Source organism: Lactuca serriola, chromosome 4 (assembly GCF_051521515.1).
Source record: "Lactuca serriola cultivar US96UC23 chromosome 4, Lser_US96UC23_V15, whole genome shotgun sequence".
NCBI lineage: Eukaryota > Viridiplantae > Streptophyta > Magnoliopsida > Asterales > Asteraceae > Lactuca > Lactuca serriola.
In genome coordinates, this window is record NC_136411.1 from 132534923 (window position 1) to 132607011 (window position 72089).

At 37.6% G+C, this 72089-nt stretch overlaps 1 non-coding gene across 1 annotated transcript; it reads left to right on the plus strand.

Annotated features, from left to right (window-relative positions):
• Positions 1–31391: 31391 nt before the first annotated feature.
• Positions 31392–31498, plus strand: LOC145103397 (small nucleolar RNA R71). Its single transcript, XR_013706491.1, has one exon. It is a non-coding gene; the product is annotated as a small nucleolar RNA R71 (small nucleolar RNA).
• The last annotated feature ends 40591 nt before the right edge of the window (positions 31499–72089 follow it).

Below are 72089 nucleotides of genomic sequence, written 5' to 3' on the forward strand. Positions count from 1 at the left end.
GGCTTTCCGGAAGGAAGGCAACACTACACGTATAGATCTATACGGGACAGACACTATTACATCCCGACTGCTAGCTACAGTCCGAGCCGACTAGGCTCAGGGGTGGCACTACATCACTACACTACGCATGACCGGGAAGGTCATCGGGTTCTCTATTATCACTTCAATCTGGTCACCTGAGGGGTTACACCTTTATCTAACATAATACACTAAGACTTAAGTCTAAGCTAACATCCCGAAGTAAGTAAATATCTATTACTAATGGAAGTTTGCACCACTACTACTGTTAACAGGCATAACTTTTCTTCACATATGTTACTCACATGAGATTTATTACTGTACTTTTACAACTGAATGATTTCAATGAAAATACTTACACACAACTCAAAGGATTTAACTTACAAAGTACTTTTCTGGAAAATATAGAATTTTCTAGGGATTTCTACTACTTATAAACATAAATTTCAGTTTTTATTTTATAAGTTTGAAAACACTTTTATACAACAAAGACACTAAATTCTTATGAACTCACCAGCTTTACGCTGATACTCGTTTTCAAAATAACTTGTATCCTCAGGTCAAAGATAGACAGGTGCAGGTGTTGCTTTTGGAGAAGATGGAGCACATACAAGACCCATCTTTTATTTTGTTAAACTTTTGGTGTCTATGAAACTATACAGAACACGTTTGTAATTTAATTTACTATATATATGCAATGGTTGTTGTCGCTTGTTTTTACGATTATGCAATTGTTATGATACTGTACATGACGTCCTCCACCACAGAACGTATTCCGCCGTTACCGGTTTTGGGGTGTGACAGATTGGTATGAGAGCATTGTTTATAGTGAATCAAGTATATCAACCTATAAAAGATATACGAACTATAAACACTTCGGGACTGAAACACTTTGACCAAGAATATATACTTCTAAATACTAAAATATTTAATTAAGTATATATATACACTCACCACTACAAAAAGGTCAGTATCATACTAGAACAAAACAAAAGTATTAAGATTGTTGAACAGCACAATTAAGCTTAGAGACATATAGTCACATCTGAGGGGATGTAGCCTTATCAACTACATTTATCCAGGAGTGACTAGCATGTGCCTAAGAGTGATTGTGGGGTTGCAATAAGTCTAAAAACTTACCAACACTACCACAAGAACATTAGAACAAGAATACTATTGGAGTATTTTGTATACTACTAACTACATATGTGATAACTAAAAGGGTCGTTACTGGTAGGACAATAGTTGCAAAGTGGATACACCACGGTTACATGTGACTAGGGCACTATAGACTCAGAATTTGTGGCCTTTGCTTCATTTCCTGTTCTTGTTTGATTGGGGATCTGAAGTTAGGGTTGCTTATTCGAAGGACTATCTTGCTTCGGTTGCATGTAATTGGTATGCACTACGCAAGTGTTGGGTCAACTAATAACGATTCACCTTATAAGTATCCTAGACTAGTACACCTATTAACCTTTCTTTCCCCCTTTCTCGCGTAGATAGCATGGTTGGCTTCCACCATCCGGGCAATCCGTATTATCCAAACCAGGGCAATGGAGGATGGCTTGATGAGGAGTCAGACGATGATCACCCGATCCCTTTGGATGATCATCATGCTGAAGGCTTCTCGGACAGCTCCAGCTCCGAGCCAGAAGTTAACAACCTACCCCCTGAAACTCCAAACCCCAACCCCCGTCCAGCATTCCAGGGTCCCACTCCCATGTGGGCAGTAACCTTTAACCGATGGAGCGATGAGCAGGGCCAGCCTTTACCTTACAATAGAGACCGAAGCTTCTACAACATAAGAGAGGGAGGATCATCGGACCAAGTTCTGCCCATCATGGTCCGAAGGATTGACAGGAACGTCGAGCAAGGCCAAGCAGCCATTGGCCATGTTGTAGAAGTGGATGCCAACTCAAACCTCAACATTGTTCACATCCGCCAACTTGAAGAAGCCATGGATAGGACAAGGAGGACCAACGAGGCTCTGCAGCAACAGCTAGCTGCATCCCGAGCTAATGTTAGGGAACTCCGAGCACGTCAAATGACTCATGAACGACATCTTCAAGAAGTTATGCGTCAACTAGCTGATCTGAGGGTTCGCCCAATGAGTGCCCATCGCACGTAGAAGATGTCAAATCATCTCACTCTTTTGTTTAAGGACTAGCATTTTTCCTTCTAAGCTCAGTAGAGCACTTGTCTGTAAACATTCCTAACTTTGAAAGTACTCTAATTAGGCCTCTAGACTGCCAACATTTTCCTTTTGGTTGATGTAAGATCTGCTGTTAGGTCGCTTTTCCCGAACCTGTAGTACATCATTAATACCAGTAATTGGCAGTTAACTACTCTATTGCTATGACTCTCTCTCTGATTTTGAACTATGTTGATTTAGTCCATGAAACATTCCTATCATACTTGCAATAGACTCTTATTATTGCTATCATTTCTATGAACTTTCAGAAAAAGATGCCTCCTCGCAAGCGCCCAACCAGAGGCAGACCAGCAATTCAAAACACTCCTCCACCACCTCCTCCTCCGCAGTTCGATCCAGTGTTGTTTCAAAAAGTTGTGACGGCAGCCATGGCTCAAATGAAATCTGGTGATGTGAACGGTGGCAACTATAGATTTGGTGAAGTCCGTCAAAGGACGCAGGGATGTACTTATAAGGACTCCATGAACTGCAAACCCACTTTCTTCGATGGGACCGGAGGAATTCTAGCATTGTCTCAGTGGTACGAAAGAACTGAGGTTGTCTTTGAAATGTGCTCATGCCCCGAGGAGATCAAAATAAAGTTCGCTGCTGCCACCTTCACTAATAGGGCCCTGACATGGTGGAACGGTCATGTCAGTGCACTCTCTTTGGTAATAGCCAATGCCATGGGCTGGGACACACTGAAGGACCTCATGAGAGGGGAGTACTGCCCTAGGGGCAAAATTCAGAAACTTGAGGAGGAACTCTGGAACCTCAAGATGAAAGGGACCGACATAACAGCTTACACAGCCAAATTTTGCGACTTGGTGGCTATGTGTCCCAACATGATCCCTTCGGAGAGCAAGAAGATTGAACGGTACATTTGGGGTTTAATGCCCCGTATCCGATGGGTTTTATCCATAAGAACATCCTTTGTGCTCATGCAAACCCTAATGCTTGGATCTAGGCTTCTCTATTGTACATGCAATTCATCCAAGACTATAAACCCTAGATCTAGAATATGATAATCAATATAACATATAAATTAGGGTTTAGATCATACCTTGATTGTTATGTAGCAATAATAATCTCAAATCCTTCTTGTATTGACTTTAGAAAGCTTAGAGTCACAAATGTCACTCCTCTAATGGTTCACAAACACCAAGAGCAAGAGGATGAAGAAGAAAAGAGAAGGAGGCTGCCCAAAACGTGTGGAAACCCTAGAAGGAGTCTTAGCCACGTTTTTGGAGCTTAAGGGCACTTTATATACATGTACGCTATTAGGGTTTTGAACTAGGAAACCCTAAACTAACTGCTTAAGCCCTAAGCAGCCCATGGACCCTTCTTTAATAAGCCTTGGACGATTTCTAATGGGTTTCCCATAGAATTCGTCCAACCTTATATTATAAGGTAATCCATAGCCCAATTGCAATTATCTTATAATTACAATTCCAGTCCCTTAAGTTTAATTAATCTCTTTTAGCCATAAAATTAATTATCAATTAATTCTTGACTAATATTAAACAATATGATTTTTCCTTTCATATATTATTCTCATAATATATTAATAAATCATAATTAATCCTCTCTCTCCATAATTCATCCTATCAAGTTGCTTTGGTGAAGGCAACCCAAAAGGACCACGCACCATCGGGTCAAGTACATACCAAAATAGTTATGGACTTAGACATTAATCCAACAGTATCGAGGAAACGTTCTAGCCTCACGCCCTACGACCTTTGACAGCGCCAAGGAATTGGCCCAACAGTTAATTGATCATGAGGTTCCTTCCACACCAGCAACAACCCCAGCAAATACCACCGCACCACCCAAATCATCTGACAACAAGAGGAAGCGTGGGGATCAGAAGAAGGGCAAGAAGACTCAATCTTCTTCCAAAAACCAACAGATCGTGGTTGTCCATGCTGCCACCACTCCTGTTACCCCTGCACCGGCAAAAGCTTATGTTGGGAGCCTGCCCAAGTGTCCCAAGTGCCCTTTCCATCACAACGGCCCCTGCCATGAATTGCAATGCACCAACTACGGTCGGAAGGGCCATACTGTCCGGTTTTGCAGAGCCCCACCCAAACCTATCTCGCAAGTTCCCGGTTCGGGAGTGACCCAGACCTGTTATGGTTGCGGTGAAGCGGGCCATTTCAAGAAAAACTGTCCGAAGGCTGGGAATGCGGGAGGAACAAGAAGACTACTTGCTATTGGCCACAACGAAGCAGTAGCAGATCCCGCAGTAGTCACGGGTACGTTCCTTCTCAACAACTCTTATGCTTGTGTCTTATTCGATAGTGGTGCAGAAAGAAGCTTCATAAACCGAAACTTTAAACACTTACTTAAACAATCTCTGCAACCACTAAAAGAAACATTCGTCGTAGAAATGGCTAACGAAAATACCGAAAGCTCTAACGAAATTTACATAGGTTGTACCCTCACGTTAGACGATCATTCATTCCCAATCGATTTCATACCAGTCTCGATCAAGAGTTTCGATGTCATTGTTGGCATGGACTGGTTGAGTCTTCATCGCACTGATATTCTATGCTTCGACAAAGCCATTCGCCTAAATCCACCGAATCACGAAACTCTGTTAATCTTCGAAGACAAACCCGGTATGAGCCTTCGTATCATCTCAAGTATTCAAGCCCATAAATACTTGCGTAAGGAATACCACGCCTTTCTTGCACACGTCTTCGACACAAGCCAGAAAGCAAGAGATCCAAAAGGCATCCCTGTTGTGTGCGATTTCCCTGACGTCTTTCCAGAGAACCTTCCAGGTTTACCTCCCAAACATCAGGTTGAGTTTAGATCCGACCTAGTCCCAGGAGCTACCCCCGTAGCTAAGTCGCCCTATCATTTAGCGCCTGCTGAGATGCAAGAACTATCCAGTCAACTTAACGAGCTACTCAGCAAGGGCTTCATAAGACCGAGCTTCTCACCGTGGGGAGCTCCAGTCTTGTTCGTGAAGAAGAAGGACGGATCGTTCCGTATGTGCATCGATTATAGGGAACTCAACAAACTCACGGTCAAAAATCGCTACCCTCTTCCCCATATCGACGACTTATTCGACCAACTACAAGGAGCGAGTTACTTTTCCAAGATTGATCTTAGGTCCGGGTATCACCAGTTACGAGTACTTGAGGAGGACGTGCCGAAAACATCCTTCTAAACTCGTTACAGGCACTATGAGTTCGTAGTGATGCCCTTTGGACTGACTAACGCACCCGCAGTGTTCATGGACTTGATGAATAGGTTGTGTCATCCATACTTAGATTAGTTCATTATCGTCTTTATTGATGATATACTCGTCTACTCTCGGAGCGAGGAAGAACACAGGAATCCTCTACGACGAGTCCTAGAAACCCTGCAATCGGAGAAGTTATACGCGAAGTTCTCTAAGTGCGAATTTTAGATACGAAGAGTTGAATTCTTAGGACACGTGGTTAGTGAAGAAGGAATCCACGTGGATCCATCCAAGATTAAAGCTATTGAGAACTGGTCAGCGCCGAAGACGCCTACAGAAATTCGTCAATTTCTAGGCCTCGCTGGCTACTACCGCAGATTCATTCTGAACTTCTCACGGATTGCGAAACCTCTTACCACATTGACACAAAAAGGCGTAACATTCGACTGGGGAGAGAGGCAGGAGAAGGCATTCCAGACCCTGAAGCGAGCTCTATGCACCGCACCGGTATTATCCCTTCCCGAAGGAACCGAAGATTTTGTGGTATACTGCGATGCATCGAATCAAGGGCTCGGTTGTGTCTTGATGCAACGAGGTAAGGTCATCGCCTATGCCTCAAGGCAGCTAAAGACACATGAGGTAAACTACACTACCCACGATCTCAAGTTAGGGGCGGTTGTATTCGCCCTAAAGATCTGGAGACATTACTTGTATGGAACGAAGAGCATAATATACACTGATCATAAAAAGCCTCCAACACATACTGAACCAGAAGGAGCTCGATATGAGAGAACGACGGTGGGTCGAACTACTCAACGATTACGACTGCGAAATTCGTTATCACCTGGGGAAAGCCAATGTAGTAGCAGACGCCCTAAGTAGAAAAGAGTATTCTGGTCGAAGAGTCAAGTCGTTAACAATGACTATCCATTCGCATCTATCCGCATAGATTAAGGAGGCTCAGCTCGAAGCCTTAAAACCTGAGAATATGGCGGGAGAATCCTTGCGTGGAATGGATAAGAACTTGGAAGTCAAGGGTGATGGAGCCTATTATCTCATGGACCAAATCTGGACTCCGCGCCACGGAGGTTTCAGAGACTTGGTCATGAAGGAATTAGACAACACTCGATACTCCGTTCACCCAGGTTCAGATAAGATGTATCTGGATCTCAAAATGCGATACTGGTGGCCTAACATGAAAGCAAAGATTGCTACCTTCGTGAGTAAGTGCCTTACTTGCGCAAAGGTCAAGGTCGAATACCAGAAGCCATCAGGTTATCTCCAACAACTGGAGATACCGGAGTGGAAGTGGGAGCGGATCACCATGGATTTCATAACCAAGCTACCCAAGACAAAGGGTGGGTTGGATACCATTTGGGCCATCATCGACAGATTGACCAAGTCCGCACACTTCCTACCCATCAAAGAAACAGACAAGATGGAGAAACTCACAAGAACATACATTAATGAAATAGTACGGCTGCATGGCGTCCCTATATCTATTATCTCTGATAGAGATAGTAGGTTTACTTCGAGATTTTGGCAATCACTACAAAAAGCATTAGGGATGAGGTTGGACATGAATACAACCTACCATACCTTAGAAGATATGTTGCGAGCCTGTGTGATTGACTTTGGAAAATCGTGGGATACACACTTACCCCTTCTGGAGTTTTCCTACAACAATAGTTATCATACGAGCATCAAGGCAACTCCATTTGAAGCCCTCTACGGCCGGAAGTGCAGATCCCCTCTGTGTTGGGCTGAAGTGGGTGACACTCAGTTAGCTAAAGGATGAGTTCCTGAAAGCGCTCTCACAGGTCCGGAGATTATCAGAGAGATGACCAAAAATATTGTACAGATTCGCGAATGATTAAAAGCCGCTAGGGATCGACAGAAAAGCTACGCAGATAAACGAAGAAAACCTTTGGAATTCTAGGTGGGAGACCGTGTCCTTTTGAAAGTCTCACCTTGGAAGGGCACGATACGCTTTGGAAAGCGTGGAAAGCTAAACCCAAGGTACATAGGGCCTTTCAAGATTCTCGCTAGAATCGGCCCCATAGCTTACAAACTCAACCTACCCCACGAGCTAAGTAACATACATCCTACCTTCCATGTCTCAAACTTAAAGAAATGCCTGTCCGACGAGACTCTCGTTATCCCACTCGAAGAGATCGAAGTCAACGAGAACCTCAATTTCATGGAAGAACCCACGGAGATTATGGACCGAGAAGTAAAACGAACGAAACAAAGCCGCATTCCAATTGTGAAGGTTCGGTGGAACGCCAAACAAGGACCGGAGTTCACCTGGGAGTGCGAGGATCAAATGAAACTCAAATATCCCCATCTTTTTGCTTAGTAGTACTGTAATAATTTAAGAGGTTGAATTCTAAATTTCGGGACGAAATTCCCTTAACGGGGATGATGTGACAACCCAAAATTATTTCCGTCATTTTAACCCGTTTCCGTTAAATAGAATATTCTATTTATTATAAGTTCCGTTAAATTAGGGTCAACAAACAAATAAATGTTTTATTTATTTGTATTTGATGTTAATATTGTCGTAACAAAGTAAATGAAACTTGTAAATTTCATTTCCATTTAGTTGGAAAAAGTTTATTTTTATTACGACCATTTAACCGGGTAAAAAGGTTTAAACCTCGTTAAACGTAAGTATCGGGTAGTCAGATACCGGGTACAACACCCAAGCCTTATAAAAAGGAGGTTGGACATCCCATAGAAACCTTTTACCACACTAGACCACTTTCTCTCTCTAACTCTCTCTCCTCAAGTCCGATTTCATCCAAAAACCGCAAGTTTCCGCCTCCAAAATGTAAGATCTCTTACCCTAACTTGTTCTAGACATCAATTATTGTTTTTTTAACTCAAAAATCGATCTTAAAGGCTGAAAATGAGGAGTTTACGGCCTAAGAACCTCCTTAGGCCGTAAACCCCTAAAAAGTTGTCAAAAGTCCCAAATTTCTCCCCTTTAAGCTTAGAAACTAGTTTTGGACTTAACCTAGAAGTGTTTCAAACTTGAATCAACAATTTTTAGGGCTTGAAAGAGGGTTTACGTTCCAAGAATATGCTTAGACCGTAAACACCTTCTAAGCTTGCAAATCAAGCCCAAAACACTTCCAAACAACATTTAGGCTTAAGATATGGCTTAGGGACTTGCTATTTCGGACTTGGAACACCTAAACATCAACATTTGAGGGGCAAACTAGAGTTTACGGCCCAAGCATATGCTTAGATTGTAAACTCCCCTAAAAACATGCCAAATGAAAGTTTAAGCCCCCTTATGAGCCTTATACCCTCACTAGAACATGTTAGAATGGAGCCAAGAGCCTTGTAATCAAAGATTGGAGGTGTCCAAGAGTTTACTGCCATAAACCATGGGGTTTATGGCCATAAACTCCCAAGGAGTGGTCCTTGGACCGTAAACTCCAAGGGAGTACACTTTTGGAACCTTAAACACCCCTATAGCCTTGTATATTACCTTAGAACCACTTCTAAAACCACATGAGGGTTGAAAACACTCAAAAACACTCCACCCATGAGTTTACGGCCATAAACTCATGGGGGATGTGGTTTCCCAATTGTAAAGTCACTTAAGGTGAGTTTTAGGAGAGTAAACTCCATGGTGACGTCTTATACTCTTTCCTTGCAACCCGTTAGCCTTCTAGCACTCAACCATAAGACCTTTAATCACATTAGGATGCCTATATGTGTTTAATTAGAGTTTAAATCACTAATTACTTGTAAACATATGTCTTCATATGTTACTAGGGTCATAAAGGGTGTACAAGTCTTTACTTGACACCAAACACTCATCCGACACATCCACCCGAGCTGCTCATTTCAAGTGAGTTCATACCCCTTAATGAACCTTTTTAAATGTTTTTACATGTTTTAGGGGGGATACAAGTATAAATTCTACAAGTTTTTATTATTAACTCATATGTGATTCACAAATTATCATCAAAAAAGGGATTTTCCTATACTTTTAGTTGCTTTCCAATAAAACTGTTTTAGTTGTTTATCAAATGCATTTTTAAGACTAAATTGTTATTAAACTGCTTTTAAAACTATGTTTAAAATTACTTTTCTTTTTAAAACGTATCTACACTAATTTATTTAGTAAGGCTTGAAGGACTTAGGACCGATAGCTCGCCTTATTTCCTATTCTTGTTTGATGTGGTCTTAGGGTATCTGTTATCCGTCCGATTGTCGTTGATTTCTTAGTTATATATCGTATAAATTTGTGTTAGATATGAAAGTCTTCGTCTCACTCAATACCTTTGTTATTCAAAAGCAGGAAATCATACACTCTAGTTAGCTATAATAGGTATAGCTAAGACTACTACTCGTTATCTCTACTACTGCTATACCCACTATAACGGCAATTACTACAAGTTAATACACGTATAAGAGAACACTCTAAGAACTATATAAAAGGCTATTATACTATAATACCAAAGAATACACGAATTCGGAGTATAACACACTATCCCTCTATAAGACACTCTACTGCGCTTACACCATGTGACCAGGGCTTTCCGGAAGGAAGGCAACACTACACGTATAGATTTATACGGGACAGACACTATTACATCCCGACTGCTAGCTACAGTCCGAGCCGACTAGGCTCAGGGGTGGCACTACATCACTACACTACGCATGACTGGGAAGGTCATCGGGTTCTCTATTATCACTTCAGTCTGGTCACCTGAGGGGTTACACCTTTATCAGACATAATACACTAAGACTTAAGTCTAAGCTAACATCCCGAAGTAAGTAGATATCTTTTACTAATGGAAGTTTGCACCACTACTACTGTTAATAGGCATAACTTTTTTTCACCTATGTTACTCACATGAGATTTATTACTGTACTTTTACAACTGAATGATTTCAATGAAAATACTTACACACAACTCAAAGGATTTAACTTACAAATTACTTTTCTGGAAAATATAGGATTTTCTAGGGATTTCTACTACTTATAAACATAAATTTTAGTTTTTATTATCTAAGTTTGAAAACACTTTTATACAACAAAGACACTAAATTCTTATGAACTCACCAGCTTTACGCTGATACTCGTTTTCAAAATAACTTGTATCCTCAGGTCAAAGATAGACAGGTGCAGGTGCAGCTTTTGGAGAAGATGGAGCATATACAAGACCCATCTTTTATTTTGTTAAACTTTTGGTGTCTATGAAACTATACAGAACACGTTTGTAATTAAATTTACTATATATATATATATATATATATATATATATATATATATATATATGCAATGGTTGTTGTCGGTTGTTTTTACTATTATGCAATTGTTATGATACTGTACATGACGTCCTCCACCCCAGAACGTATTCCGTAGTTACCGGTTTTGGGGTGTGACATCTAAAATGGTTTAAACACGCATATGAACTTTCTAAGGAAAGGTTTTTGAGTTTGAGAAGCTTGATAAAGGCTTATCGAAGCATCTCGTATTAGAAATATGAAGTTTGGAAGTCAATAAGTATTGATTTCTAGAAGTCCAACTGTTTTTTGAATACGTGTCAAAGCTAGTGGGGGCATAAATGTTATGCTGGTATGGAGATAATTATCATGTTAAGGGAGCATGATTATTATTTTAAGTGTTGCAAGTTAGCAATATTAATTATAGAAAACAAAAGTTTCCCTTTGCAAAGTTGCAGGTGTTGAAAAGTTGTTTTGCTATAATTAAGGGAGAGAATATTATACTTCGTTTTGAAATCTAAAAGCTTGAATCAAGAAATTTTAATCAAATTTAGTCAAAGGACATATATGGATGTTATGTTGAAAATATTCAACTTAAAAGGATTTCATATATGGCAATATTATAGCATGGAACTGGTAAAGTATCACGTTTTTCATTATAAATCATGTCCCATACGTTTTGGGTATAGGATCGATTGCATATGCTATAATATTCGACCGTTCTAAAATTTTCCAAATGCCTAGGGAATTAAGAGGGAAAAGGGACTAGAACCGGATTTGACTAAAATAATTAAACAACCGTTAAGTACAATCTAAGGTTCGCCAACGATTGGTCGCTTGTGGGCAGTTGGATGTATAGTAACGAATGGACCATAATGGCATTATTATGATTAGATATGATTCTATTAATAATGAGTTGTCGTATGGCAAATAAATAAATGTTTCCATATTGGGAGTTGGATATCGAGAATCTATGTCTAGATTAGAAACTTTTATGCAAGAAGGATGTTCAAAGGAATGTACTTTGAATGTGATACTTCACATCTATTGAATTGTCTTGTAACAATCGCCAATAGAGAACTTTGTAATTTCATTAGCAAAGTCTTGGCGACTTTTGTGCAGTAAAATTACAAAAGGATCATTGCATAAAATGTTAGAATCTAACATATTCTAGTAGTGGAAAGAATTTGGTATTCTTACACTAATGATAAGGATTAGGAGTTATGAAATGAGAATCATTGGAAATGTGTTCAATTGATCTATTTCACAAAGTATGGACCATAGGTAAACATAGTGTGCATGCTTGGTGCATGGGACAACTGTTGTTATAATTCAAGTAATAAGTTGATTATCCGAAACATTATACAATGAATAATGTGTAATCAATATGGTGACTAAATAAAAGGGGTTTTATTTATACTCAAAAGTTTGGGGCCATATTTGATTCGATTATTCTTGTGTTTCACTTTGCGTGTTTTGACTTCCTGAATAATAAGATTATTCGAGCGTTCCACAGTCGCTCATACTTTGGGAGTAGGTATGAAAGAAGATTGTCATGAATTGGCTTGTATATTGTCTAAAGTGTATTAGAAATAGAAAAAGTTTGTTGCAACATTCATGAGTGCTTATGAATAAGATTTGAGCATTGCATTAAACCCACGCTCACTTGGATCGCTTCATGGATTTTATCACGAGTGATTGGTGAGACGATAATATCTTATATTCTTGAAACGAAGATGTGTGAGTTGTATTCTGCAAGTCGGTTGCACATTGATAATATGTAAACGCACCAGTAACTTGGTGCTATAAAATATATTGTTGTGTGCGATTTGATGAGTAGGTAAAAGCGAGGATTGAGTCAAAGTTTGTCCATTCCTTTTACCCAAAGTGGGATAAAAGTGATATCTGTGGGCCCCTCGATGATTTAGTGATGACACCCGAAGCTCTTGGCCAAGCCAGGACTAAGTTGATCTGCTCAATTGTAGTCTGTTGTCAGTCGTCATAAATTCGAAATTGGGAAACAACACATGAACAGAGAGTATGATTAAAATCCATGTCTCAGTTCATAAGATATCTAGAATGGAGGAGTATATGATCCCTTATCTAAAGGACGTGTTACTGAAAAGATCAGAGTTGACAGTGGCTTTTGAAAGCAACGATTGCTAATCAGGTTCCGAAGTCATATGCAAATAGTTATTAGACTTATCCAAGTGGGAGATTGTTGGATTAGGTGTCTAAGCCCATAACTATTTTGGTATGTACTTGACCCGATTGTGAGCATGGTCCTTTTGGGTTGCCTTCACTATAGCAACTAATAGAATGAATTAAGGATAAAGAGGATTAATTATGATTTATTAATATATTATATGAATAATATATTAAAAGAGAAATCATATTGTTTGATTAATATTACTCAAGAATTAATAAGAATTAATTTTTGTGGCTAAAAGAGATTAATTAAATAAAGGGGACTGATATTGTAATTATAAGATAGTTGCATAAATGGGCTAACGGACTCCATAGAAGTTGGAGTGGTCGAAATCTATGGGGAAACCCATAAGAATTCGTCCAAGGCTTCTAAGGAGGGAGTCCATGGGCTGCTTAGGGCCTAAGCAGTCAGATTAGGGTTTCCTGGTTGAAAACCCTAATAGCCTAACTATATAAGGAACCCCTAAGGCCCAAAAAACGTGTGGAACTAATCCCTAAGGGTTCTTGGACGTTTTTGGTGCTCCTCCTCCTTCTCCTATATCATCTTGTTGCTCATGGTGTTTGTGACTTCATTAGAGGTGCAACATTTGAGGCACTAAGCTTTCAAAGGTCAAGATCAAGAGTAATTAAGATTGTTATTACTACATAACAATTAAGGTAAAATCTAAACCCTTTTATTATGATAATATCGATTATTATATGCTAGATGTAGGGTTTATGAGCTTTGGATGATTATTTCATGTTCATTAGACAAACTAGATCCAAAGCTTTAGGGTTTGCATGTACACCATAGGATTGATGTAGTGCTCATAACCCATCATATACTTACCATGGGTGGTATCTTTGGGTGACCGGAGGGTCTTATGTGATTACTTGAGTTACGTGATATTATGCATTTTGTCTTTGTGATTTTATGTTGTATATTATTTTGTGCTTTCTTGAGTTATTATGTCTTGGTGATACCGTAGGGTCCTCATTAAGGTACAGGACCAGAGGATCCAACCCGAGTTGTGAAGACCGTAGGGTCTTCACTAAAACACATGACCGGAGGATCCTTATCGAGATATAGCCATGAGAGGATAATTATTTGTGTCTGGTATTTTGGGGAACTCACTGAGCTTCGTGCTTACCGTGTTGTGTGATATGTGTTTCAGGTACTTTTCAGGATCGCGGGAAGGCGCTGGCTTGATTGTACACACGAGATAAAGAGTTATGTTTTGAGGATCCTGGATTTTAATAAAACAATTGTTGAGTTTGTATTTTGATAATTTGATACTTGGGATTTTGTGAAAACTGTTTATGAGAACTATGGGATTTTAAAAATAAAAATTTGTTTGAAAATTTACTGTGTTACAAGTTGGTATCAGAGCCTTACTTTGAGGGATTCGGATGCACCTTCGGGTATGTCTGGACTTAAACTGAGGATTTGAGAAAAATTTTCAAAAGAGATGATTTTTCTAAAACTAGTAAGAGTTTCTAAGAGAAAAACGAGAAGGAGCAGTGTGTACAATCAGCCAGATCCCGAACGGTGATTTCCTACAATACCCTTATTTGTTTATTTTATGAGATATTTATGAGATATTAGAGATGCATGCTAAAGGATATGCTAGGTATTTCATATTCTAGGGCTAGAGTTGCCTGATTTGTGATGCCTTAGCCTAGGAAATGCTTTTGGTTGATATTATCTGCTATTGCTCTATGTATGTGCTGGGTAAGGAGTATCTAGCATGAATCTTTTAGAGAGAGAGATTTGAGTAGCAGAGTAATCTAGGAGAGAAACCTAGATGTGCAATTGAGGAATCTTCTGAGAGAGTAGTTAGATACCACGAGAGGTAGGATTGTCTGAGTATGGTGATGCCTTTTGAGTTGTTGATAGAGCAAGTGGAGTCATGTGATAGAGTGGGGTTATGTGTTGGCGGAGGCCATTCGATCCCCGAATGCTACTTGCTTTGTGCTTTGTGGAACTCCTAAATGATGGGAGTCAGCTCCTAAGCAAATATGACGATATTCGGAAGGTAGATAACTGGCATCATGAGGAGTTCTTCGGCAGCTGATGGCAAAGAAGTGTGAGAACCTAGGAGAATCGGGGGAGTATTTGGAGTTTGGCAAGTACGCTGTTCAGAGGCGAGTGTGTGCTGAAAGTGAGTATGTGTGATGGGATTGGCGATTGAGAAGGGTTGAGCAGCTACTTAGGAAGTCTAGGACGATTTGTGTGGAAAGTATGGCTAGATCTGGAAGGTAGTATGGTCCCGTACTACTGAAAGCAGAGGACCCATACTCAAAACACGGAGAATTACAGAGGTTATGAGTAGCAGATTGAGAAAAGATAACATGGTTTGAGTACCATGATTCGTAGCAGATAGTGCTTCTGACCTTACCAATTACCTCATTATGGTAGTTCAGACTAAGAGTTGATATGATAAATTGTGAGGCTAGAGGGCCATGGCAGTCTAGCTTCAATGGAGTGTGCCTTATGAGAAAATTTTAGTTTAGATTCCGAGGAGTTTTTCTGGTGAGGTGACAGATGGAGTCGCAAGACTCAAGGAAAAGTGGAGATGATGCATTGTGGAGGAATATGAACGGGGTCGAGTGACCGGCTGATGGAGGAGATGTCACTTTCTGTGACGAGGGTTACACTATTTCCACTTACCATATGGAGTGAAGGAGATAACGAGCTTCTAATTTCATAGTTGGAGGTAAACCCCGTGGGGGTAGCATTTGGTTGTGATATTGTCACCAGAGTATTTTGTAGTGCGTCTGCTGCAAGGTATTTCCTATTCCATAAGAGAGCTATCGGTGGGGACTGAGATGGATGAGAATGAGAATGTGCCTTATAGTGGAGTACAATGAAGCATATGTTAGCAGCAGTCTCGAGTAATCACAAGAAGTATATTGGGGTGGTAGCCCTATTGGTTGCATTGGACATCGACGGTGAGAGGGAGGACTCTTGCTCCGGTGATAATCCGAGCGATAGAAGGTTGGTTGTAGAATCAAAGATGAGGTGTGTGTTAGTCCCTTATCTTCAGGCTGAGGGTCACGACTATTTCGGGACAAATAAGAGGTTTGGTAGTGTGTTGGTATGAGATTTCGGGTGACTAGAGACAATCACGTTGGGAAGTTTCTGAGGATTTCACTTAAGAATCGGGATATTTGGAGTTGCTTGGTCTCTATCGGAAAGATCATCGAGTGTTACGTGGTACATTCCAAGAGTCAAGTGTGGTGTGTCTGGTGAAACGTTCTGTGGGATAGACTGTTGGCATATCAATTATTGATGGTTGGAATCCTAAGTAGGGGAGAACTGGTATTCCTTTGAGAGGATCAGCAAACCGTGCAAGTGCGGTTAGAGGACATGTTATGAAGATCTGCAAAACGGACTTACGAGACTTGGGTTATGGATGGACAAGGTCAGATACAAAGCAAGATGACATATGTGTATGTGCTTAAGAAAGGATGAGTGAATCCACGGCAAGTGGCCGTTGGTTAGAGAATTTTATTATGGTCAGGGATTTTCGGATTGCAAAGGTTGAGTGGGAGAGCGTCGGTCACTGAGGTCAGGGTTCAATAGCGGGGATTTGCTAGTTTGAAGTATAGATTGTGATCTATACTCCAGGAGGGGTAGTAGTTGATTCATCAACCAATTTCAGAGTCGGTGTGAGCAGTTTCGTATGGGTTGTGAGTAGTAGAGGATGGAATTTCGGATTTTTGTCAACATGTTTTTAGTCATTGCCGATTCCTCCGTGTTTCAATTTGTGAGATTGGAGTATTTCGCGGTATTCGAGTATGATGTCGTGAGTGGAAGATCAGTGGTTGAGGCAAGACATCATGAGATTCTGTGATGGTGTACCGAGGAACTAGAGTATGATGTCCTAAATTTTTGGTCGTGTTGAGACTCGATTTGTGAGATGGCAAGTAGAGTACCGAGTGACTATTGTTCTAGTAAGAACCCATCAGTTAATTGTCGTCAGAGTGGAACTATCCAAGGGTGTAACTGTGCTGAGAAAAGTACCTTGTCTTCGAGACTTTGCATCAGGAGTGGTAGTGCATAAGTTGGGTGGGTGTGTACACCTATCTATGTTGGGTTGTTGAGCATGAGTTAGTGAAATCAGTGTAATGATGACTTGATGATAAGATTATGGGGTGATAAGAGATCGAGTGGACCCGAGTGGGAGTAATCACTTGGGATTATCAGGGGAAAACCATGCAATGAACCCATGGCGATTGTAACACCCAGGATTTTGAAAGCCAAGAAAGTAAAGGAAACCCTAAATTTTAGAGGGACTCGACGAGTCAAAGGAAAGACTCGGCGAGTCGGAGCGGGATCCGGGTCGATAAGAAAGTGACCAACTCGACGAGTCGGCCAAGTGGACTCGGCGAGTCTGGTCTGTGCGAGGAAAACCCTAAATCCGGGGCTTGGAGCCTATTTAAGCATCTTAATCTTCTTCCTAGGGCTCCTTTACAGTCTCTTGCACCCAGAACGCCGCACCTTAAGCCCCCATTGTGTTCATTCAAGCTTCTAGCCATTTTTGAGTGGGTTTAAGGAAGAAGAAGGAGTGAGAATCCTTGAAGCATCAGGGAGTGGCTTTGGATCTAAAGTTTGGGAAGCATTTCAGAGCATTGGAAGGTATCAATTCGTTTCTCTCCTCCATATTTTTCCTTGGTTATGAGTTTTGGGGCTTTTAAGCCATGTTTAAGACCAATCTTGAGCTTGAGGTCCAGATCTGAGGTTGCTACCTCAGATCCATGTTTATTTTGGTATGTAATCCCATAAAGTATCAGCCATTGGGTGGAAATTGGAGTCTCTTGGTCCTAAACCCTAGCTATGGATGTATTTTGCCTAGATCTCACTCTCTACACGTAAAGGTTGCAACTTTACGTGGGAAATAGGCTTGGGGAGGGTGGATCTACAGTTTGAAGCTCATGCATGACTCGGAAGTCCTCTGCATGTAAGTGGATCTTAGTGGACTCGACGAGTCCTTCGAGTGGACTCGGCGAGTAGCTTGGAGATGAGGAGGAACTCGACGAGTGGGATGAACAGCTCGTCGAGTCGGATGAAGATGGGCATGAACTCGGCGAGTTGGATGAACAACTCGTCGAGTTGGATGAAGTTTGTCGTGTGCTCGGCGAGTCTGTTCTTAGACTCGGCGAGTCAGGTCGAGTGGTCCTAAACCCTTCGAGTTAAGACTCGAGTCAGCGAGTCGAGCCAGGACTCAGTGAGTTGGTCAAGACAGGAATCGAGAATCAGTAAACTCGGCGAGTCAGGGGCTGACTCGGCGAGTAGAGTCGCGAGTGGAAGGACTCCGGATTTATGGACTCGGCGAGTCAGCAGGGTGACTCGGCGAGTAGGGTTGACCTGGAGGGTTGACTTTGACCAGGACATCGACTTTGACCAGAGTTGACTTGGTTAACCTTTGGAGGTCAGTTAGACTAAGTGTTGGGTTGTTGTTGGTAGCTCGGGGAGCTAGCGGAGCAGCAATTCGGAGTTAGCGGTCAGGTAGCGGTCGAAGGGGTTAGCAGCGGCAGTTCGGCAATATCAGGTGAGTTACCTTCCAGTAGCGGTGGGTCTAAGGCCACAATGCCGACCCACCAGTAGGAGTTGTATGATAGATGATTGTCTTTGTGATATCATCTAAGTTCGCTAGTACCTGATATGTTATATGCTAGCATGATATGTTGTATGTGATAGTAGTCGAGTTCGGTTGTTAGGACCGAAGGGTAGTCAGACACCCCAGATACGTCTGACAGGATGTGATGATATGTTTGCATGCTGGCTTGTTATGTTATATGCGATAGAGGTAGTATGAGGGGACCAGTCCCCGTGTTCGGTTGTTAGGACCGAAAAGTAGTTCAGGCACCCCATATATGTCTGATAGTATGTTTATGTTATGATATATGTGATAGTAGCAGTAGGGGGTGGAATAGTCCCCGAGGGTCGGTTGTTAGGACCGACGGGTTGGTCAGCACCCCAGAATGGCTTGACATGGGTTGGTCAGCACCCCAGAATGGCTTGACACGGGTAGGTCAGCACCCCAGAATGGCTTGACACGGGTAGGTCGGGCACCCCAGAATTGCCCGACAGTATGTATGCTATGTGATTGTATGGTATATGGTATGATGGGGGAACTCACTAAGCTTCGTGCTTACGGTTTTCAGTTTTGCTTTCAGGTACTTCCGGTAGCGGAGGGAGGAGCTCGGGGTGATCGCATGGCACACACCATAGAGTAGTCAGCCTGGGAACGTTTACTCTGATAATAAACATGTGTTTTTGAAAACTTATACTCAAATTATGTTTTGGAATGATGCTTTGTTTAAAGTAATGTTTTATTAAAAAGAAATTTTGGTCTTAAATTTTGGGATGTTACAGCGATTCAGTGAGAGAGTGTTGTAAGACTACGGGGATCCGTAGCATCCATGAGTCAGTGGGAGAGAGTATTGGAGACTATGGGGAGCCGTAGCATCCATGAGTCAGTGAGAGAGTGTTGTAAGATTACGGGGAGCCGTAGCATCTGTTATTCAGTGAGAGAGGGTATTATGATACTACGGGGAACCATAGCATTCACTAGTTTGCAAAGGGTATCATGATACTACGGGGAGCCTTAGTATTCATGAGTCATTGGGAGAGTGTTGTAAGATTATGGGGGAGCCGTAGCATCTGTTATTCAGTGAGATAGGGTATTATGATACTACGGGGAACCATAGCGTTCACTAGTCTGCAAAGGGTATCATGATACTACGGGGAGCCTTAGTATTCATGAGTCAGCGAGAGAGTGTTGTGGGACTACAGGGAGTCGTAGTCGAAGCATGATGCAGAGGAGTTCTTAGGCTTGGGGTAGCCTTACCAATTGAGTATTCGGGAACCTGGTGACCGGACTAGGGGCGAGATTGGGGCCTTTATGAAGGTCGGGAATCGTTATATCCCGAGTTGAGGAGGGGTTGTCAAAACCGAAAGGAATTAGAGAAATCGTGTATGCATGAATTCACGAATCTCGGGTCATGAGTTGAGTATCTGATTATAAATGAGTAGTTCCAATTCTACTGATGAATCAGACTCTCGAGTTTGAGTTTGGATCAATTTTTGTATTAAGTAGGCGGGATGAGATTTCGGATTCTTAGATGGGTCCATTTTGAGGGATATTGATTTCCATCTGATGTATTAGACCTGAGTGGGTCAGTTCATTGGTATGGGAAGGACCGCGAGATGCATGGAACTAGTGAGTAGTAGACGACAGAGGTCGAAGGTGAGGCGACTTCAGCTGGGGTTGTAGTATTCACCTGGGGTGAAGTGAACTTCGTGATTTGTATGTCACGAAGGGTTGAGATAGTTATTATGAGAAGGAAGCTGGTGAGTCATTTTATTATGTGTGCAATAGGGAACCTTCAGAAGTTCAACTGTTGGGTCAAGAGTTGACCTGGTGCTCAGTGTTGAAAGGGATAATTGAGAGGAAGCTGGGGCTTATGCTTATAGATGTCAGAGGGTACTTCCAAGCGAGCATGATCACTTTCTTGTGTCTGAGGATAAAGTGTTGAGGGTTCATATTTCAGGGGTTTTAATAGCAGTGCTGTTAATGGGTCCCTGGTGAGATGTGACCCTTTCGTTCCTTTTGAGTACGATCTAGGTCGACTAATATGTCAGGTATGAGTGTTCGACAGTTGTTGTGGCCAATGATATGATTTCATCAGTCGCCTTGAGATAGTCAGAACTGGGAGTGTGACATCAGGATCTGTCATTCGACGAGCGATTGACATGATGATATTTTTCATGGGCGGTCGGGCAAGGAGACAGGCCTCTAGCATTTCCAAGTTCCGTGGAGTCAGAGTAGGTACTGCCACAGCAGAGGGGCCCATCCTTTTTCTGGATTGGGAGTTCCTGTTTGGGTTCGGGCATCTTGAGAGGGAGATTATTGTGTGATACAAGATTTTCAGTAGTGTTTCTTGAGTTATTGATTCCGAGCTATGGGTTGTTACGGAGCGATTTTGAGGACGAAATCTAATTCAAGTGGGGGAGAATTGTAACATCCCGATCTTCAGGTACAAAATTTATTGTTTATATACTTAATTTTAGTTAGGTGACTCGACGAGTGGAGGTCCCGACTCGTCGAGTAGAGGCTGAGTTGGTCGCGTGAGTTTTATGACCAACTCGACGAGTTGAGAGGCCAAATCGGCGAGTTGGAGCTGTTTGACGAAACCCTAATTATTTGGGGTTTTGCACCCTATTTAAAGGACTCTAAGCCTCCACCGCAACTGAGATCAGTTCTGGACCGAAATTTCGTTTGGATGATATCGATTTTGACGAAATAGATCAGCCTCCTCATGCAAATAATTTTGTGATGATCTTTGATGAAGAAGAAGAGTCAAGTGGCTCTCAACACTCCACCTTGAAACCAAAAGAGAAGAAGAAAAAGAAGAAATCGGTTGTATCCCGCAAAGAATTTCTCTCCCTGCAGTCAAAGGTCGATCAGATTTTGGCGGTAGTCACAACCCCTCAACCACAACAGACAGATATTGTTGGACCACAATCCCTTGCAGAGCGGGTTGAATGACTAGAAACTAGGGAAAGATTGGCTACTGAAAGAATATCTCTAAAAGTGGAAATGGGTACCCAAACCCTGGACAACGCTGGACCTACGGATCACAAGCAATTCATGTCAACTGCTGAAACTCTTATTCAAGAAGTTGCAACAATCAAAGAAGAAATCAAGTCCACTCTTGATTGACAGGCTGCCAACTCTCAGAATCTTTTCCAACAAACGCACAATGTGTATGAATCAACCCTGTCTGTACTTCAATCAACAATCAATAGCCTAAGACGGTCTCTTACGGCTAACTCCATTGTGGACGAAATTCTGCGGTTAACAAAGGAGATTTACAGCCTGTTGTTCAACACTGATATTCCCTCCAATACTCAAGTCTCTGAAATGATCAAGTCTCGATTTGATCACACTGATGTGTGTAAATTCAACTAGTTTTATCCCTACTTTTTATTAATAATTTGAGCACACAAAGGCAGTGAACCTGTCTTTAAGTGGTATAGATTGATAAGTAAGGTATCGAACTCAGGGAACGGAAATTAAACTAATAGCTAATTTTAACTAAAACAAATAATAAAAGTAAATGGTTTTTCTCTAGTTTTGCAAGACTAGAAACTTAACAAATTAAATTTAACTAATTAACTAAAGCAACAACTATTCACCAAATTTGATAAAGATGTTTCTATTTAGGTTCAACCAATTCACTCCTATGGTTATTTAAGTTAAGATAGATTAATTGCTATTGGTTACCAATGATAATAGTTAGGTTCATGTTCATTACTCCTAACCCTTAGACAATTAACTAATTTAAGCGTTGATCAAGTGTTTAAACTAATTAATTCCCTAGATTAATTATTTGGGTTAAATAAGATTTGTAATGGTCAATTAAGTTATTAATTCAATTAACCTCTTGTTGGTGGTTTCTCAACAAGCTCACACATTAATCTTCCTATTTTCTTATTAATCTTAGTTTCATAATCATTACTTCCAAGCATACGTTTTAGCATTCACATAGACATATGAGGTTAACAATTAAGTGATGTTCATGCAACCTAATTGCCTTCCAATTAACAGAAAATAGTAGTGATTAACACATAAGGTTCTTTAACAAACTTAATTTAACAAATCACCAATAGACAATTAAATAAAATTCAATAATTAAACCATAGGAGTTCGTTGGTATTCCCCAAACAGAAACAAAAACGAGTTTAGCTCATAGTTGCAGTAGAAACAAACAAAGAAACAAAGTTTAAGAAAGCAAACATGTTTAATTCCTAAGTCTAAGTGGTAGAATTAACCTAATTGCTTGAATTCTTCCAACTCTTGAAGCTTAGGGTTCTTCAATGCCTTCTGAATCTTTTTGTCGCAGGTAATTCTCCCAAAATTCGCCAGAAGTTATATCCCAAGTGATCAGGATTCGTCTTATAAAGATATCTCAAAACAGAGGCTACTCGGCGAGTAGCAGAATCAACTCGCCGAGTAGGTCAATACTTATCCGTCTTCAGGTTAGCAGTCGTACATATCTTCTAGTATCTCATCGTGTACTCGCCGAGTAGGGCCGAGGTACTCGCCGAGTAGGTCATTCTTGGCACCCTTTAATCTTCTCTTGCTTTCCTTTTCTCCTTTTTACATCCAAGCATATCTTTTGGGCTGAAAACACAATTCAAAGCATTTTAAGTACCTTTTGTCCAAATTATTCTCATAATTAACCAAAAATAACTAAGAATATATGTTAAATAATTAACTAATTATGCACATATCAAAATACCCCACACTTGACTTTTGCTTGCCCCCAAGCAAAACTATGTTTTAAACACATTAAAATCACATTAATAATTCCAATCCTTCCCAGCCATTATGCCAAGACCGCAACGCATGCATTTGTGTCTAATTCCTAAAAACCCCCCATACTCCAAATACTCACAATCCTCATAAACATTCGCCCACTCACCCCGAACTATGCTCATTTTATGCAACCCTCCGAATCCATCCTCAGAAAACCTCTTTACCCTCAAGGTATTTTTAATTGAGCAACCCAAGCATACATAATCTAGATAATTACAATTAATGATACCACATTGGAGCTCTTTGGAATTCTTCACTTCTTTGACATTTGATCTTTGATATCTTCAAATTCACCAACTTTGTTGCTTGATTTTTGGTATCTTCAACTTTTTGAATTTCTTCGAATTTCCGATCTTCATATTTGACATTTGACTTTGATGCTCCAAAAATTCTTCAAACTTTTTCTTGTAATTCTCTCTTTTTTTTTTTTTTTTTACATGTATTCCTCACTTTTTTCACTCAAATCCCTACATGCTTAAGCAGGGGCGCTCAATCTCAACCTTTATTGGCTAATGATAAAAATCTTCCTGGATACATTTCAGGTTTAGGCTGCAAAACATATTGCATCCCTCAGGCTGAGCAGGGTCGTGTTTTTGTCTCATGATTTCACTGGAATAAGGAAGCCACAAATGCACTAGAACGTGTATAGGCTCAACTAAACATTTGGGTTCTCATGCAATTATTAACACAACTTTAATATGGAATCCTAATTTTTACCAAAATTTTCTAATTTAAGACCTAAGCATTTTAAATATTCAACAAGTTAAACATTAGCCTAAATTAAGATTCTAAGTGTTCTAAGATGTGACTAACCCCCTACCCCACACTTATTTTATGCAATGCCCTCATTGCATATTATAACAAAAAAAATGCAATTAGAGAGAAAGTTGGAACAAACTCCCCTGGGGTAGCAGTCGCTAGGTTGACACTCTCGTCTTCAACTCCATCTTCTAGTGACTTTAACCATGGGAACAGCTCATCCATGGCATGGGTGCCATATGTCTCGTGTGGTTGATAGCTCGAAAACTCCAAGGAAAATTGGTTGTTGCACAAGTCGCAGTAGTAGTGCACAAAGAATGTATGAATGGCACATGAACAATAACCAGAACAAAGAAAAATTCCTCCTGCAGCAGGCTACTCGGCGAGTATGCGAGTAAACTCGGCGAGTAGGATGTATCGGACAAGCAGATCGCACAGAAGCAGATGTACTCGCCGAGTAGTATTAGTGCACTCGGCGAGTAGAGCATATAATTCCAGAAATTGTCTAATTGCTGGCTTTCTTTACTCTAGTGTTGTCATGCAAATATAAATGCACTCTCCAAGAACTCTCTAAACAGCAGCACTCTAATAAATTCTCGATTAGTACGGACTCAACCCTAGGAACAAAACTCCATAAGCATCCCTAAAAGCTCTCATTCCTCGCTTGACCATTCCTAAATAGCATGCATCCTAGCTTCAATACCTGAAAAGAAAACTAAAAGTAACACTAAAATTCAAACCACTTAACCAAGGTTACATGTCCACAATTGTCCTCAAAACAAACATCATAAACAAAACAAATAAAAATAAAATCTTCATTCCTCATCGTCCATCCCAGCTCTTCCAGCTCCACTTCCACCTTCTCCACTCCTTCGTTGCATCCGTTCGTCCCAATTCATTATGTACGGATAACCGGGTCCCGGCCGCGGGGCAATGTGCATTTGTTGGAAAAGATAATCAAAGGATTGATTGGTGTAATTGACTCCTTGCCCTATATCATCCAAGTATCGCCGATACTCTACTTGGTTCCACCCTTCGTTATCCTCCACCGGAATCACCGGTGGGTCTTCACGTACCCGCTCGTTCCTTGGCCTAACCCGCCTTCCGGGCTCTTCTGGGACCGCCGGCTCATCTTCATTTGGAATAGTAAAGGAATCACCAAATTTCTCCACTATCCGCGCCCTCCTATAGAGTGCCGTATTGAACGGAGGAGGGTGGATAACCGTTAGCATTTGGGCTTGCGGTAATTCCAAAATCCCAAATGATCGCGCGAGCCTCGTGATGAACATACCCCCATTGATCTTCGAGTTGATTTTTTCCTTAACTGCTCCCTCCGCAAGAAATTTAGCAATGCAATATGGGAGATCGCAGAAAACATCGGGGGTGATGATACTCCACATATAAAAGATATCAAGGGTGGGAACTTTATCCCCATCCTTTCGCATGTTGATTGTGCTTGCAATGAATCGGTGAATGAGTCGATGGATTGGAGAACGAATATGCCCTTCTTGAGCAGTGGAAGGTATATAGACCCGGTTAGCAATTGTACTCCACCATGTTGATGCCACCACCCCCTCGGGAAGTTCTTTGTAGGTATTTTCCAAGAAGGCTTCAAAGTAGTCCGTCATTGCCATATCTTGATCGTAGATGCCCAACCGCCAAGAGAACTCAACCATGCTGCATTGTCGCATCTCTCCTCCCAAAGAAAACGAGATCGTGTTTGGATTGTAATATTCACTCCCACCTCGGAATGAAATAGTAGCAAAGAATTCCCAGCACAACTCCGCATATACTGGCTCTTGTATTTTAAATAATTGCAGCCAACCATCACAAGTGATGTTGGCATAACCCAAGTTACAATCTTTTACCAAATATGGAGTAAGTTCCTCTTCCAAGCCGACATTACCCATCCATCCCCAATCCACTGCAGTGGGCAAGTGAATTTCTTTCTGTCGCAGCGCTTCCAACCTGTTTAGGGCTCGAGTTTTGGAGGATTTAGAGGTAATTTGTTGAAAGGCTAACCATGGCATATCACCATGGCCTCCTCCTCTTGATGATTGTCCTCTCCTTGCCATGCTCCCTTGGTGCTTGAATTAAGAGAAATTGGAAGAAAATTGACTAGATCTTGAGGAACTTCTTGGGAGGTGGCTGAGAGAAACTGCTCGGCGAGTATGGGGGTGAAGTGTTGAACAAAAACAGTTTTTTACAGATTTTATTTTACTGGGTTTAAACCGTATACTCGCCGAGTATAATGGATATACTCGCCGAGTACGGACGCGTGTTGTGAAGTTTTAGCTGTATACGAGCATCTACTCGCCGAGTTTAACCGATATACTCGCCGAGTATATGTCTCAGATTGAAAAAATTTACGTTTTTGCCAATTTTACTTTGTGATTTTCTTTATTTTAGCCTTTCCACCCCACACTTTCAGTAGAGCTTGTCCTCAAGCAATTAGAGAAGTAGAATGAATGACTAGAAATGAAAAAAAACAATACGAAAAATAAAGAGCGGGAAAAAAATGCAAACGTGAAGCTCGGGTTGCCTCCCGAGAAGCGCTTCTTTTGATGGAGTCATTAGCTGGACTCCGCCCCTTTTATGTTTTTGCGATTCCGCACAGCAGGAGCTCCTCCATTCCTTCATTGCGGGGGACTCCTTCTTCATATTTCTTCACTCGATGGCCATTGACTTTAAATGGCGTGCCATCTCTCGAGATCAATTCAATAGCCCCATGAGGAAACACCGTCTTGACCACAAATGGACCATCCCACCTGGATTTAAGTTTTCCCGAGAAGAGTTTTAGGCGGGAATTGAAGAGTAGTACTTTTTGGCCTTCATGGATGTCCTTGCTTTTGATTCTTAGGTCATGCCATCTCTTGGTCTTTTCTTTATAAAGCCATGAGCTAGAGTAGGCTTCATTTCGTAGTTCTTCAAGGGCATTCATTTGCATTAAGCGGTTTGTCTTCATTTCTTCCATGTCAAAGTTACATCTTTTTAGCGCCCAATATGCCTTGTGCTCGATTTCAACCGGTAAATGGCATTGCTTTCCATAAACTAACCTATATGGTGTAGTACCAATAGGTGTTTTGAAAGCGGTACGGAACGCCCATAGCGCGTCATCCAATTTATCCGACCATTCCTTGCGATTACTTCCCACCGACTTCTCCAAGATACGCTTCAAAGCTCGATTGGTAACTTCCGTTTGCCCACTCGTTTGCGGGTGGTATGATGTGGAGAACTTATGGGTCACCCCATATTTCTTGAGCACCTTGTCCAATTGTTCATTGGCAAAGTGTGTACCACGGTCACTAATTAAGGCCTTTGGAACACCAAACCGGGAGAATAGTCTTTTCAAGAAGCGTACCACTACCCGTCCGTCGTTTGTAGGTAAAGCCTGCGCCTCCGCCCATTTTGACACATAATCCACCGCCACGAGAATGTACTTGTTTCCTTTGGATGTGGGGAATGGCCCCATGAAGTCTATGCCCCACACGTCGAACACCTCGCACACTTGAATGCTATGTTGTGGCATTTCATTACGGGAGGAAATGTTTCCCACCCTTTGGCAAGCATCACATTCTTTGACATATTGGGCTGCATCTTTGAAGATTGTTGGCCAATAAAACCCAATGTCAAAGATCTTCTTCGCGGTATAGTGTGCGCCATGATGTCCTCCCGTGGGTCCGCTATGGCATTGCTCTAGTATTTTTCGACTCTCCTTTCCGAACACACATCTTCTTATAATTCCGTCCGCGCAACTTCGGAAGAGGTATGGATCGTCCCAAAAGTAATATTTGATTTCCGAAAAGAATTTCTTCTTTTGCTGACTACTATACTCCTTCGGGACGTAATTTGTAGCTAAGTAGTTAGCTATATCCGCGAACCATGGTTCCTCTCCCACGGACACCATAATGTATTCATCCGGGAAGTCATCTCCATCTTTATCTTCTTGCAATGCCGGGTTCTCGAGCCTAGATAAATGATCGGCAGCTACGTTCTCCATTCCCTTCTTATCTCGTATCTCTATATCGAATTCTTGAAGAAGCAGCACCCATCGTATTAGTCTTGGCTTGGCATCCTGTTTGGAAAACAAATACTTGATAGCCGAGTGGTCAGTAAAAACAGTGGTTTTAGATAGAACCAAATAAGGGCGAAATTTATCGAAAGCATAAACTACGGCTAACAGTTCTTTTTCAGTAGTGGTATAATTCTCTTGGGCAGGATTCAAGGTCTTGCTTGCATAATAAATGGGTTGAAAATGCTTGTCAACCCTTTGTCCAAGGACGGCTCCTAGTGCATAGTCACTCGCATCACACATGATCTCGAAGGGTAAGTTCCAATTTGGTGCTATAATGATTGGGGCATTAGTTAATTTTTCTTTTAAAAAGTCAAATGCCTCTAAACACTCTTTAGTGAAATTAAAGGGTGCATCTTTTAACAATAATTGTGTTAGAGGTTTCGTAATTTTAGAAAAATCTTTAATAAAACGCCGGTAAAATCCTGCGTGTCCCAAAAAGCTTCTAATGCCCTTCACATTAGTTGGCGGGGGTAATTTAGCGATGGTGTCTATCTTTGCCCGATCCACCTCAATCCCCTTTTTAGAGACTTTATGTCCCAATACTATACCCTCCTTGACCATGAAATGACACTTTTCCCAATTTAGGACCAAGTCGGTTTTCTCACATCTAGCAAGCATCGAGTCAAGATTTGTAAGGCAGTCATTAAAAGAAGATCCAAATACAGAGAAATCATCCATAAAGACCTCCATGAATTTCTCCACCATATCATGGAATATGGCGGTCATGCACCTTTGAAATGTCGCAGGTGCATTGCATAAGCCAAATGGCATGCGTCTATAGGCGAAGGTCCCACTGGGGCACGTAAAGGTGGTCTTCTCTTGGTCCATTGGGTCTATGGGTATTTGGAAATACCCGGAAAACCCGTCTAAGAAGCAATAATAGCTATGGCCCGAAAGTCTCTCTAACATTTGGTCTATGAAAGGAAGGGGGAAATGGTCTTTGCGAGTGGCATCGTTTAGCTTGCGATAATCGATACACACTCGCCAACCGGTTACCGTTCGCGTTGGAATTAACTCATTCTTCTCGTTGGTAATGACCGTCATTCCTCCTTTCTTGGGCACCACCTGGACCGGACTCACCCATGGGCTATCGGAGATGGAGTAGATGATTCCTGCATCCAAAAGCTTTACCACCTCCTTCTTGACGACTTCTTGCATGTTCGGGTTTAATCTTCTTTGATGTTGCACCACCGGTCTGGCTCCTTCTTCTAAGTTTATTTTGTGAGAGCAGTAGGATGGACTTATTCCCTTTATGTCGGAGATGCTCCACGCGATGGCTTTCTTTCTTTTCTTCAGTACCCGTACAAGCTCTTCCTTTTCTGTCTTGGAGAGATCTGAGGCTATAATTACTGGCTTCTGATTTCCTTCTTCCAGAAAGGCGTATTCCAGATGGTTAGGCAGTGTTTTGAGCTCCAATTTAATGTTCATAGTGGCGTACTCGCCGAGTGCAGGTATGGTACTCGGCGAGTTCATGGCGGCATTTGCGACTGCTGACTTTTCTTCAGGTGTACTCGGCGAGTAGATCGGGTCTACTCGGCGAGTAGGGCTTTCAGCTTGGTTTTTGAGTTCTTCATACTCTGCTTCCTCCAACAGTCTTTCAATCTCTAGTAAATCTTTCTCTGGATCAAATACTTCTTCAAAAGCTGCCACCTTGCTGGAATCTTCAGGTATGTCTCCTTCCAATAACTCGTCAAGCATGTCGATTGAGAACGCCGTGTCGTCACTACTCCTTGAGTACTTCATGGCTTGGTCTACCCCGAATGTTACTGAGTCATCCCCAACTCGCAATGTGAGCTTTGAGTCTCTCATGTCTACGATGGCGCTAGCGGTGTTGAGGAAGGGTCTTCCAAGGATGATTGGTACTTGCGGATCCGCCTCCATGTCAAGAATGATGAAGTCAGCCGGGAAGACAAACTTGTCTACTTTCACTAATAGATCTTCACATATGCCTCTTGGGAAAGTAACCGTCTTGTTTGCTAAATGAATTGCCATCCGAATTGGCTTTGGCTCTGGGAGGTCCAGCTTTTTGAAGAACGAGTATGGCATAAGGTTTACACTCGCTCCCGAATCAGCTAAAGCATGAATTGCTGCCAAGTTGCCAAATTGGCAAGGTAAAGTTAAGCTCCCCGGATCACCCTTCTTCTTTGGTAGTTTGTTTAGCATGGCTGCGGAGCAATTCTCATTCAATACTACTTTCTGCACCTCTTCCATCTTTCTTCTGTTAGTGAGGAGTTCCTTAAGGAACTTTGCGTACTTGGGCATTTGCATGACGGCTTCGATGAAAGGAATGTTTATTTGAAGAGTTTTAATATGATCAAGGAATTTCTGATACTCCTCTTCCTGCTTCTCCTTCTTGGCTCGGGATGGGTACGGCATTGGAGGCTGGTAAGGTTTGACGGGTGGCTGATCATGCGGTTTTTCAGATGTACTCGCCGAGTACATCGGTCCTACTCGGCGAGTAGATCTCTCAGATTGTGAATGTTGGTTCTCATCTTGTGCTTCCGTTTCTTCCTTCTGTGAGTCCTTATTCTCTTCAGTACGAATGGGGGCCAGGGGAGTAATAACCTTCCCACTTCTTGTGGTAATAATGTTCACTTGCGCGCCTCGTGGGTTGTTCTCGGTTTTGCTAGGAAGTTCACCCGGTGACCTTTGGTTTAATTGTTGAGCGAGTTGCCCAAGCTGAGTTTCTATATTATGGATGGATGCTTGCTGATTCCTGAGCATTGTTCTTGTTTCTTGGATAGCAGCATCGTGGTCACTGTGTCTTTTCTCGGAAGCAGCCACAAATTTAGTTAGCATCTCTTCCAAGCTTGGCTTCTTCTCTTGCACCGGCTCCTCTTTTTGGTAGAATCCTCTCCCTTTTTGCCTATACTTCTCCTCCTTGGCCTTCTTGTACTCTTCATAAGGCAACCACTCCTTCTTCTGTTTTCGCCAGTCTTCATCATATCGGTCACCGCTCGAATAGCATGCTTGTGCCTTTTTGTTGCCGTGCTCATCCAAATCACAATCTCTAGTGAGGTGAGGTCCATTGCAATTCTCGCAACCCACCCGTATGGCATGGATCGTTTGATCCATTTTATCCATTCTTCTATCCATGGTTTTTAACATGGCCATGACCGCGGATAAATCTTCAGTAGCAGCATATGCGGCTCCCCTCGTGACATCATTCCTTGGGTTGTGGTATTCTCTAGAGTGTTTAGAGAATTCTTCAATTAATTCTTTAATCACCGGGGGTGGCTTCTTTGTAAGTGGGCCTTGTGAGTCTAGCAACTGCCGGGTTGTGACATTAACTCCATCATAAAAGATGGAAACTTCTTGCTGGCTGTTTAGATCATGGTGTGGGCAATTTCGTAGTAAACTTTTGTACCTCTCCCATGCTTCATATAAAGATTCTCCAGCTTGTTGTTCAAAATTTGCAATGGCCTTCTTGAGCTTGGCTATTTTTGATGGTGGGCAAAAGTGATCTATAAATTCTTCCTTCATTTTGGCCCAAGTAGTGACTGTCCCGGGAGGAAGTGATTTGAGCCAGTCTTTAGCAACACCCTTGAAGGTTACCGGAAGCATCCGAAGTAGTTGAGTTTCGCGGGTTACATTTGGAATGTTGAAATAGTCAGCAACATCATTTACTTCATCCAAATGTTTGTAGGCATCTTCATGATCTTTCCCATAGAAAGGTATTTCCTTAAGCGCAGCTAGGATATGACCTTTTAGTTCGAAGGTAGCAGCTGCGGGAATTGCGGGTTGCACAAGTCCCGGGCCATGGTCGTCGCGCATCCTCTTCTTCCATTCCCCCATGGGAATTTCATCAATGTTAGCCATAGTGAATGCTAACTCTTCCTCCGATCCGGTTTCTTGTTCGTACGTTGCCTCCTCTTCTTCCTCGGTCTCGTATCCAGTATCTTCTTGGATTGGCTCCTCAATTGTCAAGGAAGCGCTAGAAGCTCCTGATTTACTGCTCTTCTTTTTCCCAAAAACAGTCTTCAAGTTGGACAATGGTGATTTCTTTGGCGTGCTTGAACTCTCCACGTCCTTCCCTTTGTTTCTTTTCAATTCGGATTCGGGATCTTCAAACGGAGGTACCAGTGGTGTGTTTGCTCCTCTGGTCATGAGAGTCCTGAAATTAAATAAAAAAAAAAACGTAAAAAAGAACAAAAAGATTGTAAAAGAAAAGAAAAAAAATTGCTGGTTAAACTGATACTCGCCGAGTAGGTGCGAGTGCACTCGGCGAGTATCAGTGATATTTTAAAAAAAAAAATTTAGTTTTAACTTAACTAAAACAGATACTAAAACCTAATTACTGGATACTAAATTGCAATAAATGAACTTTATGCAAGTAAACTCACACAAAGGATCGAAAAAATTAGGAATTAGCTTAATTATTTAGAACCGTTCCCCGGCAACGGCGCCAAAAACTTGATGTGTGTAAATTCAACTAGTTTTATCCCTACTTTTTATTAATAATTTGAGCACACAAAGGCAGTGAACCTGTCTTTAAGTGGTATAGATTGATAAGTAAGGTATCGAACTCAGGGAACGGAAATTAAACTAATAGCTAATTTTAACTAAAACAAATAATAAAAGTAAATGGTTTTTCTCTAGTTTTGCAAGACTAGAAACTTAACAAATTAAATTTAACTAATTAACTAAAGCAACAACTATTCACCAAATTTGATAAAGATGTTTCTATTTAGGTTCAACCAATTCACTCCTATGGTTATTTAAGTTAAGATAGATTAATTGCTATTGGTTACCAATGATAATAGTTAGGTTCATGTTCATTACTCCTAACCCTTAGACAATTAACTAATTTAAGCGTTGATCAAGTGTTTAAACTAATTAATTCCCTAGATTAATTATTTGGGTTAAATAAGATTTGTAATGGTCAATTAAGTTATTAATTCAATTAACCTCTTGTTGGTGGTTTCTCAACAAGCTCACACATTAATCTTCCTATTTTCTTATTAATCTTAGTTTCATAATCATTACTTCCAAGCATACGTTTTAGCATTCACATAGACATATGAGGTTAACAATTAAGTGATGTTCATGCAACCTAATTGCCTTCCAATTAACAGAAAATAGTAGTGATTAACACATAAGGTTCTTTAACAAACTTAATTTAACAAATCACCAATAGACAATTAAATAAAATTCAATAATTAAACCATAGGAGTTCGTTGGTATTCCCCAAACAGAAACAAAAACGAGTTTAGCTCATAGTTGCAGTAGAAACAAACAAAGAAACAAAGTTTAAGAAAGCAAACATGTTTAATTCCTAAGTCTAAGTGGTAGAATTAACCTAATTGCTTGAATTCTTCCAACTCTTGAAGCTTAGGGTTCTTCAATGCCTTCTGAATCTTTTTGTCGCAGGTAATTCTCCCAAAATTCGCCAGAAGTTATATCCCAAGTGATCAGGATTCGTCTTATAAAGATATCTCAAAACAGAGGCTACTCGGCGAGTAGCAGAATCAACTCGCCGAGTAGGTCAATACTTATCCGTCTTCAGGTTAGCAGTCGTACATATCTTCTAGTATCTCATCGTGTACTCGCCGAGTAGGGCCGAGGTACTCGCCGAGTAGGTCATTCTTGGCACCCTTTAATCTTCTCTTGCTTTCCTTTTCTCCTTTTTACATCCAAGCATATCTTTTGGGCTGAAAACACAATTCAAAGCATTTTAAGTACCTTTTGTCCAAATTATTCTCATAATTAACCAAAAATAACTAAGAATATATGTTAAATAATTAACTAATTATGCACATATCACACACTTTCTCTAAGATTGATGGCCTCGGACAATGGTTTGACAAGCAACAAGTTACTTCCTCAAAAGGGGGAAGTGAACACTCGAATCTGCAACACCATCAATCTACAACAACAGTTCCTATTCCAAACTTAGGTCCATCCCAATTTGGTACATCACAACCAAGGATCGAAACTCAACAACCAACTCCACAACACACAGCTATGGTTCATTCTCCTCAGAACAACAACACTCACCACTTCAAGAAAACCATCAAACTGTAATGACACTCGCCGCATCAAGAACAACAACACTCACCACTTCAAGAAAACCATCAATCCCCACCTCATCAAGAAACTCCACCATATTTGAAAAATATGGAGCCAACCATGTCATCCGAACACTCCAATGACTCTCCTGCAACTAAACAACGTAAAGCAGACTGGAAAGCCGCAAAGTTTGTTGAGCAAATCTGGAGAGATCATGGTTTTGACACGAAAATGGACGAAACCCTGATTAACTCCTAGGTTAACCCTACAAGAAGACTGCTTGATGAAGACTACAAGCCAATTTTGACATATGCCGAACCGCATACGGATGGATATTTGGACATCCGGATCTCTCCCAACGCCAAATTCTTCACTGTCTTTGAACCCTTCGACTGCAGTCTTCCCGATGACCAAAGGCTCCCCCTTGAATTTGAAAGATTAAACAGATTCCACGCCAAGCACAAATCTGCCTTTGAAAGCATATAGTCTAACGATAGACCCTCCGCAGTCAAGAGTTACAAGATAAGGAAATTTATGAAGATAGAGTTCATCCAGTACACACTGATAAGAAGAGGCGACGATTATATCAGAACTCATGCAGATTTTCTTTGTATGAATCCGGAGGAGGTGTTTTTGATTGCCAGGGTGTTTTAGATCAAGTCGGACAAACATCCCAAGATGAAAATTGCATATGAGAAGGCTTGTGAGTATCTTAAATCTGTAGTGTGTGACTTTTCCAAGATTGATACGGATATTCATTCGGTCCTTGCTCAAAAATTCAATCTTCCCGCGCTTGATCCAACACCTGTCTTTACTGAAGAATATCAAGATCGATCCTTAGGTGCAACCAACTTCCCGGAACTAGGAGTTGTGTTCAAAAGAGCTAACATCAATGTCAAATACTTCATCCCCATCACCGATATGCACCATCTCACTCGCAGACAGCTAGACGTTACCTTGACATCGATGCAGAGGACAAAGCATACAACAGATGAAGTAAAATTCGAGATCACAAGGAGGATCACTTGGTTAGGTGAAGTAAGAAAATTATGGTGGTTGCTGATCAAGTTCCTGAAACTTAATAAGTGAGAAATTTGAAGAGGTCACTTAGAGGGAAAATGTTGAATCAAGAAAGTGACCCTCTTAAACTTATCAATCCGGAGTCTACTTCTCTACCGCAACATCATATGAAGAAGTCATCCACAACAAAGACTAGTTAATTTGTTTTTTTGACTTATTTATTTACATTGTATTACCCAATGATCATTCATAGTCACTGTGAGTTAGATGTTTAGTCTTTGTTTATTCTCTATGTATTTTCTCGAGTCTCTATAAATAGAGTACTCAACTTCATGAATGAATACATCTCTCCACTCTCTTAATATCTAAATCTCTCTCTGAATTCCTATCTTCTCATTCTCTAAGATCTTGTTGAACTTACTCTCAAATACATTAAGATCAAACTCTCATATCTCCTTCGAAGCAAGTCCTTGTGACTTCATTCACTTTAAGCTGATCACATAAACTAACTTCATTTGAATGCAAACCTCGTTATGAATCAGCTTAGTGTTTACTTGATATATAACTTGTTGTCATTTGCATTTCCTTTACTTTTCGCACTTACATTTCCGCAACTAACAATTCTAACAACTCTAACTTATTATTGTTGTTGAGCGTTATGATCCTTTGAGATTAACTTATTTCCACAATATATATAAATTGTTCTAACGTTTGTTCAAGTGTGTCTCAAAAGTTTTTCTCTCAACACCTAATCTTCACCAGATACTACCTCCTATTAGGATGAGGTTACCTGGTAAGCCATGTGTGAAAAGAAAAAGAGACCAAGCAGAAAATGAACTCAGTGGGAATACAATGCATACTATAAGCAGGGCAGGTGTTCAACACAAATGTACAATTTGTAATGAAACTGGACACAACAAAGCTACATGTCCAATGAGGGGTCCTTCTGAAGTAGGTCCAAGTAAAGCAAGAAAGAAAAGTAATGCAAAAAACTATACTTCACAAGCAGGTCCAAGCACTCCAGCTCCAAGTGCTCCAACACATGTCAATCAAGATCCTTTTATTCAAGAGCATGCCCCTGTGAATCAAGAGCCTATCATTCGATAGAATGTCCCTATGAATCAAGAGCATGTGAATGAAGATCCTGTGAAACAAGTTCCTATGAATAAATTACCAATCAACCAAGATCCTGTGAATCCAATACCTGTTAACCAAGTGCCTGTGAATCTTGGTGTTAGAGTGCCTAAGAGCCTTGGTATTAGAGCAAGGAAGCCTTCATAGAGAACCAACAAGATACAAATCAGGAAGCAGGTTTTTTCGAAAGGATGGCAAAGGAGTGACTGAGGACAACCCAGTTACTTTAGAGTGATTAGGGTTACTTGTTTTCTTTTGCTTTGGAAGTATGTAAAAGTACACTATGTATGGTGACTTTCTTTTGTTAATTGGGCCAACTTTTGATGTAATTGACAATACTACCCTTGCTTGTAACCTAGCAACTTTTGATGGCCTTTAAGTAATGGAATCGGATATGATATCCGATGTCAATTGTGTTTTGTCTTTTTCAACCTTTATTTGTATTAATGCATTAGTTTATTAAGAATCTTGTTATAATGGGAATCATATGTCAATTGTCTACTGGGAATCATATTTTTTTCTATCAATGTCCTTGTCTTTTAGTTGTTAAAATTGCAGACAAATTCAATTATCATTGTCCTTGTCTTTTGGTTGTTGAAATTGCAGCCAAATTCAATGTAAATTACAATCAAATGTGTACCATGTAACACTTCATTCAATATTTAAACTTCATTCAATACATTTAATATAAACCATTCAATCCCTACATTCAAACTACCACAATTCAATACATCATACCAAACTCTATTCAATTATTTTTAGATAATATTACAATTGATTTCAACTCTAGAACTATGCGTTTTATTCTTCAGCTCTTGAAATTCTTTCTTCAAACATGTAACATCCTCTTTAATTGCTTCAAATTCTTGTTCTAAATCCGGATTCCCAATCACAGGTTCATCAATCCATTCCCAATACTTACACTTCTTACCTGGTTTCTTCGAAATCAAATATAAAGATGGTATGAAGCTCAAAATATTTTTTTTATTAGAAGGAAAATCAAAAGTACATAAGGAAATCAAGATCGACATACCAGAGAATTAGAGAAAACTTTGAACTTTTTGTTAGGGTTGTATTTAATCTTGGATGTGCATATTCGAACTGGGAGTCGACAATCACAAAGCTCTTCTTTCTTTGCGATGGAACCAGATGAACTGGGAGTCGACATCTTCTTCTTCGATTTTGGGTATGGGTTCGAAAGTTTTTTGATTGAAGTTAGGGCTAGGCATCGTACTATAATCAATGGAACTCAAAGATGATCCACGTAGGAGTGTTTTCTTTTAATGAATGTCCACATAGGCAGCCATGTTAGCAAATATATCATCAACCGATAATAAGGACTTTATTTATACACAACAACAAGTTCAAGGATAGAATATGGACAAAAAAAAATCAGAGAATAAATATGTACAAAACCAATACTATCTTACCCTTTTAAATTATTATCCCTTTAATTAAGGAAAAAAAACAGATAGTCCCTAACCAAAGAAAACCTTAATGGAAAAACTACTTTTTATCATAAGTTATCAATAAATTTCATATTAAAAGTATTTTTCAAAACAATATCTTTAAACTACTATAATCAAAAAGTTTTTTTGTGAAAGCTTTTACAAAAAAGCTTAAAGAAAAGAATGTTATTTTATCTTTGCAACACTTTTTCAGCGGTTTCCTATGTGACTCGTTAATTTTGTTTATATAATTTTATTGTTATTTATATAGTTTATCTATTTACAATTTATTATAGACATTAAACCCACTAAATAAATAATATTAAAAACTCATAAAAAAATTGTTAATTAACGTCTTTGAATGGTTTTGTTTTGAAAAAGTTTGTCCAATATTGTAAATAACTCCCAAAAAGAATTTGTATTGTAAATGCTATATAAGTATACCATTTCCTCAAAAAAAAAAAAAAAGTATTATTAAGTAACATAGGAAGTGTTTGTTAAATTAGTTGACAACTAGTTATTTGTATAGAAATGTTTGGATAAAATAGATAGCTTTTAACGGTATAAATTTGATAAAAATCAAATGTTAAAAATTCTTAAAAACTACTTAAATTAGTTTTTGGTTTATGATTTTTTGTTTAAAATAAACACTAAAGCACTTACTGGTCGAACAAATTTTTATTTTTTTAGTTTTTTTTTTCTTAAAATGTACAAGCTAAAAACTCCAAAAACTTCTAAAAGTTATACGTTCAAATAAGTGAAGTTATTGTAGTTTAATGTTTGAAAACCATAAAAATAGATTATTATAGTTTATGAAATAGCTTATAAGCTAATTTATTTATGATTTAGTTGTTGTTACAATGACTAGAAGACGAGGAAACCAAACTGTCTACAAAGCTTTGCTTCTCTCCATTAGTCGTAATACTCTGATGGTTCTCGACTTTTTTCTGTTTCCACAACCGAAACTATTTTTCCGATTATAAACGTTTATTTTAGTAGTGAGACGCTCTAAAAAAGTGAAGATAAGCGTTTGCTCGAACCGCCAATAGGTTACATATCCTAAAGTAGTAAGTCTTACAATATCTTATTGTTTTTCAAAGATTCTCCCACGATATCTTTGGCAAGGACATTTATGCCAATTTTCCATCTTTATAATATATGACTGGTCAGTGGACCATCATCGTCACGGATACTCCACTTTTCGTACGACTATTTCCATATTTGCAATACTACCCTTTTAGTGGGCCTAATGATTTCAATTTTTTTCTTTTAACTTTTTTGGGTTTTTGAAGTCTATACTTAGATATTATATATATATATATATATATATATATATATAATAAATTGTGAGGACGCTTATGCGCAGTAAACTTTTCCATTTCTTATTTTGGCCACCTTATTTTGTTTACATTTACTTTCTTCACCTCTTCTTTAACTGCTTTAGACATAGGCCACAAGGTTCGCAAATTTAGTTTGCCGTCCTTCTCTTCTAATAAGAACCTCCACCGCCATGGATTGTGTTTGTTGATACTTTCTTTATTGTCCTCAAACTTTTTCTTTAATTCACTTCCACCACCACCATCACTGTACTCGATTTCTTCTATACCTCAAACCCCCGTCTTTTGAATAAATCGAACCCGCAGGGGTTCTTGATTTCTTTATGTTGCTGTGTGGTGACACGAACAAAAAAAAAAAGAAATGCATTGCCTCTACCGTTCAATTTCATTTGTTGCCTGCTTCAAATCAAGTCTTGCTTTGTCTCTCACAGGGGTTTAAGGTTGTTTAACCGGCCGGAACGGTCGTTGAATGTCACGCGCACATGCACCTAGCGTCCACCGTCATCATTCGACTTCCCTAGAGACGGAAGAAAAATCACCATCATCGCCTTCAATGGTTGTCCTTTTCCCTACCTGAAACTAACAATAATCGCCTCTTATGACGACGTATGCACCTCTTCCTCTACATCACACTTTATCCAGGTGTTTTGTCGCCAAGAATCACCACACACACTATAAATTCCCCTGTAGAAAAGCATTCCTGTGAATCCGTCTTCATTTCCAAAATGTTGACCAAAAAAATCAAGGTATTATGTCTGTTAATTTACATAAAGTACATCATATTCACATATAACCAATTTGATGATGCTTGACCCCGTTTTCTTGCTTTAGCTCTCCATTTCTTTCCAAGAACCTGTAAATCACTTTACTCTCATTGCCATCAAACATGTATGATATACTCAGTGTAACATTGATCCTATACTTTTCTTCTTAATAGTATTTATTCTTAATTTTAAGTATCATAGTCTCTTATTAAATTAATATTGACTTTAGCTTTACCTCTTCTCTATTGTGGGTTTTTCTATAATTGCTTGATCAGTAATCATAATTTGCGATTTTGTACCGATTCTTTGTATTGGTCTTCACTCTTCATCGTAATTGAATTTGGTTTGGCTTCCTTTTTTTTTTAATTTCTTGTAGATTGTAAACCTTTGTGATCAGTTTTTGGGGATTTGATTATAACTGATTTTCCATTTGTAATTTTCGCTTAAAGAATGATTGCAGGAAAGGCACACGACCTGTTTGATAAAATGCATGAGAGAAGTGACTAGATTTTAGGTTTCCTGGTGCTTATTGTTGCTGCTTTATTCATTATAGTTCAAAGTTCTCAGCAATCATAGAAGACATTGGTTCACACTTTATGTCCCTACAATGTTGCATCTACGTAAAATGACAACTTTGCCCCTAAAATCATCTTTGATAACCCTTTGTCCCTGGGTGTTAAAATTCATGTAAAATGGCCATTTTGCCTTTAAAATCACCTTTCGTCAGGCTTTAAGTCACTGACATGTTATATCAAAGGAGCATCACAATTACATTTTCATTATAGTTCAAAGTTCTCAGCAATCATAGAAGACATTGGTTCACACTTTATGTCCCTACAATGTTCCATCTACGTAAAATGACAACTTTGCCCCTAAAATCATCTTTGATAACCCTTTGTCCCTGGGTGTTAAAATTCATGTAAAATGGCCATTTTGCCTTTAAAATCACCTTTCGTCAGGCTTTAAGTCACTGACATGTTATATCAAAGGAGCATCACAATTACATTTGTATTTTTTTTTTGTGTGTGAACTTTTTGGTCTTAAATTTGGTTTGGACATACAAACATTTTTTACAATAGAATATCTTCTAACCCCCGCAGCGCGGGGGGGAACTTTCCTAGTTCATAGTTAAATGTATATTTTGCGCAACATTTTTAAGACAAAATTTAACAAAGTGCCCTTATGGTTAATTGGTTATGATTATGTTCCAAAATAATCTTTGTGAAATATTTTTTATATGAAAGGTCCATCTTGACAAAACATTACTTTCCAGTGTCTTTATTGTGGATATCCGTTTGATGGAAATATTAAGTTGAGAGAATTCTACATAAGGTCATTTCTTATATATATATATATATATATATATATATATATATATATATATATATATATATATATATATATATATATTAGACAATTAAATTTCATTTTTTATATGAAAGGGATCATTTTTTAAATTTCATTGAACAAGACAATTAAATTGCTAGGGGGAGGGATCAAACTCGTGACCTCCACCCTTCTATTTTGCCCAGCGAGGCAGCTACTTAACCACTTGAGCTACAGACTCACTTGGTTTTTACCTTATAAAACTCATTTATATAATAATAAATCGATAAAACATAAACAATAAATAAATTAAAACAATATTTTTTTTACATAATTTTTTTTAATAAAACAAAATGTATTTTAGCGTATTATAAAAAAATACGTTTAGAAAAATTATTTGTTTTATGTATTTATTTTACCTAAAATGTTTTTTAATAAAATATAAACACTAAATAAATTACAAAAAACATTTTTTTACGTATTTTTTTTAGATAAAATAAAACATGTTTTATGTATTATAAAAAAAATAAGTAAATTACAAAAAACATTTTAAATAAAACAAAACGGTTTTTTTTTTTCTAAAACTCATATATACAATAATAAAATTGATAAAACATAAACAATAAATAAAACGTATTTTCATGTATTTATTTTACGTAAAATATGTTGCTTTATTATTCCTAAAAATCGTTTTTCGGTTATATGTATTTAAAAACACTTATAAAACCTATTTGGTTATATGTCTTATTTAAAATACATATTTCAACTTAACCGATAATTCTAAATCGTATGGTTAAAATGAAAATGAAAAAAACACTTATAAAACCTATTCGGTTATATATCTTATTTAAAACCGAAAAACGGTTTTTAGAAAAACCGATTGGGCCAAAAAAAAACCAGTTCGGCCGACTTTGCATTTCATTAGTACGTAATAACATTTTATACGAAAATGTATATTTTAAAGACATAAAAATAAATATTTAAAAAAAATATTTTATGTAAAATAAATACATAAAAATAATACTTTTTTTAAACGTATTTTTTTATAATATGCTAAATTACATTTTGTTTTATTAAAAAAATATTTTTTTAATTTATTTATTGTTTATGTTTCATCGATTTATTATTATATAAATGAGTTTTAGAAGGTGAAAACCAAGTGAGCCTTTAGCTCAAGTGGTTAAGTCGCTGGGCAAAATAAAAAGGTGGATGTCATGAGTTTGATCCTTCTTCCTAGCAATTTAATTGTTTTTTTCAAAGAAATTTCAAAAATGGCTCATGTGGGTTATCAAATGTCACAAATTCAGTCCCTTTACACTTGAAAAGACGAAAATACCCTTACAGATTTAGTCCTTAACGGTGTTAGTAAAAATGGCCAACTTTGCAAGTTTTACAAACCACAATGACCATTTGCATTTAAAAATTAGCAGGGACTGATTTTTGCGAACCACAGAGACATTTTTGTAATTTTCTCTCTCTCTCTCTATCTATCTATCTATCTATCTCTTTCTCTCTCTCTCTCTCTCTCTCTCTATATATATATATATATATATATATATATATATAGAGAGAGAGAGAGAGAGAGAGACAAATGTTTAATTTTGTGCATTCAAATGTTTCTACTATCTATTGTATGCATGTAGGATTGATTCTGGACCAATCATTTTCGTTATTTTAAGAACGTAATTAATGCATATTAAATATTGAAGATTTAACTAATACTCATTCTATCTTTAACATGTAATATGCATTAATTACCTTTTTAAAATAACTAAAATGATTAGTCCATAATTAACCATACATGCACACAATAGATAGTTACAACACAATAACTTAACTATATATATATATATATATATATATATATATATATATATATATATATATATATATATATATATATATATATATATATAGGCTTAGGTTATTCTATTTATACTAATTATTATGTGATTGTATGCATAAATGTGGGCCAATCATTCTATTTATTTTAAGAAAATGATTAATACATATTATCAAATTAAAGATAATTGAAAAATATCATCTAATTTCATTCTAAGGGTATTTTAGACAATTGAGATCAATTTAAAAAAGGAAACTTCCATATTTTTAGGGATAATTAATTCTCTTGATTTTAAAATTCTGAATTTTTTAATTAATTCAATTTTAACTGAAGAGAATAAATCTCAGATCGATTAGATCTTTCACAGGTAAAAGATGAAGATCAAACAAAACAAACACAATAATAATACGAACACAGTATAGAATCAACGTTATGCTTATGATTCAAATATAGTCACGCCTCAGTAGAGCTCGATGAAGAACTTCCACTGTAGAGGCGAGCTAGGGTTTACAAAAACTCAATGAGAAAAATAATGAAAGCGTTAATAACAAAGACTGAATGCATGCAACTTAAATACTAAACCCTAGAATAAAACATGCACGGTTGGACAGGCCCAAACCGGCAACCAAAACTGGGCTAAGGACCGAGCCCATGACGCAACACTATAAGCCCAACAATCTCCCCCTTTGCGTCAAACGGCGAGAGATTATTTCTTTTGAGTTGGCTTCACAGACTTTACCACCTTGAACAGCCGAGGGATGATAGCATGAAGTGTCTGCCGAAATTGAATGTACCATCTCAGCATATCAGTGAACATCTTCTTGTCGGATGTTGTGTTCTGATTACACCTCTGAATAATCTCCAAAATGTGCTCCAAGCAAGCGGTTGAGAAGAGGTGTTTGTCAACAAGAGCGAACAGGCATTTATGACCTTCGCCTCTGATAAACATCACAGTGTGGTACTTCGAATCAATCTTCCCTTTGATCATCAAGTTAACATCGCCAGCTCTTCCCATTGGTTTGATCGTTGTTCACTTGTGAATTGCTGAGGCGATTTCTTGATCCATTTTTGCTACTTCGTGAATGTAGCAGACAAGCATTCGCTTGATATGGTCAATGATCGGCTGATACTCCTGAGAATTTGACAGTAAGATGTTGTTGAGGAGTATCCAGTCGTAGGGATTGAGGTTCGGTAGATCAGCAAGAGTGAAGTTGTGAACTGAGCCTTCAGATCCTCGAGTCATTTTAAATTTCACGTTAACAAAATTCCCTGCTGTATAGGGCTTCAATACCTTGACAATTGTGATTTTCTGCGAACTCCAGGTCAAGTACAGAGGCTTAGCAAACTCCAGATAGACTAGCAATAGATCCCGATCCACCTTCGGGTCTGGAGATGGGATGGCAACAGTCGAGTTGAAGCAGTGAAAGATGAATGCCTTTCGTGTGATTGGCATATCAAACTGCTCATCCTTAGAGTTTTCAAGCCCGAACAACATCACAGGTTCAAGCCAAAGTGTACTTGGTTCATCAATAGCACACATTTGGAGCGAATCAAGAGTCCACTCAGGAAAAACAGACTTTTTCTTTTCCAGGAGCTCCTTTTCCTTTTGCTTCTCCTCAAGCTCAGCCATTTGTTTCTTAAACTTTTCTTCAAGCTCTTTATCAGAAGATTTTGTTGTAAATAAATCGATTCATCCTTAGACCTAATCAACCCTTTCTCCTTTTGCTCAATCCACATCCTCCTTTCCTCACTCTTCGACGATATCTTGGTAATTTGATCAGTCAGGTTAGAGTTTGTGACACGGGTTTGGGTAAGACTGCTACTTATACTTGAAAATTTAGATTTTAAGCTATTCAATTCCTTTTCATAGTTAGTAACAGGTATATTCAGAGAAGCAAGAATATTTTGTACCTTCTTGATCAACTCATCACATTCGTTGATCTGTGCACTAACAGGTTTCGCAACAAAACACCTGTCCTCTCGCTCCTTCTCGCATTCTATCCCACCATCAGTTGTATATCCTCTCATCTGAGATACACCTTCGGTCACCATTAAACACCTTCCTGCAGTGGGTTCTTCTTTCACCAGCATCGCCTTGCTATGAGTGAGTTTTCTTACTTCTTCATCCTCTGAATCTGTGGACCATACTTCCACGCCACCGAATTCATCACGGTTGCATGTATCCTGTACAATCAAAGCATTCATAGTTTTATTGTTAGCAGTTGACTATCTTTTATTGATTTCCTCCAGTTGTCTCAGGAGGCTCGCTTCCTCATCATCCTCATCTGTCTTTTCTGCCTTCTTTTTCAGCATACAGTCTTTGGCAAAGTGATTCTTGCCTCCACAGTAATGGCAATTAACTCCTGAGTCTCCACCAATTTTCATTTCTTTCTTGGACTCTTCTGACTTCGACCCTATCTTCGGTTCCTCCTTAACCTTTTCAGCATTGTAACTTCCCTGCCAGTTTCGGTTCTTGTTGGCTGGGAACTTTCTTTTAATGAACTTTCTAGGATTGGACACCATCAGGGCATACTCTTCACCAGTTAGATCGTAGTCGGAAAGATCCAATTCCTCCTCTTTTTCTTCAATAGAACTTTTCTTTTTAGAAACAAGGGCTAACGAACCCAAACTAGAAACCACATTTGTTTCCTTAGACAGTGCACTTTCATGGGATTTCAAAATTCCCACCAGTTTCGCCAGAGAATACGATTTAAACTGTTCATGTGCTTTAACAGTGGATACAACAATCATTCATTCAGGTCTTAGACCGTTCATGAATGTAACCTTCTATTCAATAACCTTCCTTTCGATCCCATGCTTTATCATCTTACTTAAGAGATGATTAAAGCGATCAAAAACCTGAACCAGTTTCTCTTCGGGCTTCTGTTTGAAATCACCAAATTCAGAAAGAAAAAGAGTTTGAATCGAATGTTCCAGATCTTCATCAGTGGAATACAATTCTTTTAGCCTGTCCCATATCTCTTTAGCAGTAGCGCAAGAACTCACCAAACGGAACGTATCTGACTTCAAAGCAAACCTAATCATCCTCAAGGCCTTGATGTTGCATTGAAACTTTTCCTTCTCGTCTTGAGGAATATCTTTTACATCATTCATAAGCTGATTGTACTCCTTCTGAGTTTTGACAATCTTTGAGGTGCTTGAGTGAGCGAATGGGCCAATAGTGATAGCTTCCCAGATCAAGTACCTATTATATTCCGATCCAATCACATAATCTTCAAAGTGATGCGTCCAAACTTCATAATCTTGAGTATACAAGATTGGAATCCTTGTTGTTGAACCAACGCTATTGGAGATGTTGATTGGATTGGTTTGAGAATCATCCATGGACATTGTGAGGGCGTTTGATCAATTACCTATTTTAAGACCAGACTTGTAATTTTATCAATTAGAGTAAGATCTATGATTAATGAGATACGTCAATATGTAATGACGGCTCAATTAATATCAATCAATGCGGAATAAAACCCTAATAACTTCTTCGACAAAAGAGATGTGTATGAATTACACAGTCTCCTGCTCTGATACCAATTGAAGAGAATAAATCTCAGATCGATTAGATCTTTCACAGGTAAAAGATGAAGATCAAACAAAACAAACACAATAATAATATGAACACAGTATAGAATCAATGTTATGCTTATGATTCAAATATAGTCACGCCTCAGCAGAGCTCGATGAAGAACTTCCACTGTAGAGGCGAGCTAGGGTTTACAAAAACTCAATGAGAAAAATAATGAAAGCGTTAATAACAAAGACTGCATGCATGCAACTTAAATACTATACCCTAGAATAAAACATGCACGGTTGGACATGCCCAAACCGGCAACCAAAACTGGGCTAAGGACCGAGCCCATGACGCAACACTATAAGCCCAACATTAACTATAACATAATTTGTGATTTTTAATTAACCCCGATTTTATTTTGTTAGAATGACCTTCTGTTAGAATTATATTCTCTAGGAATGTCAGTATACATATTTATGATATAATGAACTTCTATGAGAATAGCACTGACTAGTAAATTTTTGGATACAACTTCAATTTTTCATTACCTTCTTAAAAAATAAAAACATTATATAATATTCTATGACAATGAAATACTCACTAATAACATTTAAAAACATGTATATTATTCCACCTGAATATTCTAACGGAATATATTATTACATATAGTCCCATCATTCTATTGTAGACTATTCTACCATAATATAACGACGAATAGTTCTCCCATTCTGACGGAATTGGAATTCGATATTCCATTCTGGCAGAATTGCTGTCAGAAATGCTGAAATGCATGCTTGCAGAATATGTAATTTTCGGTCTCAGCTTCCCACAATAACCCACACACAAAATTGCTTTATCACAGCCTGAAACAAAAAATATCTAGAATATTAACAAATTGATGATAGATAGCTATCTACACTCTACACAATACCTACATAAGAAACAAACTAGTACATGAATTCAGGTTTTTCAGTAAAGTTTAACTCACAGGATTCATCTTGATTGCTTCAGGAGGTTGCTCCTGTCCAGTGAGCCATTTCCACAAATCTGGATTTTGTTGCAATTCAAAAGTAAGTAAGATGGATGTTAACCCTAGGTGTAATCTGTTACTGGTAATTATTAGCAATAATATTTGTGGAATTTACCAGGTTGAGGACAGTAATAAACGATTTGATCCCCTTTACATCTAAAGATCCAATGTGATTCTCCACCCAACTTCCTAGAACTAAGTCCAGCTCCAGAAAACCCCTTTGTTTGCTTCTATACAACAACCTACTCCAATTTACAACAAAAGTCACAAATCAAAAATGAATCACGCTTCTAGAAGTCAAATAGGGATATGAAAAATCAAACCTGTTAGTTAATCTTCACTTGCTTTCTTCATTAGACAAATCGAAATCTAGGGATTCGACGCCGTCATTAGAAGAATATAAACGAGAGAATGAAATAACATAAGGACTGAAACTCACAGAAAACCATCGATAGAAGAGCAAAATTTGGCAAACCACACACACAGAAGCACAATATTATGAACCTGTAGAGAGTTTGATACAGAATGGTGGCGTTTGACGATGCGCCGCCAAGTACACAAGCCGGGGCGGCTGTTGAATTAAGGAAGCGTGATATGCCAAACAACACACTTATGAAGAAGACGATGAAGGGCAACCCCACAAAGGGTCGCTGGTGTTGATTCGTCGCAAAACTCATCGGGATTCGGTCCGGGATCGTCGGAGATGCATCGTATTTGAAGAAGCAACGTCCGGTGTGGATGTTGAAGAAAGCGAGGAGTGATGGTCCCATTAGGGCAACGATTATCCATGAGTCGGATTGGGCTTGGATCCAGCAAAGGTCTTGGATTCCAAGTTTGGAGTTCTGATCGATTTGGAGGAAGAGCGAAGGGGCTGATTTTTGGCAAAGGTCGATGAGGCTGATACGACGTTGGCGGTCGCAGGCGGCAATGAGAAGGTGAGGAAGACCGGCTAATTTAATTAGGTTTTAAGGTGAGGAAGACCAGCGATTATCCCATGATTATAGAGATTATTTTTGGAAGTTACTAAACAAATTACTAAATTACCCTTATCTATTTTTTTAATTATTTAATTTTGATTGGCCCACATTTATGCATACAATAGCATAATAAATACTTTAAACAGTTGAACCTATATATATATATATATATATATATATATATATATATATATATATATATATATATACTCTAATAAATAAAAGTTTTTTTTTGTCACATGTCATATTCTCATTCAATTTGCCAAATGTCATTTTGTGGTTATTTTAAATTATTTTTTTTCCACATGTCATTTTATGGATTTTCCTATTTTGTTAATGGACTTACCTTCTTATTTCAAAATTCCCAAATTAAAACCCATTAGTTTATTTTGTATATTTATTTAAATTTAAAAGATCAAAAATTAATTTTAATAATTCATTATTTTTCTTATTTCCTTATAAATTCAAAGTTTTTAAATATTTAGACCATCATATTTTATTTTTTTTAATTAACTCATGTGTTACATGGGCCTTACACCTAGTATGTATATATATATATATATATATATATATATGGCAAATACCACAAAATGCACAACATATTCATGTGTAATTAGGAAAAGTTTTATTATTATTATTATTATTATTATTATTATTATTATTATTATTATTATTGTTTTGTTCTGGCCACAAATGGGACGTAAAGTTATCACTCTAAGCCTATTTAATAGGTTTTATGGTTAACTCTGTTATCTTTATTGCAAAATTAGTCCTAAAATTGAGTTTAAAGCTTAAATTTGGTCCCTACAGTTTGTAAAAAATTACACCACATGTCCAAAACTCGGTTTTATGTTTTTTAATTTCTTTATTTTTGTTATTTTTTTAGTCAAACTAAACTTGCTTTTATATTTTCTTTTCATTTTTTTTAATATTTTTAATATTTATCTTTTGTTTTTTGTATTTTTTATGTTTTTCGTATTTGTTTAGTTTTTTTATATTTTTTCATATTTATTTTCATATTTATTTTCGTATTTATTTTTGTTTTTTTTCTTTTCATTTTTTACGTTTTTTTGTTTTTCGTATTTTTTCGGTTTTATGTTTTTTAACTTCTTTATTTTCAAGAAAAAGTTATCTAATTCATGAAAAATAAAACGGAAAAATGAACAAATTAAAATTACAAAAAAAAAATTAAAAAATAATACGAAAATAAATACGACGAAAAAATAAAAAAATACGAAAAACGTAAATAAAACAAAGAAAAACAAAAATACGAAAAATATTAAAAAAAATGAAGAAAAAATATAAAACCAAGTTTAGTTTTGACGTAAAATAAAAAAAAAAAAATGAAAATATAGAAGTTAAAAAAATAAAACCGGGTTTTAGACGTGTGGTGTAATTTTTTTCAAATTACAAGAACCAAATTTGAACTTTAACCCCAATTTTAAGACTGACTTTGCAAAAAAAAAAAAAAAAAAAACAACGGAATTTACCTTGAGACTTGTTAATGGGATAGACTGATAACTCTACCTCCCATTTGTGGCCAGAGCCAACAAAACAAATAGGATTTGTCTCAATTACGCGTGAAAATGTTGTGGTTTTTATGATGTTTGCCTTATATATATATATATATATATATATATATATATATATATATATATATATATATATATATATAGGTTCAAATGTTTCTCACATTTATTGTGTGCTAGAATGCACCAATAATAATTGAGTAAAACATTAAATATATATTAAATGATATCCATATTTATAAATCTTTTTTATGGAACTTAATTTAATTCGTCATTAATGTCAATAATAATATAACTTTCATAATGAATTCATATATAAAATAATAAGAGTGTATTCTAGGAGAACGAGAGTATATTCTACTAGAATACACCCTCATTCTTCATATTCCATACAACTTTATTGTATTTTAAGTGAGTGAGTCCTGAAATAATGTTATTGTTGACATAAAAACCTAGATACGAATTCATTCTGAAAGAATGTTATTGCTGACATTAATGACGAATTTAATTAATTTCCATAAAGAGAAAATTATAATTATTAATATCATTTAATATACATACAATTATGGAAACCATTTAATAATAATATAATTTTACTAAATTCCTATTGGTGCATTCTATCACACAATAAATGTAAAAAACACTTTAACCTAGCCCTATATATATATATATATATATATATATATATATATATATATATATATAAGTAGGTTCATGTGAAAACATAAATATCTTGCGAAAACGCGAAAACAGAATTTATCTTATAAAAATCAAACACATGTACTATAAAAAAATAAATTTATTAGCAATAAATTAAAGATATTAAGTTTACATTTGATGGTGTTATGGTAATATAGATTTAAAGATGGTTTTAATAATTATTATCTTTTCACGTCCTTAATCATTTATATATATATATATATATATATATATATATATATATATATATATATGAAAAAGTCTGCCATATATTAAAATAGCCCTAGCAAGGAGCTAGGAAAAAAACAAACAATGCCAAATAATTTATCAGGTTTTTCAACCAACCATACCAACAAAAAACAGATATTTATATTTCTATTAGAGAACCAAATGAACGAAAATTCTCTAATGCAATCCAACAACGCATGTTTCTTCAGCTTTCCAACTTCATGCAGTGTATCATTTCGTAACTTACATATAGCCCATATAGTAGTGCATACGATCAAGTCCATACTTCTCTTTTCCGAATTTATACTCAAATCATCTATAACCAAAAGAAGACCGTGAACAAAGTCAAAATGAAGATGGGTTATCTACAACCTCCTGAAAATAACATCCCATGTTTTAGTTGCAACTTCAAATTTGACAAATAGATTGTCAAATTCTTTAACTTTTTATTTAAAAAATTGTACATAGAATAAATGGAATATTCATGTCCATTTTTGACAAATGTACGCTAGTTGGTAATAGAACTCTCCAAACCATAATGTTTACCCTCCTAGGCAATAATGGATTTCATCTTGTGATGATACCTGTAGAAAGGAGAACATAATCATCTAACCATCTCCTAGCATTACACGTTGTGAAATTGCCATCTTCATCTAAATCCTAACAACATTTGTCATTACAATCTGTCATGACAACATCCTGAATACAAGATTGTAATTCCATAGATTGATTCAATTCTTCACCGATATGAGGTTGATGTCACCAATCCTAAGAACAAACTCCATTTATCAATCTATCACCAATAAAACAGTCTTTATTTGAATCTAACTCGAAGATTCTTGGGAATTTAAAAGCTAAACATTGATTTACACTCCACTTATCCTTCTAAAACTTTGTGTTTCTTCTATTACCAACTTTCTGTTTTAAAATCGAGTTCATCTCTATTTCGTGATTCAAGAGACGAGAATTGGAGGCCAACATTCTTGGCCATGGACCTGCTTCAAATTTCCTATTCGGAATGCAATCAAGACCACCATTATCACCGTATAAGATCTTCACCACTTTAACCCACAACATATCATCATCGTTTAAAAAACACCATTTCCATTTTTGTAGAAGATCCAAGTTGAAAGTCAACAAACTTTACTACAAGAATTTTGAACTACGACCGCACTTTTTAAAAATCGCTTTGCAACATTTTTACTAAAAAAATGTGACGATTTCGTTATAAAGTGTGGCGAATTATCATTGGTAAAACCCTAGATTATTTTGGCCACATTTAAAAATCATGATAGTTATCCATGAGACGATTAGTATAGATATATTGTCACATATAGAACTCTAATGTAGTGAAAAGGTAATACATATAGTCACATGAATTGCTTGTATGACCATATGCATCATTTAGCGATATATATATATATATATATATATATATATATATATATATATATATATATATATGTATATATATATATATATATATATATATATATATATATATATATATAGTGTGGCTAAAATTAATTTCGATGGTCACATGAATTGTTTGTATGACCATATATATCATCTAGCCACATATAATAAAAGTAACAAACAATGTGAGCGTAAGTGTATTATGGTGGTGTTTTTTTATAATAGTCTGTGTGTCTATATGTATCATATAGCCTCGGTTGAATAAGATAGCGAAATATGACCATTTGCCACGTATTTGTGTTCGTTTTATTGGAAATAATATGTAATGGGTTCTAATGTAGCTAAAGGTAATACATATGGTCACATGAATTGTGTGTATCATTTAGTGACATATAATAAATGTGACAAACCATGTGGCCATAATCATATTATGGTGGCATCTTTTTTAATAGTTCATGTGTCCATATGTATGGTTTAGCCTTAGCCGAATAATGTGGCAATATATGACCATCTGCCACATCTTTGTGTTCATTTTATCGGAAATAATGTATAATGGATTCTAATGTAGCTAAAGGTAATACAATTGTTTGTATAACCATATCTATCATTTAGCAACATATAATAAATATGACAAACCATGTGATTGTAAGCATATTATGGTGGTGATTTTTAATACTTCTTGTGTCCATATGTATCATTTAGCCTCAGTGGAATAATGCGGCCAAATAGTACCATCTGCCACATCTTTGTGTTCATTTTATTATAACTAATGTTTAGTGGATTCTAATGTAGTTAAAGGTAATACATATGGTCACATGAATTGTTTGTATGACCATATGTATCGTTTAGCGACGTATAATAAACGTGAAAAACCATGTGGCTGTAAGCATATTATGGTGTCATTTTTTTAATAGTCCGTGTGTTTATATGTATCGTTTAGCCTCATTCAAATAATCTGGCGAAATATGACCATTTGACCTATGCGGTTTAATGCCTTAAACTGTAACCCATATGACATAATGATATAGCCCTTAATCCTATGACCCATGAGACTTAATGTCTTATCCCTAAAACCTTAAACCATACGACTTAAAGCCATATTCCTTAAACCCATGACCCATTGGACTCAGTGGAGACCTTAATAGATAGTGGATTCCATGTCGTATCATGATCTACCTTTAAATAATACATATATAAGAACATAAAAACAATGTAAGGAGTAATGTTTTGTTCTATTTTCATGACGAAATTGGGTCTATTTAAAAGTTGAAGGATGCATTTGATGATATTATTTTAAGAGCAGAAAAGATGAAAAAGGACAATGAAGTTCTTAAGGCATTTTGTAAGTCAGGGTGAGGATAGGTCAATGTGTTTGTAGCGTTATGTTTGTTTGGTTTGATTTGATTTAATTTGATGTTTTTTTTGTCATTTGTGTTTGTTGTGTGGTTTATGCAAAAGTAATGGTATTGTAGTTCCTTTTGGTTATGAATGTATTTAGTTATGAACATAACTTTTTGTATTGATTGTGGAAAATGTGTTTTTTGGTATTTAAAAATTAAAACGAAATTGAATTAATTTGTAGAGTGGAATTTGAAAGACTAATTAAAAATTATAGGAAGCGAATAATAATTTAGTACTAAAAAAGAGGTTACCATAATTATTTTTTCCATAGATTGATATCAAAGAATAAATAAAATATCAGTCCAGATTTGAATTGATGTGTTTTGACAAAAATACTCAAAGTAATAGAATATGAATCAATCTATTTAGAATGGAAATTTGGTCATTTTTCCTTAATTAGCGGGTTTTTGAAAAGGCATATCTTAAATGGATATATTTTTGTATTCAAATATATTTGGTTTTTTGAATTTTGTGTTTTGACAAAAATACACTTACCATTCAAATATGAAGCATTGTATTTATAAGGGAATTAGGTAATTTTATACTCTACATGTTTAGGTGCCCTAATTTTCCAGACTTCATCTCGTCGTTTTAGTTCTTCGGCGATTGATATCAAGCAACTGCAATCATCCCCATTCCCCAACATTAAAATGCTGACATTGTTAAAAAAAACCCTAAAATCCTTGATATTCCATAATCGTTATTATACTTGAAGCAGATCAAGATAATGGCACGGAGTAATTCATCAATAGTGCAAACAATACACCAAGGAACATCTAAAACTGCTCTACCATCGCCACTGATCGAACAAATAATAGTTTTGGTGGGTGGGGGGGGGGGGGGGGGAATCAACAATTGATGCTTTCAAGTGCCAGTTTGTGTATGTTTTTTGCACAATACTTCTATTACATGTGTATATGTAATTAATTTTTACATTTATAGATGAATTTTATGTGACCATTACAACTGCAAATGCTTTAGAGCATCTTCAAGATTGGAAGAAATATATAAAACCATGGACTTAAATCGATTAAGGTTTCTTCCATGGAGTTTCAAGAAATAGGACATCCTCCTCAAATGCAAAAATTTGAAAAACCCCAAACATATTGTTCAGGGATGGAATGATACTCTTTTTTTTGTATGCATTCTATTAAACATTCTTTTTTTCTATTTTGCATTGGTATAAACTAAAATAGTTTCATTGCTTAATGTATATAAGGCGAAGTATTTTTTTTCTTACCAGAAGATGAGGCTGGGAAACATTTACTTCAAGATGCAGCTGCTAAGGGACAATTTATATGCAATATTTGTCTTGGGAATGTTGTTGATGGCAGAAGGAAGAGAAAGGAAGAAAGAAGCATTGATCATGTTGAATAATTCTTACCTTAGTACAAGAAGAAGATGAAATCTTAGAGAAATTGTACCACGGTTCGATGTAACTTGATTAAGGAAGGGAGATAAAAACAGATATAATTCCATGGATTGCATAGAACCTGTGCAAGGTATCCTTCTGTGCACAATTATGGAGTTGCTTTCTTGAATCAATACAAATGGTTGTTGAACTGTGATATTTGTTTGCGGGATGCTTATTTATTTGATTTTTCTAGGATGTTTCACTCTAGATTAGAGTAGTAACCTGATGGATGTTTGATTCTGACAATTAATTATGTATGTTATATATATATATATATATATATATATATATATATATATATAAGTAATCTAATTTTGGATTTAGTAATTAGCCTGTGAACTTTGTATGGTATATGTAAGTAGTTAGTTGATGTTGTTAATTTGTTTAAGTTTGATCATTAGATTTGATAATTTTATTATGTTAAATATGTTAGTATATCCAATATACTTACATACTAATGAAGTATTGTCAATATACTTACATACTATTGTATTTTGGGATCTGATCATTAGATTTTGGGATATGATCATTAGATTTCTTCAAATATGTAAGTATATGCAATATACTTACATACTAATCATTTGCTTAAATTTGGTCATTGTTTTCTGTTGGGAATAAATCTGAGATGACGAATGCGGAATATCAAGAACAATCAAGAATAAATCACCATCATATGCAAGTAATCTGCTAAAGGTTTTTGTGTATATTGATTATCTCATGAACGTACATAGAAAAACCCTAATCTGGTAAAAAGTCTTCTACAAAAAAGCTAACCTAATGATTATTTATAGGGAACAATAAATATATTCCATAAATATAAAATTTATGCCTAATATAAAACCAATGTCTTAGAAGAGCTTGATTAAGAACTTCCACTATAAAGGCACCATAGGGAATCATGAAATGATTAACCCTATAAAGGCTTCCCTACATAACCAAATATGTCAAATCAGTTTCAATATCTCAAATACTCAACAATCTCCCCCTAGATGTTGAAACTGATGAAGATCACGATTTCCGATCTTCTTGGCATTTCTCCCCCTAAATTGTGATACTCGTCAGTACATGGGGTCTTCAAAGCGAGAGAAAATAGAAATAATCTTTCAAATACGAACTCCCCCTTGAATAATCATCACTCCCCCTTGAATCTTCAACAAATGCCATAGAGAGAATCCGGAAAGTTAAGAAGAATCACCAACAATCTTCGAAACCGTCGGATTTGATGAAATAAATTCTTTTGGAAAAACTTCAATTCACAAAAATTAAAACCGAAAAAATAACAAAAAAAATAATTTTGTATTTTTCGATTTTAAATATAGACAAAAGAATAGAATAAGAATCAATTTATTTAGAAGAGATTAAAAAGAATAAGACCAAAGAAAAACATAAAAAGTGAAAATATTTTGGTAAGAAGGGGTAAAAATGGAAAAAATCCAAAAAATTGATAGAATTTTGGAAATTGGGTAAAATCTGTGAAGATCTGAAAGTCAGGGGGCAAAATTTGAAAATATAACCCATTTTCATCTTTGGACGCTGAAAAGAGATAATATCTTCCAAAGGGTACTTAAACTGTAAAGTTTGCAAATATTCAGGGTCTAGAACAGAAACATAAGTCATCTTCCTCGTTCAATCTAATGAACGACGTTTCTTTGACGTCCGAAAATCAAAGTCCTTCAAACCAAATTCCGATAGCAATAGTACGTAATCAGGTACCCATGTAATGCCCATCACCCCATCAAGATTCGATTGTAAGAACTCATTTCGACTTCAATTTCGTTTGAAACAGATGCGATTGAAATCAATTCTGATTTCATAACCTTCGAACGACGATCGTGAAAGCGAGTTTCAGATCACCGAACAACTCCAATCCATAGAAGTTGAAATGCCAGAACCCCGAATCAATTGCAATAATACCGATTTCCAATTAAGATACGATCGCCAAAATTCCAAACAACAATTTCGATTTTTGCTTTTCCGATTCTGAATTGAATTAAGACGCGAACCTGTAGATGCAAAATAGGACAGCGAACCTTTGAACTATGAATATTTGAACTCCCATTCCAATTTCAGTTTCGTTTTTGTTGGGATTGGTTGCATCGCAGATAACATTTCGCATGCCCTAAAAGTTCGATTTTAAATCTCCACGAATGATCTGTGCTTGCTTGTTCCAGTCGTGTTCTTTACAGGGGTAAATGGGTAAGTGGATTTGATTCTGGATATCATTCGTTTTTACTCACAGTTGGTTGATTCTTGGATTCGCAACGAATGTAGATATGGATTCGCACTCAGGACTTGGCAGCGAATCCCTGAACCTTTAGTTTGAACCTGAGAATCAGCGAGCTATGAACACGAATAGTAGATTCGCGTTCGTTTCTTCATCTTGTGAGATTCGCTTCTTGAGTTTCGCTTCCTGACTTTCGTTTTTGTGACTTCGCTTGTTTGATACGAATTACTTTCGCTTCTTCGTTTTGAGTTTCGCTTGAGGTTTGATGAAGTTCGTTTCTTATCACTTGTGAAGCGAACGTTCGCTTATGAACAGTAGATTCGCTTTCGTTTCTTCAATTCTTATTTGTGACTTTCGCTTTTGGATGTTATGTTCGTTGCGAGAGTATAGGATTCGCTTTTGGATCTTTCCTGACTTCAAAGAACGAAACACCGGAACCAGCAAACAAGCGAAACTAACCCCTATTTTCCAATAAAAGCAAATCTGACCCCTTCTTTTGCAGGACACCGACAAATTCAGTCTACTTTTTGCTGTAATTTCAGATTTCACCTTTTTTTTGCAGAAAAATGTCACTTTTCACCCATTTTTCAACTTTTTTCATTTTCAACAATTTAAAAGATCAAAAAATTTAATTTCTTCAACAAGATTTCACATTTTTGACTAATTTTTCATCAGTTTTTGTCCTTATTTTCGTATTTTTTTTTAATAAATGACAAACCTTTTATGGGACTTTTGAATAAAGAACTTTTGTCAAAATTTTGACTAATTTTTCACACTTTTGATTTCACATTTTTGACTAATTTTTCACCAGCTTTTATCCTCATTTTCGTTTTTTTTTTTTTGGTTTTTTTCTTTTTGAATAAAGAACTTCTACTATAAAGGCACCGTAGGGAATCATAAAATGATTAACTCTAAAAAGGCTTCCCTAAATAACCAAATATGCCAAATTAGTTTTAATATCTCAAATACTCAACTAACCCCCCCCCCCCCCCTAAATGTTGAAACTGATGAAGATCACGATTTCTGATCTTCTTGGCATTTCTCCCCCTCAGTTGTGAGACTCATCAGCACATGAGGTCTTCAAAGCGAGAGAAATAGAAATAATTTTCCAAATACGAACTCCCCCTTGAATAATCATCACTCCCCCTTGAATCTTAAACAAATATCATGGAGAGAATCCGGAAAGTTAAGAAGAATTACCAACAATCTTCAAAACCCGTCAGATATGATGAAACAAATTCTTTTGGAATATCCCTAATTCACAAAAATTAAAACTAGAAAAATAACAAAAAATAATTTTGTATTTTTCGATTTTAAAATTTAGACAAAAGAATAGAAAAGAAGCAATTATTTAGAAGGGTTTGAAAAGAATAAGACTGAAGAAAAGGATAAGAAATGAAAATAGTTTGGTAAGAAGGGTAAAAATGGTAAAAATCCAAAAAAATTGAAAAGAAATTTGGATATTGGATTAAATCTGTGAACTTCTGAAAGTCAGGGAGCTAAGGATGAAAACATATCCCATATCTTCAATTTAACGCTGCAATAAATACCGATCTTTCAAAGTGGGTAGAAAACGTGAAGTTTGTAAACATTTGGGGACTGGAATTGAAACTTTTCCATCAGCGACACATCTTTTGACTTGAAAAGTCAAAATCAACATTCGATTATAACAGTCGAATAAATACCTTCGATCAAATTATCAACCCAAATTAGCTTTTAATTTTGATTACCATTGATAATTTCTGAAGATCCAATTTCAGATTTTGACATCCAAATTCAATTTCAATCAGTACTAAATTCTGATTTCCGATATTCCAATTGCAAATCTTTAATCCCAGAACTCCGATCAATTTGAACCTCCATGAATGATCGACTGCAAACCTGTGCTCAGATTTCAAATGATTTTCATATACGAACACCAAATTACGATTCATTCCTATAACTCCGATCGATTTAAATTTTGAGTCGTGAATTCCATTCGCACCAAAACAATTGTTCATGAACCGAAAGTGTTGAGTCCATTTGTGTTGCGTTTTGGATCCGGATTGAGCCTGTCCATCCGTGATTATCTAGTAGGGTTATTCTATATATATATATATATATATATATATATATATATATATATATATATATATATATATATATGCATGTATGCATTATTGAGAGTTGATTATCACGTTCATTATTTTGTAACCCTAGAACACCTCTACAGTTGAAGTTCTTAATCGAGCTATTCTGAGGTGTTGAAGCATTAATCATACGACATATTCAAAGTCATACTCGTGTTCTTTATTACGTTCTTAATTATTAGCTTGTTTAGAATCTATTGATCCTGATAGAACTTTGTTCTAACAATTGGTATCAGAGCAGGCGATTGTGTGATCAATACACATTCCTTCTGTATTCAGAATTCCTTAGGGTTTCAGCTTTTATCGTATAAATAAGAAGTCGTCTTCTTTGTTTCGACGGCAACTCAGTTTTAGATAAAACCCTAATCTCAAGTTTACAGGTTTGATTCTAGCAGCTCACCATGTCTCACGATGATTCGCAAACAAACCCAATCAACATCTCAAATAACATTGGATTTATAACCAGGATACCCATTCTCTATACTCAAGACTACAAAGTATGGGCACATCACTTCGAAGACTACGTGGTTGGATCTGAAGATAATGGCTATCTTATCTGGGAAGCTATCACACTTGGGCCGTTTGTTCACTCAGGAACGAACACTACTGTCAAATCCCAAAAGGAATATAATAAGCTAGTAGCGGATGTAGACAAGATGCTGCAGGACGAGAAAGACAAATTTCTATGTAATGTGAAGGCCATGAGGATGATCAGATTTGCCTTACAATCTGACACCTTTCGGTTGGTTGGTTCGTGCACGACGGCCAAAGAAATCTGGGATAGGTTGAAAGAACTCTATTCGACCGATGAAGATCTAGAACACTCCATTCAAACCTTGCTACTGTCAGAATTTGGAGTATTTGAACAGAAACCTGATGAAAAGCTCATATAAACTTTCGATCGGTTCAATCATCTCCTAAGTAAGATGATTAAAGTAAGATGATTAAGCATGGAATAGAGAGGAAATTGATTGAGCAGAAAGTAACTTTCATGAACGGTCGCAGACCAGAATGGATGGCTGTTGTTTCTACTGTAAAAGCGCATGAACAGTTTAAGTCTTACTCGCTAGCAAAGCTTGTGGGAATACTTAAGTCTCATGAAAGTGTAGTAACCAAAGAAGCGAAAGTGGTTTCTGGTGTGGGATCGCTGGCTCTTGTATCTAAAGGAAAAAGTATTGCGGAAGAAGAAGAAAAAGCTGATATGTCGGAGTGTGACCTTACAAGCGAAGAGTATGCTATGATGGTCACCAATCCAAAGAAGTTTGCAAGGAGAAAATTTCTTGTCAATAAGAACCGAAACTGGCAGGGAAGTTACAGCTCTGAGAAGGTGAAGGATGAAGCGAAGATCACCTCTCAAAAGGATGAAGAAAAGAAGGAGAGCAAGCTTGCAGAAGACTCAGGATACGATTGCAATTACTGTCACGGCAAGAACCACTTTGCCAAAGATTGCATGCTAAGGAAAATGGCTGAGAAAAGAGACGGAGAAGATGATGAGGCATACTATATGCGCAAGCTGGAAGAGATCAAGAAAAAGAAAGCAACTAACAGTTCTATGAATGCTTTGATTGTACAGGAGAATGCAGATGAAGACGAGTTCGGGGGCGTCGAAGTTTGGTCACCCGACTCTGAAGACGAAGAGGTGAGAAAGCCCACTCATGGAAAGGCTTATGTGGCAAAGGAAGTAGGTTCGGCTGGAAAGTCCTTGATTGTCACAGCTAGTTCATCAACTGAAAGTGCAAGTGAGGAACCGAACCTGAGTAAAAACAAATGTTTTGCAGCAAATCCAGTTAGTGAGCAGATCAACGACTGCGATCGTTTGATCAAAAAGGTAAAATATATCCAAGGATCTCGTAATGTTTCAATAACAGAATATGAAGAAGAATTAAATGAATTAAAACTTAAATTTTCTAATCTAAGAGGTAGTCTCATGCAAACTCGGTTAACAAATTCTAACCTAACTGACCAAATCAGCAAGGTGACAACGAAGAGTGAGGAGAGAAGAATGTGGATAGAGCTGAAGGAGCGGGAGTTAGTTAGGGCTAGGGATGAAAGTATTTATTTGCAAATAGACAATCTAAAGTTTTTGAAACAAAGGAATGTTTTTTGTTTAATTGCTAAGCGTTTATATACTAATATAGCTCAATTGCATTTATGTTGTGAGATAGGAAAGAAAATTCATAAGATGATTTTTCCATTTCTTGAATTTAAGGAAGATGAGGTCATAGCAGAATGTGAATCAGAAGTATCATCAGAAGAGACATCCATGTCCTACAAAATTGGACTGGATAAAATTGAAACCTTCATTGATTCAAAGGAACACAAATGTATGCTAAAAGATATTTTAGATGAAAATGATAGGTTGAAAATTAAGTTAGACACTATTCACTCATTTGACCAATCCAATGCCAAATTAGCTTCTGATAATAAAATAGACTTAGAAAATACGTCTGAATTTGATGAACAAAGTGAGATGAGTGAGATATTTTTAGAAGACGTAGTTGATTGCTCTGAGTTTATGAAGAGCGAAACTGAGAATGAGAAACCACTAATCTCAGAAAATTCAGTTGAATTTGCTCGACTGGCAAGAGATAAGGAAAAGAAACTTAAAGAAAAGGCTATGGTTTATCAAAAAGTTCAGACTGTGCCAAATCAGGTTCATGCAGTTATAGGGGTCACTCCTAAGCAGACGTCGGAATTAAGAATCATGGTCGAAAATGATAATGCTGAAGGATGTGATGACTACTTCTGGTCAGCTCCTATTGATAATGCAGACGAAACTGTAGGCTTGTCTGAGCAGACTTCTTGGAGGGTTAAACGAAGATACGTTGCTGAACCCATAAATAAACCTTCAAGTTTTGACAAACCAAGCACAAGTGGAACCAAAGAAATCCCTGAAGAACCAAAGGAAGAACAGAAAGTTCCGGTTAAAACAACCGAAACTCAAAAGGAGAAGTCAAAGGTCAGCTTCAACATCCACAAATCACAAAAGGAGCTAGCTGAACAGAAATGCCTAAGAAATCAAAGATATGCAAAGAATCTGAATGAGCAAAAAAGTTACTGGAAATCTCAAAATCCAAATCATGTCCCTTCTAAGAGAGCATCATATGATAAAGGAAAGGAAAATTTCAGTCCAAGTTCCTACTATTCCAAGTCTCAGAACCGAAAGTCAACATTCGGTCCTAAACCCAGTTTCGGCCCTAAACCCAGTTTTGTTCCATCCAAGTCCCATAGCAAGGCAAATTCTTTGAAGGACATCAAAGGAAAGGGAAAGCTAACTTCAGATTCTAAGTTCCACAATAAGAAACCATCAGCTAACCCTAGATCTCAAAAGAAAAATCAAATGCCAATACCATCTAACAAACCAACCAATGCACTTAAGTTTAAACAAGATAAAACTAAAATCAAAGTGTATATAATTAAAAGAAAAGATCAAACTACTCTAGTGAAAAGAACATATTTGGTTGATATTTCCATTACAATTCTGTTTTCTGTGAAAAACTCATAAGGACCCAAGCGACTTTAGGTTCCTAAATCTGCTTGAATTTGTAGGTAATAAGTGACGAGCAGTTCGATAAGGAATGGTATATAGATAGTGGTTGATCACGTCACATGACAGGAAGGAAGGAAGAGCTAAGGGAGTTTCGGTCCTTGAAAGATGGTGGGTGTGTGAAATATGGAAATAACTCCTATGACACAATCAAGGGATATGGTATGATAACAAATGGAGATTTCTCAATTCGAAAAGTGGCATATGTGGAAGGATTACAGCATAACCTCATTAGTGTGTCACAATTAGTTATGGGCACATGTCTAAAAGTATCATTTGACGATGAGGGCTCTGAGATAATTGAGAAACAATCCAAGAAGGTTCTGTTGAAATCTGAACGTAAGGGAGAGATGTACCCTTTAAATCTCAACCCTATACGAGGAAAAACAGCAATATGTTTGTTGTCAAGGGAAAATATAGATGAAAGCTGGTTGTGGCATCGACGACTATCGCACCTAAACTTCAAAGACATTAATAAGTTGGTGCTTGGTGATCACGTTCGAGTACTTCCTCTTTTCAAGTTCGACAAGGAACATCTGTGTGCAGCATGTGAAATGGGCAAACAAAGCAGAAATAGCCACCCTACACGAATCAATACAAAGATAATTGAAGCTCTTGAACTCTTGCACATCGACTTATGTGGACCTTCTGCTATTGAAAGCTTGAGTGGAAGTAAGTACATTCTTGTAATTGTAGATGACTTTTCTCGCTTCACCTGGGTTTTCTTTCTTAAACAGAAATCAGATGCGACTCCCAAGTTGAAGACATTCATCAAGCAAGTGGAAGTGCAGCTGAGGAAAACGGTAAGGAATATCAGAAGTGACAATGGTCTAGAATTCAAGAATAACAATTTTGAGAGCTTTCTGGCTGACAAAAGGATAAATCATAATTTTTTGGCCCCTTATACACCACAACAGAATGGGATTGTTGAAAGACGAAACCGCTCTTTAAGTGAAGCAGCCAGAACCATGCTCAGTTTCGCTTCACTTCCGTTATATTTTTGGGCCGATGCTGTTGCAACTGCATGCTATACTCAAAATCGGTCCCTGCTAAATAAGAGATTCTCAATTACTCCATATGAGATCTTAAAAAACCGAAAGCCAAATGCCAAATTTTTCCACATATTCGGTTCAAGGTGTTTCATTTTCAATTCTAAAGAGAACTGTAATAAGTTTGATGTCAAAGTCGATGAAGGAATTTTTCTGGGTTATTCACTAACATCGAAAGCATACAAAGTGTTGAATAAACGCTCAACACGAATTGAAGAAACCTATAATGTCACCTTTGACGATAATTAAATGAAGAAAGTTCAAAGAGGTGAAAGTGACTTAGAAGAAATTTTTCCAGAATCTGGACAAGTCTTGGTTCCAATAGCCAACCTATTTGAAGAATACATGCGCATGTTTGATGAACCAGAGAGAGCAGCACACTCAGAAGCGAAAGCCGCAGATAACACAATTGATAGTCTCAAGAAAATTATAGATGAAGCTGCCAAAGAGATGGAAAGTGAACCTCCTACCGCTAAGAGCAATCCACCATTTCAAGGGGAAAGTTCAACAGCATCGAAAACAAACAAAGCATCTTTCGAGGGGGAGGATCTAGTTTTGTCCCCATCTCATAAAGGTTCAAGCGAAGGGGAAAGTTCTGCTCAAAATCCACCTATTAACAGTACAGTCGAGGGGGAGAATCCAAATCCCACAGAGAATGCAACCTTTGATGTTGTCACAAATTACACTTCGCCAGTCGAGGGGGGGGAAAGAAAGTGAGAGTACAACTGACGAAGGCGAGGGTGATCTATCAGAAGTTGAAGTAGAAGTGAATGTTGAATTGGATCCAACATACGACCCAAATTAACCTCCATTAGTGAAATGGACCAAAGACAATCCCAAAGCACAGATTATTGGTGAAACTTCAGAAAAAATTCTTACTCGTTCTCAATTGAAAGCGAAACAAACTGCATTATTCTCTAAAGTTGAATTTTGTATGTTTAATTCGTTTGTTTCCAAGATTGAACCGAAAACTGTAAATGATGCACTTGATCATTCAGATTGGGTCCAAGCAATGCAAGATGAGCTTCATGAGTTTGAACGTAACCGAGTTTGGAGGCTGATACCTACACCAAAGGATGCATCTGTGGTTGGCTTGAAGTGGGTCTTCAGAAATAAGTTAGATAAAGAGGGTAATGTCATTCGCAACAAGGCTTGGTTGGTGGTGAAAGGATATTGTCAAGAAGAAGGGATAGATTATGAGGAAGCCTTCGCTCAAGTAGCTAGGTTGGAATCAGTTAAAATCTTCTTAGCATATGTTGCTCATAAAAACTTCGAAGTCTTCCAAATGGATGTCAAATGTGCTTTCTTGATTGGAGAATTAGAAGAAACAGTTTATGTTGAGCAACCGCCTGGGTTTGTGAACGAGAAATTCCTTGATCATTGTTATGTGTTGGATAAAGCAGTCTATGGATTAAAGCAAGCACCAAGAGCCTGGTATGAAACTTTAACTCGCTTCTTAAAAATGTCAAAATTTAAACAAGGTTCAGATGACCCAACCTTCTTCTGTAAGAAAGAAGGGGAACATCTTATGATTGTTCAGATTTATGTTGATGATATCATCTTTGGCTCTACGAATCCTAGCTTAACAGCTGAATTCAGAAAGTTGATGGAGACTAAATTTGAAATGAGCGCAATGGGTCCAATTAACTTTTTCCTTGGTTTAAATATTAGACAGGGAACAGAAGGTATATTCATCAACCAGGAGGCTTATACAAAGACCTTACTGACGAAATTCGGTATGACTGGCGACTCAAAAGTGAAGGTTCTAATGGCATTTGGCACAAAGTTAACACCATCTTTGGAAAAACCTGTTGTTGACATAACACAATATCGTCAAATGATAGGCTCACTTATGTATCTAACAGCTAGTAGACTGGACATTATGTTTTCTGTTTGTTATTGTGCTAGGTTTCAAGCTAAACCAAGAGAACTTCACATGGTAGCAGTGAAGAATATATTCCGTTACCTGAAGCGAACCTCATCTCTCGGTCTCTGCTATCCTGCAAAATTTGGATTCTTCATTCAATCTTTTTCTGATGCTGATTTAGGAGGATGTGGAGTGGACAGAAAGAGCACTACTGGTGGATGCCAATTTCTTGACGGAAAACTTATTAGCTGGCAGTCCAAGAAGCAAACATGTGTGTCACTGTCCACAGCCGAAGCTGAGTATATAGCTGCAACGTCTTGCACTTCTCAAGTAATATGGATTCAAAGTCAACTGCGAGATTACGGGCTAAGTATGAAGAAGATTCCTCTCTATTGTGACTAAGAAAGTGCAATAAGGATCTGTCGTAATCCAGTGCAACACTCAAAAACTAAGCACATTGCACTTAGATATCATTTCATCAAGGATCATGTAGAAGATGGGAACATGGAAGTACATTTTGTTCGATCTACTGATCAACTGGCCGACATATTCACTAAGGCATTACCTGAAGCACTCTTTAACAAAATCTTACAAGGATTGGGTATGATGGAAGTAGAGTCGGTACCGAATCCTCAAATCTCTCACTAAAAATTAGACAAGCGAAATGGAGCGAACACTCAGTCTATTTCGGCTCCTTAATTTTTGGGAACCGAAATGAACCGTCCGCTCGGTCTATTTCGGTTCTGAAATTTTCAGAACCGAAATGAACCGACCGCTCGGTCTATTTCGGCTCTGAAATTTTAAGAACCGAAATGAACCGACCGCTCGGTCTATTTCGCTTCACTCAACTGAGATAAGGTTTCGGTTGTATACTAAGTACATTTCTTTTCTCGTCTTTAATATGGTTTATGCTTATTTAATTTATTTGCTTTCTTTTTTTATTCTTTTTCAGAAAAATTCAAAAATCCAAAAATATTTTCTATTTCTGTTTTTATTCTTTTTTAGAAAACTTCAAAAATCCAAAAATATTTTCTCTTTCTGTTTTTATTATTTTTTAGAAAACTCAATCCTTCAAAAATATTTTTCGTTTTGTTTGTTCTGTTTGTGTGGTGTGTTTGTTTGTTCTTACTTCAATTAGGTCACAAGGGTACAAGTACAACAGAATTTGGAGTTAAGACAAGTACAATTATTTCCATAAGAACTAGTTAAGGGTCCCTAGAAGCATGCTGCTGCATGTTGACCGAAGCCTCTACGATTTCGAGCAGGCCTTAATGATTCGATCTATACCTATCGTTTCTTCCCAATTAGGCTGTTTACATCAACTCGGTCTAGAGCTACCTTACTCTTCTCATATGAGTTGATAGTTTGTCTGCTTGGTCATATTTTTACAGCAGAAGGTACTTTCGGTTCTTTAGCCACCTTCTTATATTCTCCATCTACTTTCGGTTCACCAATGTAACCCTTGAGACTATCGGTTCTTACCACTGAGGTTTATGGTTGCACAACTCTAGTTGTTGTTGGTTCAAGTTTTGTCTAAACAGCGGCACTTATGTTTCTTGAAGTCACACTGAATTTCAAACGACGATTGAGGATAAGAATTTGGGCGCGTGAATTCGAAAGGTCTCTATACCCACACGTGCTGACGCTTACCTGGGAGTACCCAACCTGTCACATCATGCTTTTCCAGGCGACGTTTTAGTGATCACGTCATTATCATCATCTACATTCTCTCTCTTGGAAACGGTATATAAAGAGATTTTCATTTATTTGTCTTTTATCACCAACAAATTCTCTCAAGATTACAACGCAAGTTCCAACCGTTTATCTTCCTTCTTCGATCAACAATGGTGACTTCATCCTCAGTTCAAGATCAGACTGCGTCGTCTAGTTTGCTCTCAATCAAACCTAATCAGAATATGATCATCGAACTTAACCCATTTTTGTATGATTCGTATATGCTTCAAGTTGTCAAGTGCTTGAAGTATTCTCCGCTGGTTATAGCCCTAACTCAAGTTGAAGTCGTTCCAATGTCACTCTTATAGCAGGTCTACTCCACGGCCTCATATGAAAAGAACAAAGAATGTATTTTCTTTCAAATACATAACAAGAAGGCTTCGATTTCAAAGGGGAGATTTTTCTCATTGATGAATCTTGCTATTGATTCCTTAGTAATTTCCCCAGACTTTATCACGACTACACAACTGTTCTCCATGCTTTACGAGATGGGATATACAGATGTGCTCACCACAGTCATAAAAGTTAAGAAGTCTTGCTTACCTTCTCAGTGGAATGGTTTGTTAACTCTTCTCATCAAGAGTTTGGCAAAAAGGAGTGGTGGATCAGATGGCACTAGCAAGGGTTTTCTTACCCTTTTATACGGTCTCGAAAATGGAATCAATCTTGATTATGGGACGATTATCTGGTCTCAAGTGGTGCAGAGTCTCAATACCTCTACTCGGCATTCAGAGATATCATGTGGCCGCTTCTGGACGCTCATTACAAGAAGGGTCATTAACACTTTGGACATTCCTGTGATGAAGGATGCCCTAGTCGCGTCCATTGCTATGTTTCACACGAAGAAAATTATCATCTCTACTCCAGCAAAGTTCCATCACAAGGGCTCCATTCTAAATCTATGTATCGTTGTGTCTCAGCTGAAAGTCACGTCATGGCAGAATACAAGAAACTTCCTCCTAAAGGACCGAGAGTTCTTACTCCAGAACAGCAGGCTACCCTGGAAGGTGTAGACAAGCCTGGTAACAGAGGGAAATGCACTACCACCAAGATGGAGTCCACAGAAGAGGATAAGACTAACGCTTCTAAGTCTCAAAAACGTAAATCTCATAAAGGAGAGTCTTCCAAGCCCAAGAAGCTTAAGAAAGTGGCGAGACGATCCAAGAGTCCCACTCCTCCTGGCTCCGAAAATGACAAGGATGATGAAGAAGAGGAGGATCATCTTGAATCACCGAGAGGCAATACACCTCCTAGATCCCCAACTCCATTTGAACCCATCCATATCCAAATTCCAACCCCACCTCCATCACCGAAACAAACAATTGCAGTTTTGGTTCCTATCGATCCTCCACCCACTACTTCACAACCAACGACTTCTTTACCACAACCTCCACCAGTTGCTACCATTCCAATTTCTACATCACCATTACCACCTCCTATAATTTCACAATCAACCACCACTACTATTCCTGACCCAACAGTGGAAGTCAACGTATCTGATATGGGGGAAACTACTACAACCGAAACTCCAGTCATCACTAAACCTCTTTCACCTATCAACTCAACTGATTCTGGTGCCACTCTCGGTGGAGAGAATGATGAGTTTGACTCAACATACTTTAGTCCATATCGGCCTCCTTATCATGAAAACAATGATGCTCCTGTCAACAACCAACATTTACAGAGCATTCATGAAAAGCTGGATCGTTTGCTTGAAGACAAAAAGGCTTATAGTGGTGTGGTTCTTAAAGCTTTCCTGGAGACTGTCATAGAACAATACACAACGTCGATTGAGAAATCTACTAAATCTATTGATGAGTCTACTTCTTCTTGTAAAAAGGCAACTACAGATGTTTCTGAGATTGTTCATACAACTCAGATTTTTCTTGACTCATTGAAAAATCATGTTGATACAAGTGCAGCGAAAATAAAAGCCTCTATGGATTTATTTTCTAAGTCCCTTCAGGAAGAAAGCACCAAGTTTGAAGCTGTGAGATCATCTATCCAAACCGAGAACACTTTCTTTTTAAGCTCAGTGAATTCTTGATTTGCCTCTCTTCAAGCTGACCTTGCCACTGAAAGTGCTCTAAAGGCAGATCTTGCCAAACAAGCCTTTACTATTGAAGTCCTGAAGGTACAATTAGCACAAGCAGAGAAAGAAATTTCTTTATTAAATATAGAACGGGTTGTATTTCGAAGTTGTGCAGGCGACGTAAAGGACATGTTGACCAATCTCCTTGGTGCTCATGATCCCATCCTAACTCTCACCATCAAAAATCATCTTACCACCAAACTTATTCCTGCCCTTGCCATGCTCCATGAAATGAAGGGTGTTTCTGAGAGTTTCGTACCTCCGAAACAAGGGGGAGAAGGTGTTCATGTTGATCAGCCGAAAGTGGTTATAAACACAGAAAGTGATCAACCGAGAGTGACTGTGAAAACCGAAACAGAAACTATTCACCCAGAAGTCAAAGTCACAACCGAACTGAAGGATAATGTAGCTTTAGGTTCTGGTCCTCATGAAAAGGAAAAGGAGACTGCCGAAGACAGTGATAGTGATGTTGGGGAAACTATTGTTGAAGCTCTACAAAGGAAGAAGAGGGAATGAGAGCTGAATGAAAATTTGAAAATTGTGAAAGAAGCAGAGGAGAGGGAAAGGAGAAACAAGGAAGAAGAAGAAGCCTTGAATTGTAAAAAAAAGCCTTGTTTCCCTTATGGGTGAAGGAAGTACTTGACAATCAAGCTATAGAGTTTCCATCAATCTATTGGTTGGAACCTGTTGCTTTATTTGACTGTGATAATTCAAAGGACTTGCAGTTTGATATGCCAATTACAAGGAAGGCGTTCACGTTCCATTGTTTTGATTCAACTGCTGAGGTTCCTTTTCCTCATCCAAAGGTTGACCGAGATCTGATTGACTTCTATCTGAAGTTTGTCCAACCGCGGTACTTGACTTGGAGTGCACAGAAGATCATTATAGTTAAGGTTCTCAAACCCTCACCTGCTGGGAGATTTACCAATATCAATTTCAAGATCACTCATGGTACAGCAAACACAGTGTCGATTATCTCTCTTGCTGACCTTCCTAATCTAAATCCCCGTTATTGGACTTTTCTATACAACATTCTGCTCACTAATCCGATGGAATATGAGCCGATTCTGGAACACTTAAAGAGAATGTTGGCCTCCTATATCTATGAAGTTGCAACTATGGATCAGGAGATAGCAAAGGTTATGAACAAGAAGCCAACAGTCAAGCCTACACCAAAGCCAAGGGATGTGAACAAGATGAAAATGGGCCAAATTGATTCAACACATCTCACTGTGATGTTTACTAAAGGTAAAGCTCACAGATTTTTGTTTGCTCTGGTAGATAAGCACTTATTTTCTACTGATTGCTTGGAGCACATCATCAACATAATACATGGTGCAAGTAGAATTCAGAGGCTGACAATAAGAAATTTACAGACATGCTTCAGTGGTACATTACATTTCGGTATCATCTTTTGGCCATCATACCGAGGGTGTTCAAGGCTGTGAAGAAGTCTTCTGTTGCTAAACAAAATTGAGGTTTCGGCTCCAAAGACGCAAAGGGGGGATTGTTGAGTCTGTTTGTGTTGCGTTTTGGGCCTTACGTTTTGGATCCGGATTGCGCCTATCCATCCGTGATTATCTAGATTAGCTAGTAGGGTTATTCTATATATATGCATGCATGTATGCATTATTGAGAGTTGATTATCACGCTCATTATTTTGTAACCCAAGAACACCTTTATAGTTGAAGTTCTTAATCGAGCTCTTCTGAGGTGTTGAAGCATTAATCATACGACATATTCAAAGCCATACTCATGTTCTTTATTATGTTCTTAATTATTAGCTTGTTTAGAATCTATCGATCCTGATAGAACTTTGTTCTAACAAAAAGTGAATCTGAGGTTCGCTTCAAATACTGTGACATCCCCAAAATCTCGGCCAGAAAAGACCGTTTTTCATTTATGCTTTTAAAATATTTTCAGAGTAAATCCTTTTGATTTAAAAGAGTTGCGGAATTTGTTCCCAAAAACAAAACATGATAAAACAATGTTTACCAAAGCATTTCATAAAAGAAATGTATTTTTCATTATATAATCAAAACTCGGGGTGTCATGTTCCGATACAGACCAATAAGCATAAACGATAACATTACAAGTCATTCAACAAATATATACATATACAGACTTGTAAACAAAACAACTGATGGTTCATCCATCTCATGCCCTCGCGCCACTTCCTGTAATACAAATAAAACTAAGTGGGTCAGGCTTGGGAGCCTGGTGAGCATATAGGGTTTTCAACCGACAATAAATAATCATATTTAATTTTCACCAACCAACAAT